This window comes from Ursus maritimus, unplaced genomic scaffold (assembly GCF_017311325.1).
Source record: "Ursus maritimus isolate PB19 unplaced genomic scaffold, ASM1731132v1 scaffold_20, whole genome shotgun sequence".
Classification (NCBI taxonomy): Eukaryota; Metazoa; Chordata; class Mammalia; order Carnivora; family Ursidae; genus Ursus; species Ursus maritimus.
Genome location: NW_024424453.1, coordinates 27,395,559 through 27,466,083, shown reverse-complemented (window position 1 = coordinate 27,466,083; position 70,525 = coordinate 27,395,559). Strand labels below are relative to the sequence as shown.

The following is a 70,525-nucleotide window of genomic DNA, read 5'->3' as shown; positions in this document are numbered from 1 at the left end:
GAGAACACTTCTTTCTGCCTGCAGTGCGAGTGTCTTAGGAATGGAAAGGGATATCCAAACTCACATCTTCCTGATTTGCTCGTCCTCATGTGTTGGCACTGTACTTTGAAGGAAGAGAAGCCAGCCATCGTCTGCTCTGAGGACCAGCACTGGCAGCCTGTCCCAAGAAGACCTGTGGAGGAAACGAGGACAGGCTGGAGAGGAGAAATCTCAGAGGCGGACGTGAGAGTCACTGCAAGGGAGAGGGCTCCCAAGCACAGGGTGTGCACCGACTGATCGGGGTCCTGGCTGTCTTACAGAGAAATGTCCTGCCATGGGGGATAGTGAGCGCTCTGTCCCAACAGGGGTTGTACAGCCTCCTGGCAGAAGTGTTGAGGGGGATACCAGGAATGAATTTGAAAGGGTCCTGCTTAATTCTTCTGTTTCATAATTTTCAGATTGCAAGCCGGTCCAACTTTAAACCCTCTTAGAAAGGTCAAGTGATATATTTAAGGTTTCTGGAGGAGGACAGGGTGACATGGCTGGCTTTTAACAACTGGCCATGAAAATAAAGGATACACTTCACTCATGAAGAGGAATTGAGGAGAGGGTCTAGACAAGGGAATGGCCACCTGTTCCATGACTGGACCTTCCTGAGTAACCTCTGGTCAACCCTGGAGCCTCTGTAGCAGCTCGCAGCAGGGCCAAGATGCTCTAAGGGCAGGAGGTGCCCTGCTCTGGTTAGAGGAGAGAGTGGTCAGGGAGAGTAGCCCTTGGGTACCGTCTTGGCACTTGGACTAAATGCCTTTCATACGTCATCTCACGGCAACTCTGTGAGTTACAGACCATTTTCCTGAGTTTAAGAGGTGAAGAAATGTAGCCACCTTGAATTTAAATAATCTGGGCAAAGCCACACACATGGTAGGTGATAGAGGGATGGGATTTGAACCCATGTCCACCATTCTGGAGCTGGGTGCTCTGCCCTGTGCTGCCTCCTATTCTGGTTTCTAGGTATCAGGCCCTGTGACTGTGACTGGACTGCTGGGCCAAAGACGTCCAAATATCTGAGCAGTGTTCCAATGTGAGGTGCCATTGGCCAAGTCTCACGTGTCAGAGGCTGTGGTCCCCGCTACAGCATGTCAAAGAGCAGTGACAGAGTGGTGAAGCGGGTTTTTGAATTTTCCTTGTTGGGTAGCGCACAGCTGGAAGAATTCTGAGTCCGCGAGCAATCACAATTCTGTCACTTCATGAAGCCTTAAAGAAGCCTTTTTATATGCATATGCTTATTATAAATCAATGAGTGTGAGCTTTCTTTTAACTCTTTGAAAATATATGCTTGAAGCCGAAGCTTCTCAGATGCCCTTCCTGGGGATTCAGAATTTCATTTGATCAGAAGGTGGTCTGTTCTTGCTAGAGAATGTGGTGGGTTCTAATTAGTTAGGGTTCAAAGTCTGAGCGAGCACCACACACAGTTCTGTTAGTTAAACAAAATATCGAAAATCAGCATAAACAAGCAACAGGATACGAGTTAATAATACCATTTCCTTTCAAAAGACTTGGATGACCCGGACCATATTTCCTTCGGCTAATTTGACTCTTTGCATTTTAAGAGGCCAAGGTACTGGGGCATTAGAACGTTGGCAAGCAGACTTCTCGGTTTCTTCCATTGTGTGGGGTGAACTGTGCTGTACCCGCATCTGACACAAGCGAGCACAAGGGAGGTGCTGGACCAATCACAGAAATTGAGCAATCCACCTCTTTAGAGCTGCTCTTAGAAATGCGGTCAGTCAATCAGCAAACATTTATTGAACACGTACATGAAGAAAGGCCTGCTGGAAACTGACGTCAACCCTTGGAGGAAGCACAAAGAGTGGATACAGTGATTTCCATGCTGGCTTTGTCTTGAATTTCCCAAGTAATTGAAGTAAGACGTCTTAGATTCCTCTGCTCTCCGAGAAGGTGGAGGAACGCATGAACACGGTAAAGAGAGAGAAGATGGAAAAGGGTCCTCCTGGAACATCTGGAGATGAACACCTGAGATGAGAAATACACCAGGTGGGATTGAAGGAAGGTGAGGCGCTGCAGAAAAGATTTGAAGACACGCTTATCGGAACAATCCAAAACGAAACACAGGAGGATAGAAGACAGAAGGATAATGCCCAGAGCACCCGTGAACTGTGAGCCTTAGAAAAATGACAACGAAATAATATGTGCATAGTGTGTTACAATTCAAGCAGCAGACAGAAGCGTGGAAGGAAAAGCGGTGGCCTCTTTCCCCAGTCTGCCTACCTGTTTCTTTCCCAGTGATAATCACTGGGCACGGTATCTCAGGCTTCTTTTCCAAAAAATAAATATGCCCACATCCACCTGTTTGTATTTACGTATCTGAGAGGTGATTCCAGGTAACGCGGAGGCAACAGACAGTCTTCCCCACTTCTGTGACTCTGGGACTCCTTCACCAAATTTCCTTACCTGGTCTCCCAGGAATTTCATGGAGTATAACTGATACTGTGAGGAAGAAGGATTCCATGGCTTCGAAAGTTTGGGAAACTTTGAAGACAACAAAGTCAGGCGAGTGCTGACGTGGCAGAGCATCTGACTCCCGGTGGAGGAGAGAATGAGTGGTATTCCCCAGGCTTCTCCGATTTAGGGACTCCTTCAAGGAAAGGTGTGTCCTGTCACTCCCGCGGTCGGTGCGTTCTTTGGGGGACGCTGCTCTGCCAACACACCAGAGAGGGTGGCTCGACCGGAGACCGAGCCGATACGACGGGGCCGCGGTGTGTGAGCCTGAAGGTGGGCAGCGTGAGAGGGCTCGTAGCCTGGGCAGCTGAGCAAGGACCCAGACTGGGCGGGACTGGAAGCTGACCCCACGCGCGAAAGAGGTGCCGCAGGGAGCTGAGGGTTGGTCGAAGGGTTGATTAGAAAAAAAAAATACACACACACACACACCTTTCCTGGGAGAAGCACGTGATTCAGCAGGTGAATTTATTTATTTATTTATTTATTCATTAATTCGTTCATTTATTTTAAAGATTTTATTTATTTGGCAGAGAGAGAGAGAGAGAGAGAGAGAACAAGCACAAGCAGGGGAAGTGGGAGAGGGAGAAGCAGGCTTCCCGCTGAGCAGGGAGCTCGATGTGGGGCTCATTCCCAGGACCCTGGGATCATGACCTGAGCTGAAGGCAGACGCTTCACTGACTGAGCCACCCAGGCGCCCTGCAGCAGGTGAATTTAGCTGTAGAAAAAATAGGAGGTGTGAAGAAGCCGGCTCTGCCGCTGGAGTTCAGCGGAAGCAGAAGGGTTTGGGGGCCCGTTTTCACGAGTTGGACGGTGGCAAGATCAGCAGGCATGGAGTCAGGTAGCTCTCGGCTTATGATCTGGTGGCCCTGTTCACCTTCTTCGTGCTTTCGGAGCCCCAGCACCATCACCTGAACCAGGGGGATGACAATGCGGGGCTGCTCCTTATTGAACACTTCCTGGGGCTGGCTCTCTCTGCATGCTTGATAGGAAATAATGGATTTATTTCTCACAACAAGCCTGGAAGGGAAGTGCACTTTTTAATCTCGAGTCTTCACAGGTGAGAAAGAACTGGGGCAGAGAGAAGTTAAGTCACTTATCCCAGGTCACACAGCTTGTGAGTGACAGAGGTGAGCCTCACACTCAGGCTCTATTTTCTGCTGTGCCCACACGCACGTCATTACAAAGACAAAAGCAATAAGGATCCATGGTACAGAGAAAGTGCTCCATAAAATGTTAGATTCTTTTCTTCCTGCAATTAACCATGTGGTAGAATGTTCCATTAAGGTGTTTCCTGAACAAATATTTTATAGTCATAATAGCAGCTAATATTTTTTGAGCACTCATAATGTGCTGGGAGCTGTGCAAACCTATTGCATGTTTTCTCTCCTGCCCCCAAGAGCCCTGGGTTTGTACTATGGTTATCCCTACTTTACAGGCGAGGGAGTTGAGGCAGAGAGTGAGGTTAAGTTACCTACTCGAAGTCACACAGTGGTTGGTGGGGTCCGAGCAGGCGTCATGACTCCTGTCCGAGACCAGAGGCTGTTATGGGCTGATATACATCGGAGCAGTTCTCCTTTCCAAACAGTGCGCTTACCTGGAAGAAAACTGGGGAATCAGAAAACAGAAATCAGAGATGCAGAATCATGGTGCAACAGGCATAGGGCAATGGTTATCCGTCATTGCCTGGCAAACTACCCCAAAATGTAATGGTTTAAAACACTTTCTCTTCAGGCTCCGCCTGGGCTCACTTGAGCGGCTGCGTTTAGCTAAGGTTGGGGGCTTAAAGGTGGTCTTGCTCTTGTGTCTGGCAGTTGGTGCTGGCTGTTGGCTGGGGGCCTTGTTCTCCTCCATGTGGACTCTCATCTCCAGGGCGTCCACTGGGCTTCTTCGTGGCACGGTGGGCACAGCATTGAAGGACAAGAGTGGAAGCTGTCAGGCCTTCTGAGTTCCTGAATTCACACATCACTCCCACCCATACAACTGGCCAAGGCAAGCCACAGGGACAGCCTGGCTTCAAGAGGGAGGAGAAACAGAAACTATCTATTGAGGGAAGGAGTGGTAAGTCATATACAAGAGGCACAGACACAGGGCAGCAAGATTCGCTAGGGGCCATTACCATAACCATCTGCCACACTGGGTTTGGGACACAGGGCAGCCAGAAAGAGAATGGCATTTGCGTAGGGAAGAACAGCAAGTATTTATGTTTATTCATGTCTTTTGATGTTAGAGCAAAGGCTACCAAAACAACTCCTTATAAATGTGAATAATGCAAAGAAGTTTTTTGGGGAGTGATGATAGAAAAAAAAAATCAAGTTTTTGTTAACTCGGCAGGATGATCCATTTTGTAAGTTAATAACAAGTTGAAGATTAATGAGACTATATCCATGAAGTATTTAGGGCTCCCTGTAAGCAGAGAGAACTATATCAGTATTAGAAGTATCATCACATAGCTATCAAAATGCCATTTGAAGGAGGACAGGTCATATTTTCTGCCCTGAAGGATTTGCTTCTGATTTTCGGGGCAGCCTAGATTTGTGTTGACTCTCTTCCCCCGCTCCTCTTGGCAAAGGTGGAGTGAAAACTTGTGCTCCTCTTGCTGGGAGTGCTGCGTGAGGGGCCGCGTGGAAGGTTCCATCTCTGGGGCATTCGCTCCCTTCCCATGAGGTGGCCACCAGGGGCGGCTGAGGAATACTGTGTGGAGGGAATCCTCTCTGGGGGCAGGGAAGGAATGTCCTTGGACAGGCAGCATCTGTGGTTTCACACAGCGGCAACCCGCTGGAGCACTGGGGGCCTTCCCGTGCCTGGCCTGATCTGGTCTAATGCACAGTTCACAATATCACACTAGAACAGTCTTGGTTCCACACCAGCCTGGAAGGTCTCCACTGTGAGCTCAGTGTCCTTAGGGACCTGGGAAGTCCATAGTGAGCTCAGTGTCATCAGGGAGGGTATTCTTTGGGGCATCCAAGAACCTGTGGTAAAAACATTCTGTGGTCTGTTGTGGCCTATATCCCTAGTCCCTCTAGGAAAAGGTACCCCCTATTTTCTGGAAATAAATCATATCTTCCTGGAACGTCAGTCTTAGCCACATGTGATTTGCTTATTCATTAGCTATATTGAGTGGCACATACCTGGCACTGTGGGAGGAATGGAGACACAGCAAGGAACAAGGCAGACGATCTATCTCCTCTCCTAGAGCTTTGAAGAATGTTCTAGAAGGGGAAGGAGGCTAGTGCAAAAGTTCTGAGAGGGTTGGGGTTTGGCAGATTCCGGTAGCAGAGAGAAGGTTAGTTGCTAGAGACTGAATATAAAGGCCTGAGGGCTCAGCGGTGGGTTGAGGTAAACCCCTTAGGAGCCAGCCATAGGTCCTGGTGAGGAATTTAGATTTTCCACTGAGTACCCTGGGACGCTGTTGAACAGTGTTAAGCAGGAGGGTGAATGGATGTGACCTACATGTTTTAAAAGGTCCCTCTAGCAGTTGAGTAGGGGAGCAAGCGAAAAAATGGGGGAGGGGACCTGCAAGGAGCAGGTGCAGGAGGCCAGGCCTGATGAGATGATGGCCTGGGCTGGGGTAATCACGAACAAGAACGTATTTTTGAATAGATTGCACATTCTGCATTCATTACAGCAGTTAAGCTTGAGTCTTCAAAGAAGTTTTGTCCTCACAGTGGACCGCTTTGGGCTGTTCATCACCATCTGTCGGGAGGGGTACTTGGGTGAAAAACCGTGAGGAGCACTCCCATACAGAAAGTGTTGTGTTAGAACGAGTAGGCAGCCCTCTGGAAAAAGAAAGGTGAGGAAATTTCTAAATGTTCTATTTTCTTTCATTAATTGACATCTTTCCGTGCCAGTACTACATTGGCTATGGCATGATTGTGTGTTTAGTATCTGGTGGGACTAGTTGCCTGTTATTTTTCTTTTATGAAAGCTTTCCTGGCTATTCTTGCTGATTTATCTTACACTAGAATGCTTCAGACCTATAAAGAATATAGAGTAATGCAACCCTTAAAAAAAAACCAAAAAACAAAGAGAAAATGTGTTAGAGACACTGATCTATCTGCCACCCAGCTTCTGGAATGTCTCCAGTTTCATCTGCAAAGGCAGGGGAAGCCCCCTCCACCGCAACTCAGCCCCTGCCCCCCTCCCATCAGGTGGCCACTGAATTCCATGCTTTTGATTTCCGTGCATTTTATTCACTTATAGTGCCAGTGGGTGTGGCCTAAACCAAACAGTAATCTAGATGTGTCTAAATGTTATGTAAATGGTGCTGTCCTTTATGTGTTCTTCTGAATCTCTGCCCTTTTTTCCCTCAACCCTACATTATGTTTGAGAGAGTCGTCCGTGTTCAGACTACTTGCTCTAGTCCATTATTGTCACAGCTGTGTGGTATTTTGTCGTATGAAAATACCAGGGTTTGTTCATTTCGCTGTTGATGGGCATTCAGCTTGCATGCGATTTTCTGCCATTAGAAACAGCACTTCTACTGACATGCTTGTACATGTCTAAGAATTTCCCTTGGATCTCTTGGGTCTATACCTAGGAATGGAATAGCTTGTTCATAGGATACCCACCGTTCAGCCCTCCTAAATAGAGTCAAACTGCTTTTTACAGTGGGTGCACCTGTTTGTTTTTCTGTTTTAACTTTACAATTAGCTTTACTGTTTCCAAATGAACATATAAATAAGTAAGAGTTTTATTGGATTAAATTTGTAGGTTGATTTAGGAAAAATTAACTTTTTATGATGTTTAGAATTCTTATCCAGGAATATGGAACTTATCTTCTTTCTTATTAAGCATATCTCCAGGCATGTTGTCTTTTTTGTTACTATTGTGAATGAAGTTTTTCTCTTCCATTCTGTCTTATGATTGGGTGTTGTTTGTAATGATAAAAACCATTGCTTTCTATATCTTACTTTTGTAACTTGCCCCTTTACACTTCAGAGCAGATTTCAAGTTGATTATCTTGGGTTTGCCAGGTGTACAATCATATTATCTACTGATATTGGCCATGTTTATCTCCTTTCAAATTGATACATCTAATTTCCTAGACTCAATGTTTTTACCTACTGTCCCACCACACCGCTAAATAGCGGTGGTAAATGTGGACATTCTGCCTTGTTCCTAATTTCTGTGGGAAATATTCCGGTGTTGTTCCATTAAGCATTTTGTGTTGAGATCAGTATCATCATGGCAGAAAATACCCACCTATTCACATTTTATTATGAGATTTTAGAAATCGAGCATGCGTGTTGAGTATTACTTACTGCCTTTTCCGTGTCCACTGAGATGTTTAGATAATGCTTTGGATCCAGTAATATGGTTAAATCGTATTATGGATTCTCTAATGTTGAGCCACCCTTGCTTTATAATCAACCCCATTTGGTCCTTCAGTGTATTGTTGGATTCTCTGCCAGTAATCTTTTAGGACTTTTGCTTTGACATTCATAAGCAAGCTTGATTTCAAAGGCCTGTGTGGGTGTTGGGAAGCTATGTGTGAGGTGCTCTGCTGGGCTCTGGCTGTTAGAGTCCTCAACAGCTTCCACACTTACACTGAGAGCAGTTCTCATGATTATTTGGGTCCTCAAATGTTCCACAGACCTTCAGCCTTCTGGAGATGATTTTCTCCACCATCTTGTCACAGAGTAGGATGGCATGTCACATACGAGGGGATCTGTTCAGATTCCTTGGGAATGGCCTTGGACCACAGCCTCCTGTTATAGCTCATGTTATTCTCTCTCTAGTCAGGCTTTCTTCCATATAAGTGAGTTTGGGAGAAACGTGGCATAACTAATCGTCTGAGCGGACCCTCTCCCAACACCCTTCCTGCTCTGTTGACTGCTTCACTAGAAGTTCTTCCCAGTTTTCTAAGCAGGTTCATTTTTCAGAGGTAAATTCATAAGGGAGATAATTGGATCTAGGAGTGCATTTTTCCAGAGAAAGGATGTTTCCTGTAGTAGTTGAACTACTTCCTTATCCTGGCCTTGATGCCCATTTACTGCTTACTGTCCCTACTAAGGGGTGTGGGTGTGGCAGTCCCAACCACAGCTTGTCACCCAGTGTCATGGTCTTGTGGCAAGAACCTGAGCTGCGTTCCATGCTGGAACCCTCCCCAGAAGCCTAATCTTTCTGACCTTGGCCCAGCCAGAGCATCTTTGCTTTCCAAAGGGCAGTTGTTTCTGGGGGATTCTTTAGACTGGGCTGCCAACTTGCACCAGGAACAGGTTAACTCTGTATTTAAGAAGAGGTCCCCTTCTCTATTTGCATGAGAAAAGAGAATTCTGTGCATTTGCACAGGAGAAAGCAACCGCCCATCAATCACTCCCTAGGTGACCCCTCAGGAGAACAAAGGGCAGTTGGTTTTTTAAGTCAAGGGTTTGTAAGTTAGGGGTTACCAGCAAATGGGTTCTCTCATGGTAGGGCGCTTTTCTTTTTCTTTTTCTTCTTGATGGACAAATTAGGCTCCATTTGTATTTCTTTCTGACTCCAGGCATCTCTGTAGGTCTCTATTCTCTGGCTTTCCCCATCCTCGTCCTCTTTATTCTCGCTTTCCCCAGCTGGCTACCACCCTGGTCCCCCCACCCTCCCTCCATCCTATCTCTTGGTGTGTAATTCGTTTGCAGTCAGGTTGTCTCTTTGATTTACTGGGCTCTTCTCAGCAGAATTATAATAAATGGATTGCTTTGCTGAGCCCCAGCTAGTTCGACACCATCTTCTCAGCCTGGGTCAAGCCCCTTGCAAACAGAGGGTGCGTCCAGGCTGCACAGAGGCACATGCTCACACACACACACACACACACACACACACACACACACACACACACACGATATCAGCCCTCTGCATCGTTTTTAGCCAAATATAATGCAAAATCACAAGTCATCCTTCTGAGAACCAATTAGTTACAATAACGTGGGAAGAGATGTCCTCAGGACAGTCTACCTCCCCATAGTGCCGTCCCATAGGTACTGATGCTCTCGGGCCTGAAGATTGTCCTGATTATAGACTTAATTAGTTGTACGATTAGCAAAGGTAGGCTTCTAAAACCTTTCTTGTTTGCATCCAAAATACACATAAAGACTGTAAACCTGAACTTTGTTAACTGAAATGGGGAATAAGCAAATCCATTCATGGGCCGTTCTGCTTCACACACTCTCAATGGTTTTCCTTTGCGCTGAGAATAAAGTAGAAAAACAAGCAAACAAGCCATAAATCCAAACAAAGAACATCTTGGCCGTGAGGCCCAGCCTGCCTGCGTCTCCCCTCCCGTTCTGTCCAGTGCAAGTGTGTACTCTCTACCCGCCCCCACACGCCCTACACCCCCACACACATGCCAGACCCCGTGAGGACTTTGGCTCCCCCCTTGCCTCTGCCTGACAGTCCTGCCAGGTACCAGCTCCCCTCCTTCATCAGGCCCTTCTGCGCACCCCTCTAGGCTCAGCCTCAAAGCTGCTTTGTCCAGGAAGCATGTCGTCATCCATGCGAGCTAGGTCCTGTTATCTTCACCCCCCACTGTCATCCTTCTCCGTGTCACTTAGTGCAGTGGTCATGACATGAGTATTTGGGCCACGCCTTGAGGGTGATCTGTGTGTCCCTCCAGACCGCACGCTGCCTGGGCTTTGGGTCCCTGTCTGTTTCATTCTGGGCCTTATCTGCAGAGCAGGTGTCCCTAAGTACCTGTGGGCAGGAGCGAAGGAAGGAAGGAATGCCAAGAGCAGCAGCGGCCTTGTCTTTCTTCACTACGTAGTTGGAAAAGGTTTGCGTCGAAGTGTGAAATGTCTCTTTTCTTAGCTCCCTCTGTTTTCCGTCCTCACTTACCCACCTTTATTCTTGTGCATGGCCCATTCTGAGGTGAGCGCATGCTGGTTTCTCCCCCAGCAGAGCTGGGGCCTGAAGAACAGGGCCTGAGCTTGGGATCCCACAGCCCAGTGTGCACGGGCTCACTTCACATTCATGGAACTGGGTTGGTGACTTCAGCCAGCCGGGGGGTCTCCCCTTGTCACCACATCAGAGCTTGGTATGGTGTGGCTTGTGGAAGCAGGTGCAGAGAGGTGGCCAGGCCTCGGCTCTGGGCGGACCCAACTCACTGTGCTACCTTGACACCCCCCACTCCTGGGGCAGCTTCCGCATCCGAGGGCCCTTCTAATGATGTGATTTGAACTTTCTGAAGCAACAATGCGCAGACTGAATCTTCTCAGCCTACAAACCTTCCAAGAGGTCATCTCAGCCACCCCTCGCCTCCAGGAAAGGTGGCACCTGGTACGTCTGTCTCTTCTCTGACGTCTGTCCTCTCTGTTGTCCTTCTCCCTGTCTAGTGGTGTTCGTGAAGCCCAGAGTTGTTGGTTTGGTTCTTTCTTTGGGTTCTGGTGAATGAAATGAGGTTCTGGAGGAGGGGTGGGGAGTTTTGTTTGGACCAACAGCTCCGATGTCGCATACCAACCAGCCCCTCTCCCCAGACTCTCTGCCGAGGGCTTTTTCAAGACTCACTCCTTAGTTCAGCGTTTTGTGAATACATCAGTCAGAGAAAGTACATTTCCCCTGCCTCCTCCTGTGGTCACCGCTGATCCGCAGAGCTATGTCGAAGAGCCAAACGCTTTGTTCCTGAAAAACATCCCCTTCTGATGGTTTGATTCCCCTAACTGGTATTTTTCTCTGTAGTTTCTCATTTTCTCTTTGTCTTGGGGAACGAGGAGCTGCGGCTGTTATGCTAGGGCCTCTCCTTTTCTTGTTTGAGTTCAGTAAATCTTCAGCATCTGAAAGGAGTGACAGCCTCCAGCCTTGGGCTTCCTCACGGAAACAGGCTGCCTAATGCATAGCCAAAGCTTCTGCTTTAATAACTGGCCCCTTCTCTTCTGGAGATTTGCAGTTTAAAAGGTGTTATTTAAAAGAAATTAATGCAAAATAGGAGTCTGGATCGGGAGAGCCCTATGCCCTCCGCTTGCCCCTGCTCTCCTGTGGCCCTGTGGGCTGCCTTGCTTTTTCTGGCCAAGCCTGGCCCCCAGGAGTTGACACCCACAGAGATCAAAGCTGCCTCTATCTTGTCTTCTCACTCTGCATTTGCTGGCTCGCTGGATGCCCAGTGAATTAAACATTTTGCCCAGTGACAGAGAAACAGGGTCCAGATGGACACAGGAATGGTCTCGGTGGCCAGTGTGGAAGGGGGGTGTTGGAGAGTGACTGCCTGTCCTTCCGTCATCACACGCAGGGGCGGGTGAGCTCCGAGAGAATCATCTCTAACTGTTACAATGCATTTTTCCCACAAAGAAAATAAGGAAGGCACAGCTTTGAAGTGGAAATTTTCTAGGCTTGGAAGAGGCTGAAAAGTAAAATATGGTGCTAGGGACCTTTTGTGTGCAGATACAGAATCTGAAAACATGTACTTTTCCCATTAAACATGCTCAAATATCCTTCTAGTACTCATGTAAGCAGAAGTGAATTTGCCGTTTATAAGCTCTAAGAAGAAGAGCCACCCGAATGTTAAGAAGGGCAGCTTAAGTTTCTATTCAGGTTTATACTGCTTGAGAAGGTGGGCTGAAAATAGGCAAAAGCATGCCAGGGTTTTCTTCTGCATTTTGAAACGATGGGCAAGGGGAGGGGAAGTGGGTACAATTCAAATCCAAAAATGAAAGAAAGGTGCATGGGTCCTTCCATAAGGTCACCCTCTGCCTTTCTTTTCTAGTTCCGATTTTTGCAGCCTTTGCCAATCTTTGCTGGAACGGACAAACAAGGCTTGAGGATGAGGTCGGAGTTGGGGAGAAGCAAGGCACTGGAATCTTCCCTTGGGTTCCTCCAAATTTCTTCCATGCAGCCAGTAGCAGGGAGTTGTAGCAAGAGAGAGATGCAGAAATAGAAGCGTTTTAATGGCTCACCAGGTCAGGTATATGGCATTTCAAGGCCGGGGAAGAAGTTCTGAGATACCAGCCAGACCTCCCAGACCTGCAGGTTGCTCACAGTCCCAGAAGGTCCTCTGAGTCCTGCCTGCGGGAGTCACCTCAGAGACGCCCAGTCTGTGCTTCATGTCCTCCTGCTGGATAACCTGGCACGTTGGAGGCAAGTTATCCCGTCAGTAAAGGGGGACGAGCACAGAATCTGCCACATGGGGTCACTGAGGACCGTCGAGGCACTGAGAGCACGCCAGGAGCATCGGATAATAGTTGCCTTGTGGTGGCGGATATTGATGTTGTCACCCTGACGGTCATTGTTTCCGCCCCCATTGGCACGCGCTGCTCACCTTTCTTCTTGCTGAGTGACTTGGTGGCTTCCTCCTGTCCGCGGCCTGCTCCCGAGCGGGCTGGTCTCCACTGTAGACCTTCCTGTAGTCGGCTCCTTCCAGCCCGCGTCCCCTGCCCTGCAGTCTCTTGGAGGCTTTGCTCGTCAGCAGTTCCCCGCAGCGTCAGGCTCAGAGGGTAGCCCTACTTGGGAGAACTTCTTGAAGGCACCATGGGTTTGCTGTTGACAGATGTGGCAATCTGGGTGCAGAGCTGGCAGCTGTAGGCTCCTGGCCTGGGGCCCCACAGGAGCTCTCTGATTCCAAGGGGCTGAGGGTGGTGCAGGGTCAGCCCTGGAAGTTCAGCTTCGTGATGGGGTGTGGGAGAAGCTCAGTGGGGAGTTCCCTCCTGGCGAATGTCCCTCTCCTCATGTGGTACTTGTCTTGTCACCAGCAGGGCTGGTGAGAGCTGGGGCATGGACCCACATAGGGTGTGTGTGTGGGGGGGCTCTGGGTGTTTTAGTGCAATGACTTGCCTTGGAGAGTTTTCCTGAAAAGGCGAGAGCAGGGTTGTTACTGGATTCTTTCTCACAACCGGGTTTTAGTCAGGGGGTCTAGGGTGCATGCCAGCTGCCTCACCATATTCATTCCTAAAGAACAGTTTTCTTCTTGGTCTGCCCCTCTTAGGAGTCTGAAAGATCCCATCTTTCTTCCTCCTGGGGAACCGTGAGGGGCTGCAGCATCTTTAAGGGAGGGATGTCACAATTCAGCCGCTCCCTGACGCCCCCTACTCCCAGACTCAGGCCAAAGGCATGGGGGTGGGTGGGCGGGGGTGCCCAGGCAGCAGCAGCCCTGCAGGAGAATGAGAGTGCAAGCCAGCAAAGCAGGGCAGTGGGGTCACATGCAAGTCCCTCAAGGTGGCCCTCCCCCACAGGTGTGTCCAATCCTCGGGTACCATTGTTCCTCTGTCTAGTGCCTTCCCTGGCAGTCTCCTCAGGGTCATGACTCATCTAGAACTCGGAGTGGCATTTCCTCTGCCCTGCCTCCCCCGACTCCTGGCTCTGAAGTAGCCAGCACCATCCTTCCTTTGCACTGTTGACTGACGCATAGAATGGGTGATGAATGGTTGGTCACTTCTCACTTTGGGACCTTTATTACCTACCCCAGACTCTCCTCCATCTTGGCTTGGAAATCCTGGGACTAACTGTGAAAGATGGGGGCTGCTCTGGGGCACCAGCCTGAGTGGGTTGTCTGTCTGCCCTCCCTCCACGGGGGGAAACATCTTTCTGGTGGGCAGTTGGGCCTCAGGGCTGTGATGAAGCTGGGTGGGCAGTTTAGAGCCCCTTCTGTAGGCAGCCTCCCTTCTCTTCTCTTGGAGCCCAAACTGCATGTGGACCATGGCCCAGGACCATGACGCTCGCTGCGTTTCACCATTAAACATCCCTCAAGGATTCATGGCTTGGGGCCTGATGAATCCTGAGAGAGCACACGGATGTGATCTCCTGTGCCAGTGGCAGCTGTTGGCATGTCAGGGGTGGGGGGCCACGAGAAGGATTGTGTGTCGGTGGGTTAGTGGGTCTGCTGGCAGTATCTGTCATGGCTGAGGGGAGAGATGTGGCTGTACAAGGCCAAGTGTTTTGTCATCCCAGGTAGCCACTTCCTGCCCAGCCTCCTATAAGTTACCCTTTTATAGTCGTCGCCTCCAAGGGTCATCTCTGTAAAGGGGCTTCATCAGCAGCCCCATTTTCAGATGGGAAAAACGACTTGATCACAGTGGTGCCGAGTGCTGAAGGCGGGACTGGGAGGAGAAGCCAGGTCTGTAGGATTTCAAGCCCCGTCTGTACTGGTTCCTCCTTCCTTGCTTAGTGGCCCAGATTTGGCTTCTCTCTGTCGCTGGTGGCAGGCCAGCCCTGATGCTCCAAACTCCTGGGAGACCCCCGGCAAGTATCGGCAGTCAGCATGCTAGCAGGTGAGACGGGCCTTCCGTACCGCCTGTAGTTTGGAAGCAATGTTGTGTTTTCTAGGCGCCCATCTGTGGAGGAGAGCAGTGTCTGCGCGGGTCTGTCTGCTCACTGAGGAAACAACGGATGCTCAGGAGTGGAAATGTCTGCCCTCTCGCGTGTGTCATTTCATTTCCAAGCTGAGAAGCTCCGAGGCTTTTCAGGAGGTGATTCAGCCTTCAGGAGCTCTGCCCCCAGGCCCTGGGAGCGCCCGATGTCTCCCTTCCCTGTCGGAAAGAGATGTATGCAATGGCAGGTCTGCAGCATGCTGGCTGGGAGCTCGGGTCTAGTGTGCCCCAAATTCTGATGCTGGCAAGTCCCCTGAGCGAGTGCAGGTGGAGGGCGGTGTGTGGGGCAACATGATCTGGAGGATGTCCTGTGCGGGTTCTTAGTAGGCTCCCAGCAGACGAGGTAGGCACCCTATTTAGCAGTTCCGATTTTCTTAATTTCCCAGTGCGCTGATCGGTGGGGCAGAGGGTGAGAGGAACGCCATGGGCTCTTCACACCATGGATGCTTCTCAGGGGTCAGGAGTAGGAAAGACACCCTGGACTCCCGATGCATGAAATTCATTACCATTGTCCTCATCACCATCTTCATCATCATCCTCAGTCATGGGGACCTGGGGGTTATGGACCATTTTTGCTGGATGTGCTAGACAGAGAATGAGATAGTTCCTAACTGATGTTGGCCTGAGTGTTCATTTGCTCTTGTCAGTGCATCTGAGATCCTACACTGAGCAGCTTGCTGGTCCCCCCAAACACACAGTTCTTGCATGCTTCACTGCCCCTGCCCTTGCCGTTCCCTCTGCCTGGAATCCCTTTCCATGCTTCTTGGACCAGCATACTTCTACTCAGCTGCTCAGCCCCAGCTCAAGTACCCCTTTGCATCTGACAGAATAAGTATATTTCCAAACATAATGTGATCACATTCTGAAGTTGATCTCTTCCTTGAAATCAGGCTCTGGGTGCAGTATGTTCTGAGGCCTCATCTCTGAGCCCAGTATCTCTGTCTGTAGAAGCGTGATAATGCAGCCTGTCCCTCAGGCTGGTGTGGGAAGCAGGTGGGGTGATGCAGGTGAAACACACAGTAGGTACTCAGACGGGGTGGCTGTGATTGTGAGAAGCTGAGGCCTTTGGGGGCGGGGATCTTACTGTGTACAACTTTAGATCTGCTGGTGGGCCTAGCATGATGCACGGGCTTCCTGGCTGCTCATTTTTTGTCCCTGGTCGAGTAGAGATTATACCCTAAGTAGCATTTTGAGCCAGGAGGAGGCCAGGTGAGAGTGGTAGTTAAGAAAGAAGGCTCTGGCAATGGTGTGCGTGTAGGCTGGGTTAGAGATAACTAAGGATGTTGGGAGGGAGAGGAAGAGAGGGGAGGATATATCAAGCACACTCCAGAGTGACCTGGAGGGGCCCTTGGAATGTCATGGAGACTCTTCGTCCTGCTTGGGCTCGTGGGGCCTAGTGGGGAGGTGGCCTTGGTCACAGAGGTGGGAGGGGCGTGTGAATGGGTGGAGGTGCTTATGGGTGTGTGTTGGTGTCGGGGGGGGGGGGGAATGTGTGTGTGTGTGTGTGTGTGTGTGTGTGCATGCGTATGTTTCCAGAGGACCCCACACTGACCAAAAAACACAATTCTGCCCTCATATGGCTTACCGTTGCCTGGGGAAGAACGGCCTTAATGAAATCATTACTTGAAAGTGTGGTGATTGGTCTGATGGGAAAATTCAGGGATTCTTTGAGATTTCATACAAATACCTATTTCATACTTGGGTGCTTGGGGAAGGCAACTTGTTTTCGAAAAAGCTTTTATCTTTTGGTCTTATTTATCATAATCAGAATTTAATAATTTTTACATGAATAAATATGTTCATATTTTCTTTAACATAATCACGATACCATTATCATATCTAAAAAAGTTCACACTAATTTCTTAGTGTTATCAAATATCCAGTCAGCGTTGAAATTTCCCTGTGTCTCATAAAAGTTTTTATAGTTGGTTTATTTAAATCACGATCCAGACAAGATCCGCCTGTTCCATTTGGTTGACTTGTCTCTTCTAATCCATACGTTTCCCTGGACATCCTATTTTCTCACATAATTTAGTTGTTGAATGACCTAGTTGTGTGTCCCGGAGAGTTTTGCAGGGTCTGGGTTTTGCAGGTCGCACGCCCATGGCGTCAGTGTCCTGCTGGGGCTCCTGGACACCCTGTAAACTGGAAGTTAGACCCGGAGGCCGGAACGGGTTTGGCTCGACTTGGTTTCCCCACAGGCTTTGCACCTGCTGGCTCAGCAGCCATTGGTGGCTGTGACCTAGACGGGGAGATGTGTCATCGATGGCAGCATCCAAGCTAAAGCCAGGTGGCGAGAGGAGTCACCCCGGGAAAGGGAAGGAGAGGGGGGTGTGTGAATCAAGGCTTGGCGGTAATAGATGACATGGCAGCACTGAGAACAGCCCTGAGGAGTGGTAAGGCTGGCGCTGGGGTGAAAGAGGTTCGGGGCAGGGTGCAGAGACAGCACTGAGCTGCAGGGAACTGCGAGGTCTTTTAACTTCTTTCAGGCTCGTCTGCAGAGCGGACAGAGTACCTGTGTCACCTCGGAAAGGGTGGTGGACATTCAGAGAGGCAGCAGATGCAGGCCAGGTAGCAACAGTGGCTGGTGACAGAGAGGGATCAGTAGATATTATTGGTAATGATGTCTGTGATGTGGAGGAGGAGGGGAAGGGAGCTGAGACTTTCCCCTGGGTCCGTGGACGCTGTGGAAAGCTTTTGGGTCGGAGAGTTTTGATGCCATTTGCATTTTAGGGAGCCTGACCTGTCTGTAAGATGGAGGCTGGGTTTGGGAGGGGCAGGAGAGCAGGTGAGACGGAAGTTGCTGCTGTTGTCCAGAAGAAAGGGGTCTGGCATGGCTGGGTGACGGCAGTGGGGGGGGGGCAAAGGGACTGACCGGCAGGTATTCAGAGAGTAAACACGGAGAAGACGTGATAGACAAAACAGGTAAGAGGAGAGAGCCGGGAATCCAGGCGAGGGCAGAGGGCTTCGGCCTGAGTCTCTGGCAAGAGGAGGGTGGAAATCCTGGGTCACGCACGCCCTCCGGTACTTGTACATGTAGGTATTGTGTGGACACGTGTGCACGCTGCCGTACTAATCTATTCTGTGCATTTTAATATATGCAATAAAAATTATTTTAAAATCAGATAAAGATGAAATAAACAATATTTTAAAATACCTTGCCATGAATTAACATGCCTTCTTAATCTTGGTAGCTGGTACAGCAAGGCAAATATGCACTCAGGGAAAGGTTCGTCATTAGCAATAGCAGGTATATATCCATATTTCAAATAATCTTCCTGAGTATTTGATGTTTTTGGCCAATTTCTTTTCAGATCTGATTAGAGAGCTTGGCTCTCAGTGCCTTGTATGGCTGATGAAGAGCAACTTCTAGGTATAGGGCAATGTCAGCAACCTCAGGCTCGCAGGCTTTATTTACACCTGCGGCATGGGGATGGTTCAGCTTGTGAGTTCTTTGCAGGAAGCTTTTAAAGGTCCTATTCCATTTTTGTAGGGTTAGTTTGGTCTAGGCCCGATGATATAACCTGTCAGTGCTCTTCACCAGGCATCTATAAACTGTAATGTCACGCCGCAAATGAGCACAGAGCTCGGGCCCTCTGGGCACCCTTCTGCAGCTGCCCTCCCTGGCTTCTTTCAGGACCCCTCAGAAGCTGTATCTGACACATGACCCCTACCATACCCCAGGTGAGGGCACCAGGGCCCTCTGTACACTCAGCATGACTAAGCTCAACTTCTTCCTTTCCTTTTGTTTTATGTATTGAGAAGAAATAGAAATGGAAGTGCGAGCACGCCACTTAGAGCCCTGGGTTGCTCTGTGACAGCTAAGGGCAGCTGAGGGTCTTGTTCCAGACCCTTCCTTGGTTAAGGCAGGCAAGGCCCCGAGCAGCCTGCTCGTGGCTCTGGTCTGGCACTTGCAATCCAGGTACCCTGGATTGTGTCTGGCTGTGGCAGTCGGTCCTATTCGTGCTGGAAAAGCTAGGGTGGGTGTGCGAGGAGGGGAGGGGCAGGGAGGAGCGGAGCGTCACGTCTCCCCTCTCGGCGGTCTGCCCAGGAGAGAGGCCCCAGCTTGCCCCAAGGCCTGCGGTGTGGGCATGTACAGTGAGACGTGCACATTTAACAGCATGCCTTGCCATTCAAAATGAATTTGCCTGGTAGGATCATTGCTGCCCTTTCTGAGAATCACCTGCTGCCTGGGTCCTGGGGGCCAGAGGTCCAGGTCCTCTTTCTCACTTCCATCCCAGCCAGCCAGGGCCTGTGCATGCATTTCTAGGGACAGCGGCACTGAGGCCTCTGCAAAGGGAGGGGCCCGGGTACCCACCAGAGAGGGGAATCCGACAATGGATGGACCAATGGCCGGCAGAAAAGAGATTTGTGAGCTTGTTAAAATCGTTCGGTGTTCTAGGGCTGATTGTGATGTTGTCGCTGCTCACCACAGATCCTGAGGGGCCACAGGACACTGCTGGTATCGCATGTCTTTCCCAGGCCGAGCAGTTCCACCGTGACCCCACCACAGCCCAGCGTGCCCAAGATGGAAAGGGGCTTAAGGAATGTGGACCCTCGTTGGTTGTTGCTGTAACATTGCTGCTTGAGCGAGTGCAGAGGCGTGGGGGCAGCTGCTCCGGCCCCGGCGCCCCTGCTGCTCTCTGGACAGGGGCAGGTGCCTGGGCGCTGGGACCGGCCGCCGCCCTGCCCAAAGGAGCTCAGTGCGCGCCCAGCCCCTGTGGAGCTCCGGCCCGGAGCGGAGTTGGGGTTGGGGAGAGGCAGCGCTCCTGACCAATTAAGAGCCCATGCTGCGTGGCGCTTTCCTCCCCTGAGTGATCATTCCCTTCTGAGGCTGGGTTCTACCCCCGATTATCACAACGCGTTGCCTGTTTGGTTTTTCTCCGCTTAACTCCCACACTCATTTTGCGCATGAATGAGTACAATGAAACCAGTTTAATTTGCTGTTAATTCTCTGTTCAAAACATTCTCTTGTGTTTAAGGGACATAGTCCTTTTCATCTTTCTGCAGTGGTTCTGGAAGGAAGGCACCCGTTGGGGTGGCGGAGGGGGTGGTGAGGGCGGGGGGCTGTGGGAGAGAGGCACAGTTCCTCGGAGAGCAGGTGAGCACTGTGGAGAGGGACATCCCCCCCCAGCCTGTTTGAGAGGAGGGTCCGTGGTGGTGGGGCCTTCCGCTGTGCAGCTAGGGGCCACTTTGTGCTGGGGACAAGTTCATGATTGGGAGAAATGCCTCCCAGTGCAGAGGCTATGGGCAGAGGGATTTGGGGAGCAAAGCCAAGCTGGCTTCTGTGGATCCCACATGTGGGCACGAGGAAATGATTTCCGTAGCTGATCACAGTTGTGAGGTGGTCACGGACGAGAACTGGTGTAATTTAGAGACGAACTTTAAAAATTGCTTTAAAGCATCTGAGTACAGTGTTGATACAGTATGCTCAAGATTAGATAGTCTGAAAGAGATCTATTTTTTTTAAAGAATTTATTTATTTGACAGAGAGAGTGAGAGGGCACAAGGAGGGGGAGCAGCAGAGGGAGAGAGAGAAGCAGACTCCCTGCTGAGCAGGGAGCCTGACACGGGGCTCGATCCCAGGACCCTGGGATCATGACCTGAGCAGAAGGCAGGCGTTTAACCAACTGAACCACCCAGGTGCCCCCAGAGACCTATTTGTGACAAAAGTTGCTTGTTTTGGTCAAGCCACCTCACTCTTCCACCTCTCTGCTTTAACCAGGGGACCTTGGGGGAAGACAGCTTTGCACCTGTGACAGGTATCCAATCCCCAGTAGCAGGGCGGCATTCTGAGTGACGAATGATCTATACAGGAGCCGAATCCGCCAAGCAAAAGTCATGTGTGGAGCAGGAGCTTTGTTGCTGGTCGCTGGACCATCCCTCAGGCCACGTGGAGGCAGAGCAGCTGAGTGGTGAGTGGGTGAGGTGGGTCCAGTGTAAGGGTCTGCCTCATCCTCCAATAGCCACAGGAAGCCCCCATCCCTCGGGGAGGGCGCCCCTTTGCATGCTTCTGTAAGTTGCAGATGGAGGAGGTTGAGAAACCACCAGGGATCAGCTCCCCTCAACTTTCCTCCCCGGAGCTATCAAAAGTGCTGTTTGAGGGAGCCCGAGAGCCTCCTGGAGGCTGTCAGGCATTCCTCTGGTGACCTGGGCATTCTTGATTCCCAGCTACTGCCAACCTAGGTAGGAGGCCAGAGTTCTGCTTTGGGAAACCCACGTGCTTTATCCATCAGTTCAGCACATCTGTAGAGACCGCCTGCCAGGTCAAGATGCTCAGGTGGGTTCAAAGGAAAGGGAGAGGAGCAGAGGCAGCCTGTGGTGGGTAGATTTACAAGGGCCAGCCAGTATGGCCTGTCGGGCTTCCCACACTGTACGGCCTCGTGTACTGCCTGGCTAGGAATGGGGAGGGAGTTCCAGAGTCTCGGGATGCTGGGAAGCAGGGATCTTTGGAGCAGATGCGGCTCTGAGGATAAGGTAGGGGGCTGAGCTGGGCTGGGCTGTGCTCAGGAAGTGGTACAGGACCCCACTCCAGGCATGGGGTTCTTTCCTACTGCCCCCTCTTAAAATGAGCACAGTTTGGGGAGCTGGGACAGGGATTCCCACCAAGAGTAAGCTGAAAATGGACCAAATCAGGATCAGTGTGCTGTTTGGGGACATCAGAGTTGTACCAAAGTGGAGCGTCGTCAAGGCATCTGGGGGGCTCAGTCAGTTAAGTGTCTGACTCTTGGTTTCAGCTCAGGTCATGATCTCAGGTCATGAAATCGAACCCCACATAGGGGTTCCATGCTCAGTGCAGAGTCTGCTTGTCCCTCTCCCTCTGCCCCTCCCCACCGCTCACTTGTGTGTGTGCATGCTCTCTCTCGCTCAAATACGTAAATAAAATCTTAAAAAAAAAAAAGTGGAGCATTATCATTAAGCTCATCTTAAAGGATATAAAATGAAGATAAACATAGTGTATGCCCTGTCATCTTGCCATCTTTCGTTAACGAGGAGATTTTCTTCCTCACCAGAGAAGACATGGTGACACTTAGGCTCATGCATCTTACCAGGTGTGTCTCTACCACACCGGGGCCCTCCTCGCCTCTGGCTTCACACCCACCTCCCGAGCCATGTGGATGGAAGGCTGAGAATGGTGAGGACTGCCCCCCCCCAGTTCTGCTGGCCCACACCAAGCTGGCCCTGCGACGGCCACTCTCTGCTGCCCATTTACCATACCCTCTCCTTGGCAGCCAGAGTACTTGTCCAGTGGCAGCTACTGAGGATGGTCTGTTCCTGGAGCCGCACTTCACAAGCCACCCCTTTATCCTTACTCTAAAGAGTTCTGCAGTAAGGATACCGGTTTAGCTAACTTTTCTAATTTGACCACATAGCCTGTTTTTCCCTGAAATAGATCTTCTCATTTCCCAGTTCCACAGATTACCCTTTGGGAAACATTTCCAAACCCTCCATTCTCTTATTTCTTCTCCCATCCAAATCCTTTGCATAATCCAAGCTGTGCCTGGATTTTTTTGCAGGAAATCTCCTGACCACTCCAGGCTCACCTGTTTCTCTGTCCTAGGGCCCTGGTAGCCTGTACCAGTAAGCTCCAAAGATTCTTTTGGAAACTGAGGTGATAAAGGGCATTTTTCAGGACAGTCACAAGCTTCCGGGTCATGGATTTCTGAGAACCCAATCACTACTTCCAACTGGCCTTCCAGCCTCTGCTGTCCCTTGCCACAATTCCTTATTCCACTTCCCCAGTGCCCCTGGACTCAGGACCTCCCACCCAAGTCAGAGAATTGCACAGCCTTCAGGCCAGTGCCTCAGCCAGCTCCCCTCCACCCCTGGTCCTACCCTCAGGCCCAGGAACCACACATCAGCTACTCAGAGCCTGTAGCAGTCCTGGCCATCTGTGCACTGAGCAGGTGGTGAGTACTTACAGTGTGCCTGGGTCTGAGGATATAGGTGTGGGCAAGACAGACCATGCTCCTGGGATCATGGGGGGAACATGCCATTCCTGGCTGTATTAGCTTCCCAGGGCTACCGCACAAAATCAGCATAAGCTGGGGCCTTAGAACAGTAGAGGTTTATTCTCTCACCGTTTTGGAGGCCAGAAGTCTGAAATGAAGGTGTGGGCCAAGTTAGTTCCTTCTGGAAGCTCTGAGGGATAATCCGTTCCATGACTCTCTCCTAGCTTTTGGTGGTTGCTGGCACTCTTTGGTACTCTTTGGTTGTAGCTGCATAAATTCAGTCTTGGTGGTGACAGGGGCCTTGCCGTGTCCATCACCTCCCAGCTGCCCTCAAGGCTGTGGAAGGTGCCCAGAGCCTTGCCACTTCCCCATGATTCCTGGGCAGGCCTTGGCCTGTTTTGATTGAGCATCTTGCTCTTGGCTTCCTTTCCAAAGCCCTCTTTGCCCATCTGCTGACTTCTCTCCTTCTACCACCTGGTTTTGCTATGTTGCATTTTCTCTCAACTGATATCTTTCATTGTGCCTCTGATGATGGCCCGATCAGATCAAACAGGACTCTTCTCAAGGCCCAGGGCCTGTGGCCCTCCTGAGTGTTCCCATGGCAACATGTCTCCATTGATGTGCCAAGTCTACAGACCCCCAGCTGACAGACAAACTAATTACCCATGTTTCTCTGAAAATTTAGTCATGGCGGGTGAGACCTGGGCTCCCTGCATTTTTCCTGTTTCCCTCAGACCTTCTAGGAAGGACTTAACTCCCTCCTGAATCTGGTAGAAACCGGTTAGCCCATGAGGACAGCATCATAGACCAGAGTTAGGGCAGTCATCTTCCATGGGTATACTTTACTTAGAATACCTGTATATAGAAACCATATTTAATTTTTTGTTCACTAAATATCCCCAGGGTTGCAGCTGGTGTCTTTCTGGTGTTCTGAAAGGGTCACACAGACTTCTGCAGAAGTTTGTAGGTATGCTGATAGCTCGAAGGCTATTTTATTATTATATGCTAAAATAATGAATTAGTTAATCAAAAATTATAAGAAAAAAATTAAATCTCACTGCACAAATTCTGTCAGCACATTTGTCCATGCCAGAGCCCTTATCTGTCTAGACGATGAGTAGGGCAAACAGTAGGCCATGGGCGCAATCGAGCCTATAGCCTGTTTTCGTGCTGTAATGGCAATGCAGATTAACATAGGTGCAACAGAAACCTTATGGCTCACAAAGCCTAAAATATTTACTCTGTCCCTTGACAGGAAGTTTGCCAGCTGCCAGCACAGACCATTGTAGTGGACATCATTCAACCCAGCTGCTGGGTGGTAAACTAAGGCCACCTGGGGGTGTGTGCTCCTGAGCAGGCTGGAGGACATCCCCTGGAGTTGTGTTCTTTTCCAGCCAAGATGGTGTATCACCTGCAGAGTTCTAGGGAATGCAAGCCAAGACCCGTTCAATTGATGGTACTATGGCTAGTGTATATAATAAGATCTCAAGTCATAGAGCACATGCCTATCTCTTAAGTCTTTTGAAAATGTGATAATGTCTGTGAAAACATTTTATAAACTCTAAGGGCTATTTATTAAAAGCATATGTTAGCATCCCCTCAAAAATGAAATACTTACATATAAATCTAACAAGATATGGATGAGATCTTTATGAAGAAAATGGCAAAACTCTGATGAACAAAATTAAAGAAGAACTTAATAGAGAGATATTCCATGTTCATGGATAGGAAGATGCAATATTGTCAAGATGTCAGTTCTTCCCAACTTAAGCTATACATTTAACACAATCCTAATGAAAATCCCAGCAAGTTACTTTATGGAGAGAGAGAAAATGATCCTAAAGTCTATATGGAGAGACAAAAGACCGCAAACAGCCAAAACAATATCGAAGAGCAAAGTTGGAGAACTTCAAGACTTACTATAAAGTTGCAATAATCGAGAAAGTGCAGTATTGGCAATAGAATACACAGATAGATCAGTGGAACAGAACAGAGAGCCCAGAAAAAAGACCACCACAAATAGAGTCAACTGATCTTTCACAAAGGAGCAAAGGCAATAAAATGGAACAAAGACAGTCTCTTCAACAAATGGTGCTCGAACAACTGGACATCCACAAGCAAAAAATGAACGGGCATGGGGCTGCTGTCTAGACACAGACCTTACACTCTTCATAGAAAGCATATGTCTTAATTTTTTATCCAGCTGTTTAAAAATAATAATAGATAATATTAATGAGAGATCATTATGAGCCAGGGATAATAATAAACCTTCACAATAGCATCGTTAGAGCTTCAAACTACCTTGAGAAACAGGTATATTGTACCCACGTTACCAGTGAGAAATCTGGGGCTCAGAGAGGTGGTGTGGGTTGCCCAGGGTCACACTGCTGTTATCTGTCTACCTGGATTAGAACCGTGTTTTCTGACTTCAACTCCATTGCTCTCTTCGCTGCACCATAGCTGGCTAGGTAGGGGGTCCTCTAAAGGAGGCAGGTGTGTGTTTTCCTCTGCTGATAAGTAACGGTTTACATCATTTTTTTAAAAGGAAGAGCAGGTGGGCCTAAGGAACATGGTGAAGCATGAAGAAAACACAGCTCAGTTGTTTCTGGCCATTCCTAGATTTAACACTGCATTTTGGCTGTTATAGAGTCAAGTGCCGTGTCATTTTGCTGAGATGTGAAGCTGAGATGTGAAGTACCGAGGGGCCTTCCAGGAGGGACACAGTTTGCTGGTTGCCATTTATCATCATTCCATTTGTTACATACATTAGAGCAGCTTTTATGATGTGGGGAAGTGGCGACCCCTTCCTTCCTGAGAAAGCCAGCTAGTGGTGCTGGTGACGGAAATCAGGAGGAGCTCAAGGGGAATCGGCATCTTACAAGAGAGAGCGTACACTTGCTTGTATTACTCAATTTAAAAATTAATAGAAGTCTTAGAACATGCCCACATTTGGATATTACCAACTGAGTATCCTTGGGAGATGAGGAAGAGCCATCTAGGCCCCTGGTTACTTCATACGCACTCTCCCCTCCCACATGCCACAACTGGGCCTCCGCCTCCGGGCTTCTAACACATGGCTACCCTTAAATTCAGGGTCTCTTGGTACAGAGTTAGGGACCAATACACTGCAGATAAGCTTCCTCCCCTGAGAAACTGTAGGCTGATGGCCTTGCTAGGGTCTTGTTCCCACACTGATTCAGTCACTGGCCCATTCACCCAAATGTGAGTGGGCTGCTGGTGCTCTTACCCCCTCCTGGACACATCCCTGCCCTCAGACAGCCCACAGTGCCCTGCACTGTGTATCCCATCTTCCTTTTTGCAAGCCCTCACTCCTTATATTCTAAACACAAGATGTGGGGCCTTCTGTGGTTGCATCTAGAGACTTCCATGTGTCAGGCACAGAGATGTTAATATTCCCAATAAATCCATGGAGTGGGGGCCTTGCCAAGCCTCTGGGAGCTCTGACTAGAGAGGAGCTGGCCCTTGTCAAAGCTTTCCTGGGTTCAGGACCTAGGGCTCTAGCCTTGCTTGTACGGGCCCCAATGCCCCCACTGTATCCCACGCGGGCGACATGCAGGGAAGGGGATTTGTTCCCTGTGCCTGTCACTCTGCACTGCGTGGAGGGAACTGGGGCTTTTGTGAGTTCTAAGTGAATCTGCTGGCCCATTGTCTGGGCCAGCTCTCCACAGAACTCTACCAGTGTCCATGAGGACAGGGCGGGGCTGGGAAAGGCCAGATGTATTCCTAGCCAGGGCTGAAAACACTATTCATCCCAGAAACACCCTATTAAGCAGCAACAATGGCACAAAGGGGGAGGAGGGAGCAGGCAGAGGGAGAAGGCAGGAGTGCTGAGGGAGGCGGAAGGAGCAAAGAGAGCCAGGAGGAGGGGGAATGCAAGGAGGAAGAGCCCCCACACACGGAAGAGGGGCTGCTCGTCATGTCTTTAGGGGCCTGGGAAAGGATTCAGAGCTCCAAGGAGCCACGTTTCTCCTAAGGAGACCCTGGTATGCTCAGTGGGATTCATAAGGGAACTGATAAGGAGATGAGGGGAGGGTGTGCCCACCAGGGAGGTGACAGCCCCCTTCCCTCCTCAGTGCTGCTCAGACCATGTAAAGCATTTGAGCTCCATGGTGGGTCCTGTCCCATGAGGACAGTGCACATGAGGTGGCAGGGCTGAAAGAGGGGCTGAGGGAACCTGGAGTGTGGGGGAGAGAGAAAACTCAGAAGGTCCTGTCCCCTCATAATCCAAAAGGCTGCCATGGAGAAAGAGAAGCTGTTGATTCTGTGGAGACCCTTTCAGGGTCATAGCAAGGGCCAAAGGAAGGAAATCCCAAGGAGCCAGCCTTCTGACAGTTGAAACAGTCTGAGAAGAAAATAGGCAGCTGGGAAAGGTAGTGAGTGGCTCATCTTCAGTGGTATGTAAGCAGACACTGAATGATTAACTGGTGAGGGTGCTGTATCAGAGGCTCAAGATGAGGGTGGAGGAGGGTACCAAACTTCTGGAGCTTTTTAAACCTTGAGAGGTTCTGAACTGAGAGTGATGCCTAGTTTGGGGCCCAATCTCCAATGTATTTGGATAGGAAGTGATATGAGTAGGCAGATGAAATCTGGACAAGATATCCTGTCCAAGCTGGAAGACACGAACAGAGCTCCAGATCCTGACGCCACTGGACTTGATCTTTACTCAGTTCAGAAGGAAGAGAACTGCTGGTGAAGCCTGCTCTTTTGGCCAGAAAACCAAGATAGAGAGTTGAGAGGTGCCAGCCTCGCAAGGAAGCCTCCGCCCCAACCTAGCAGGGAAATGCAGAGCCAAGTTGATGAAGGACTCTCTCTTTGAGCTTCCACTGAAGAGGAGGGAGTGACTTCCAGGTGCCCCACCCCCCCGCCCATCCCTGGCCAATTGTTAGATTAGGAGTGGCACTTCAGCGTCCACTCAGGGAAGAGCCTCAGTCCAGAAAGGCCTATGGTGATCAGCCCCCTCATCCGGCATCCACCAGGGGCACTGGGCAGAGAAATATCCGGGCTGACACCACATGCTGATGGCAGAGCCAGGCCCAGACCCCAGGTCTCCTCCGCAGTTGAGAGTGCTGTCCTACACCTGGGACCTCCAGGTTATGATGTTGGATTTATCCAGTTCCTACAAGGCGAGGCCCTGGTGGCTGTGGGCGTGTGACAGCTCCTGCCCTGGGAGGGTTTAGGCCCCAGACTTCCCCTGCCCTCCCTTCCTACTGCGGAGGGCAGATCAGGTGCTCGTAGCCAAAGCAGGAGCTGGGCTCTGTGGCCACCAGAGCTGCTTGCCTCCATTTGTAAACACCCAGCAGCATCTCTTGCAGGCCAACAAGGGAGCTTTGCCGGGAGCTCCAAAGCCCTCTGGAGACATTTCTGCACAAAGACACGCACTGCAAGAGCTTTACAAGGCTCAGGGAGGACATTTGTGGCATTGAAGCTATTTGAGACCTCAGGGAATTCTGGACGCCAGGAGCCTGTCAATGCCATTGATTGGGAACCACAAATAGAAATCTTCCCAGGGCCCTCTCCAGACACCTTGGTGGTGAGAGAGAGGCCTTAGGGGCACGAGTGACAGGCAGGGCTGGACGGGCTTTCCCTGACAAGGAGAAATGGAGTGGCAAGAGGTCCATTCTTGGGGGCAGGAGACATTCATGGAGTTCAAGGGGCAGTGCTGGAGGGGCCTTGGGCATCACCCCATTGACCCCCCACAGCCACACAGCTCAGGGAGGCCAAAACCGTGACCTCACAGCTAAGAGTGGACCATTCCCTGGCAGGCTCCTCTTGGGGTCTGCTCTTGGTGGTCCCTTGCTTCCATCACTCCTTGCCTCCCTTTGACCCTCTGTGCAGTTAACAGCAGTCACGTGGTGCAACAGGACAGGGCTAGACCTGGACAGATGGTACGTTGTGAGCAATTCCGAATCAGTCCTCTAGGACAGGGTGAAATGATGCAAGCAGACTGTGATCAAGGCCTGCACTGAGTGGTGGCTCTTATGGAGGTGATTGGGACAGACTCGGTGTCTTGAGTCATCAGGGGGGCCTTCTGGAGGAAGAGGCACCAGGCCTCCACCTTGCCGCCTTCAGCCTTGAACCCAGGCTTGATTCACACAGCTGGGCCCATTGGTCAGCCCTCCAGCGCCTGTGTATCACCACTGCCAGGCTCCCTGCAAGGTGCCCGTGGAGGAGAGTGATGTCACAGGCTATAGGACACTGGGCCAGGAAACCACAGAGATGATGACACAGAGCACAGGCCCTACAAAGCTGAGGGGCCAGTGGGGGTGGGCTACATCTTCAGGGGCAGGTGGAGAGCAAAGGTTGGGTAGTCAGGCAGGCTTCCCAGAAAGAGAGAGAAGGGCCATGGCTGCAGGAGTTTGGTGGGGAGGAGTTTGGCTGAGGGGCCAGTGAGGGTGAGGACAGATTCAATCCGGGGGACCTGGGGGGTGAGTCTGGGGGCTGCAGTAGGCCAGGCTGGCTCTCTGGTGAGGGAGGTGGCAGTCTGTGTGTGGGGGTGGGGTGGGCAGTGAGGAGCCATGAGGCCACGTGCAGGGACAGCCGTGGTGTGGAGTGCAACAGACCCAGCACAGCGGTGCTGAGGACAGGGGACGCCTGGAAGAGGATGTCAGTAAAGAGGGTTAGCACCTGTGGGAGGTGTGCTTTGGAGCAGCCCCTAAGGGTGCTCCTGCTGTCCCAGGGGACTCAGCAGTCCCAGTCTGGTCCAGGATGTGTCCAAGAGAATGTGCGAGCCTGCCGACCAGCCCCACCCCTTCCTTGTCTGACTGGTGGCCCCTCACCTGGCATATCCCCTGAGCCCCCGTCACAGCCATCCCCCTAGCTAGGGGCACCTGGTTTTCTCTGACTGCTACCAGGGTATGCAGGGGCCCCGGGGGCAGTCCACAGTGCCAGTGACTTCAGAGATCTGTGCCACAGATCAATCCAGGACGAGGGCACAGGAGGGCCTGGAAGGAGAGGCAGACGGCAGCGCGCTCCTTCTGATGAACGAGCTCGGGTCCCCATCCATCGCTGGCCTTCATTAGGGCTGCAGAGAGTCATTTTGCATGGGCGTGCGGGCTCTCCTCCCTGCTCTTCTCCCGGGTGATCGATGTCCCTGGGTGCCCACATCCCCCAAGAAGGGAGAGGCCCTCTTTCCTTGTGCCCATGGGAAGCAGGAGGCAGCAGGCTTATTATGCTCCGTTCTCTCCTGTGTGCCACTGGCACTCCCGGGCGTGTCAGAGTGGCTGGGGCCAACAGATTTTACCTCCATCAGAACTCGTGGTGCCGGAAGGCTGGAAGATACCAGGCTCCTCAATTTTCATCGTTCTTTGACTCTTCTCACATGAATGCAAACAGGTGATGCGCTGAGCGGCGCTCGGCTCCTGGCCAGGCCTGTGCCGTCAGCGGTCGTGCGGATTTATGTGATATCCTTGGACCACTGCACCCCTGTCTTGTTCCCTTTTCTCTCTGTATGCCTGGTGTGTGTCTTTGCTGCTGGATCGGACAGAACGGTGTGCCCTGTGTCGAGGTTGTCTGAGAGGGATCAGGGTCAGGAGGACGTGAGAAAAAAGCAGCTCAGCTGCAGGTCTGGGATGCCTGTTGGCCTGGGAGTGGATGGGGCATCAGCAGTCAAGCCTGAGCCCGAGGCAGCCTCGGAAGCCTGCTTTGCCTTTGCCTGCTCACATGATCTGGTCAGTGTGGCTGGTGCCTACAGATGTTTGCTACCAGAGAGATCTGGAGATCCTGGTCAGGGGTGGCGACCCCCAGTTTTCCACTTGGTTCTCTGGTTGTGGCATATTTTCAGGCAGCGGAGGGCACACGTGGATCTGAGAGGGTGTCGGGCCATCTTAAAGGATGAGGGATTACAGGTATCAGAATGGAGAAAAGAACTGAGATAGAAGGCAAAAAAGGCAGAAGAAGGAATTTGGCAAAAGAAAGACTGAGTGTTTGGGATTTTTGTACCCCAAATGGAGGGCTTTCAGTCTCTCCCTTTCCTTGTTCCTGTGTTAGTCTCACCTGTGCAGGGCTTCTCCCTTGTTGGAGAATGTCTGTCAGTCCTTGCATGCTCAAGTCCCCCGCCCATCATTGAGCCACATGGAGACAAGAAGTTGTGGTCCAGGTAGGGTGTCCAAGGGGCGTAGCACACAGAATGAGTGGCAGCTGTGCAGGGGTCCGGGGGTGGGGTACATGGAAGGTCTTGGGTGCCCGGCCCTTCATGAGAACAGTCTCCCGCGAGCAGGGCCCAGCACAGAGCTTCCTCTCCAGTTAAATAAGAATCCTGTTGAAACCCTTCCAGTGTAAAGAATGAGCCCAGCAGGCCTCAAACATTGGGAAGACTGGTAGCATGTTGTCTGGGTGGGTTGTGGGACAGACACTGTTGTCATCGTGCCTTGGTTCTGAGGAACTACCCCCGACCTCACACCCTTGGGAAAACTCCAAGGGTAGTGCACCTGCTTGCTGACCCCCTTCCCAAGGGTGTGGATGCAAGGAGAGACTCTTGTCCTAAGTTCTCGGTGGCCTCCCCAGGGGGAACATGAGATAGTAGATGGGAGAGGAACCCACTGCCTAGCACCATCATGGGGAGGGGAGCAAGGTGCAGAGAAGGGCAATCCTGGGAGCACTGGGTTGGGGGTGTGGTTCATGAGCCAATGACAAGTCCCTTAAATGCCAGCCTCATGTGCTCTGCTTGAGCTCCAGGGCACTGAGAGGAACACTGTACCCAGAAAGGCCCAGCACTGCTTTCTGGGCCTCAGCTGGTGTCTGGGGGTGTTGTAGGGGGAGCCACTTGGCTATTTAGGCTCCTTCTCGCTGGCCTTCCCCATTGCTTCAGACCCGACAGGGCCACACTGGTCCGGCTGGTCCTCAGGAGGAGCCTGCAGGATAGGACAAGCATTTAGTGAGTTCTTGCAGAGGCTGGGGCCGCACCCCAGAGCCCTCCGTGCACGGTGTATGTGGGGAGAAGGCTGCAGCAAGTGGTCTGTCTGTGGTTGGGCAGGGGGTGGCCGAGGAGAAGCGGGTGTGGCTGGATGTTTACCTGCGGCTTCTCCATCGGCTGAGGCTGCCGGGGCCAGGTGGAGCCAAAGCCCATCCTTCAGAGGGGCTTCGGTTGGGAGACTGGGCATAGTTGAGGACCCCGGGCCCGTGAGAGACTACACCCCACACCAGGACCAAACATGGCACCTCACAACAACTGCTGTTCGAGGGCCTACTACAGCTTGTCAGAGGCCGCAAGAAGCGCTTGGTGAGTGGTGTCTCGTTGGCTCCCCATGATCGCCTCGTACAAGATGTGGGCGCTATTATTCTCCTTCGGTGGACGGCTGAGCGTGAGCCGTGGGCCTCTGAGTGACTCGCTCGAGGTCGGACAACGCGATAGCCGTGGAGCCGGGCCTACACGCGGGCGTGTCTGATCCGAGTCCAGCGTGACCAGGACTCGGCTGGTGGCCACCTCCCGTGTGCCACGCCGCAGCACGTGGCAGAGAGGTACAGCAGACGCGTGCTGCGCACCCGGACTACTGATGTAAGCCCGCAGGATCAAGGGGGGCCTGGCGGGAGCACGTGGCAGCCCTGAGAGCGGCTGAGGGAGGGGAATGAAGCGGCTGCTGACGAGGGTTTGCACGGTGGAGCACGGAGCGGGGATGGCAGGAGACACGTAGAGAGTAGCAGTGATGGGGCGCCCGAAGGGCGACGGGAGGGGCCCCGTTGGCAGAGAGGAGGCAGGGATGTGCCACGGCCTCTCTCTCCCCAGCCCTCCAGGCTCCTGTGGCGAGGGGCCCAGTGGATGTGGTCTGTAAAGGTCTGCCCTCTGGGATGGAACAGGGAGAAGAAGGGGGGCCAATGGATACCATCCCTTACCTCCTAGAAAGATGTGTTTGAAGGAGACACCGGCCTTCTCTGCGTCTCTATTTGCCAAGCTTCCAGCACAGGGCCTGAGTGTGTGTTGGAGAAAACCTTGCAGCTTTAGATCCTGGCATCTTACCCTCCTGTTATGGATTGAATTGTGCCCCCTGCCAAAAAAAAAAAAAAAGTGTGTTGAAGTCCTAACCCCCAGCACCTCCCAGTGTTACCTTATTTGGAAATAGGGTCACCATGGATATAGAGAGTAGTCATACTGAAGTGGGATGGGCCCCTAAGCTAACTTGGCGGGTGTCCTTGCAAGACAGAGCCACACGGGGACAGTGGCACGTGCCACGAAAGCAGAGATTGCAGTGATCCACCTGCAGGCCCAGCAGCATGGAGGACTGCTGGCAAGCCACCAGAAGCCAGGCAGGAGTCTCCCCTGCAGGTCACAGAGGGAGCATGGCCCTGCTCGCACCCTGATGTTGGACTTTGAGCTTCCAGAACTGCGATAACACTTGTCTGTTGTTTTAAGCCCCCCAGGCTGGGGTGCTCTGTGGCAGCCCTGAGAAGCTAATGCATCTCCTGAGAGAGTTGCCCTTTGGTGTCTTGCTATGTTTCTCAGAGACTATTCTAAGAGCTGGGAGCCCAAGTGAGCCTCCGAGGCCGGAGGGGAGAGGGAGCCTCTTGAGCGGTATACCAGGTGTGAGGCCAGGCTGGACAGAGACGGCAGCCCTTCAGAGGCTTATCACCAGCTCCCTAGCTGAACAGCCATGTCCTGTCCCCATGCTCTGGTCTGCTGCCCTGTGACCCTTGGCAGAGCCCTCGGAGGGAGGGAAATCTGAACCAGGGCTCTGGGCTTTGGGCATGTTCTCAGGCCGTACCCCGTGTCCACCGAGTGCAGATGGGGGGCTGTCCCAACTCCTTGAGGCACATTGCTGTGCTGTGACCCATGTACGCTGCGGCTTCCTTCTGCTTACGGTAATTAATTGCACTTTGGAAAATAAAAGAAACAGAGAAGGGGGGGCTACTACACTGATCTGTGCATTCCTTAAAAGAGCAAATTTCACAGTTTGTATTTATCGTTTAAATGCCTGCTCTGATTCAGTCCGTCCGTCAGTCAGCAGATGGGCCGGAGTGGCTCATCTGTTGACTCGCGCTTGTTTCCTTCCTCACCGGCCACTCCGACACATCCATCAGTGCAGGCTTCTCTAATAATAACTTCTCTTACCTAGCAGCTTACACTTGGCAAAGACATAACTGAGCGTTCGCCCAGTGCGTGTTACGAGTACGTGGGGCGTCTCTCCGGGCCGGGTCTGGCTGGCTCACGGATGCAACCGGACGCACCCCTGAAGATCAGGCTTGGATGCTCAGACGTGACTTGCTTGGCCTGTCAGTTGTGGCGCTGGACTGGAACCCAGGACTCCAGAGTTGGTTGAGTGTTTTGCTTAGTGTGGCCGTATTGCTTTTGAACCATTTACACTGGCCCCACAGGGGCTTCTGTGGAGATATCAGTGAGGAGGGGGCCACTGTGGTCCCCATGTGTGGGGGAGAAGCCCCAGAATCAGAGAGGTGGCCAAGAACGGAAAGGAACGCAGAGCTGCAGAAGGCACTCTGGAGAAAGAGTCCCGGGGGCACGGCAGATGACATGAGGAGACGAAGGGGGAACAGGCCATCACAGCTAAATGCCTCTGAGCCTTCCCCCCTGGGCTCCAGGGAGGGGCCGCGGGAAAGTTTGGGCGGGGCAGTGTGCCCAAGAGGAGATGCAGTGTAGAGAGCAGATGTAGTTGGGCTGGGCACACGGGATGGGGTGTGCAAGGCTTCCCTGGAGTACTTTCTTGCTCTAGCCTTTTGTAGCTGTGCTGGGCTCAGGCTGGTCCTGCCAGAACAGGGGCCCTTGAGGCTGGTTGGTGCCCTCAACAGTTCACACTCACCCAGTTCATCCCAAACCCGGAGCTGGCAAAGCCCCTCTCTCCCCTGGTCCGAGGAGGCAGCTTGAGGCCGATTCAGAGGGGTAGGGATGAGGTTCCAGGGAGGCTGGCCTGCACTGGCAGCAGGAATTGTGGGTGTGGTGTGAAGTCGGGGTTAGAAGCTGTTGGTTCTTATCAAACACACATCCAGGGACCGAGGATCCAGAGGGGAGCCACATGGGCATCATTCAGTGTGGTATGTGAAGCCAGGACACAGCCGTGAGGAAGGCCAGGGAAGAAAGCTGCAGGAGGACTCTGCACGGAGGCTGGGCTGAGTCCTCAGCGGGCTGCGTGATGGCTGGAACAGGGCCCGGGGTGAGGGCACTGTGAGAGCTGGGGTGGCAGCTGGAGTGTGTGGGCTCTAGGTGGGGCTCGGGCTGCTCTGCTGAGTCCAGATCTCGAGGGCAGCACGGGCATCCCCGGAAAGGCAGAGGGCCTTACCGTGGTAAGGCAAGCCCAGCACATTCTGGTCCCCAGCACACTCTGGATGTGGGAGTGGGGGAGACTGTTTAACACATAGCCTATCCTGCCAGTACGAACTCAGGGCAGGTGTGTGTGTGTGTGTGTGTGTGTGTGTGTGTGTGTGTAGGTGTAGGGGGTGGTGATCCTTGTGCTTTCCTCAGCCAGGGGATGGGGAAGGAAAGAGGGAGTGCCAGCTGCGTGCCGGCCTCCAATACCCCTGCCACCCTGTCATTTTATTCAGTGCTCACAACTGTCCCTGGGATTCCCTCTTCCTGCCATTCACTGAGGCTGTAAATGCAGATTTAGCTGCATGGTGATTTGATTAATTTCTGTTCCCCTGCTTGCCTGCAAGCTCCCCGAGGGGTGGGATGTGTGTCTAGCCTCTGTTCCGTCTCTGATGCCTGCGTAGAGCTCACTCTGCCCCCGGGAGTTGCTCAGACAGCCTTTGCTGAATGCGTCCTGGAGCCACTTTGTACCATCACGTTTGAGACCTCTTCCAACTGTCCTAAGCCTTGCGAAGGCTCTGGGCGGGAGCTGGGGCTGCAGTGAGGCACCCCTCAGCTCCTTGCTTGTACATAGCTACGGCCGGCTTCTTGCCGCTGCACCATGGTGTGACTTCTGGGCGGCAGGAGTTCCTTGGGCCACAGAGGGCAGCACGGGGAAGTGACCACATGGCTGTGAGGGCTTTTCTATGCTCCGGAGGGCCACAGTCTCGCCTTATCAAATACACACGAAGCCCTGTTCCGAGAAGGCCCGGAAGCCCCAGTTCCATCTGTATATGTTGTCGTATATTGTTACCACCACGGAAGGACGTTGTAAATATTTTCAGCTGAATGTCTGATGAATGTCTCTCCAAAAAGAATGGCAGAGCTGTAAGGAGAGGGTTTATTTATCTCTCTTTCACCATGATGGGTATCTAATCCATCCCAAATGTCAATACATCCCAAAGTGCCAATCCAGACAGAGAGGGGAACCGCCTGCAGAGCCAGGCGACGGCTGCCTCTACTCCACACAGAGGGGCTCCAACCCGGCCCCCCACCCGGACCTCTAGACACCGACCCCGAGAGTTGGAGGCGACACCCTCAGGGTTTCCATATCAAAGCCACTGCGAGGAAGTTGTCCCCTGGCAGAATGGGGTCTCTCTGACAGGCTTCTCTTGTGCCTGGGTCCTCGGGTTCTTTGCCAGTCTCGCCAGCTCTCGCCAGAGGCCCCCTTCTGTCTCCCCTCATGGCCTCCCCTGCCCTCTTGCTTAGTCTTCCTCGCCCTCTCCCGTGTTTGCCGTGGCTCCCACTTCGTTCTCATCAGCCTGTTTCTGCCACTGCCCTTGTTGCCCGGGGGAGTCGTGCTGGTATCTCTGTCCCGAGAGACAGGCGGAGCTCTCCGTCCTTCCCTCCTCCCCACTGTTCCCCACTGTCCGGGAGACCACAGTCTCTCCCTTCGCCACCACGCAGCCTGCATCTCCCATCCTCCCTGTCAGGATGGGCCCACTCATTCCCCACATGCAGAAGAACCCCATCCACGCCCTTGAGTTTCTGTCTCCTTCTCGTGGGCTTGGCCAGAATAGGATGCCAAGTGTGACTTTGCTTCTTGTCCCTCCTTGGACTAGACCGAGTCTTCCCAGGGCACCCACCCTCTGATTGGCTGCTGTATCCTCCATGTGTTACTCCTCGGTCTTTACAACAAGGCAAGGGAGAAGGTAGATGAGATATTATTAGCTATTTAATACCATTGAGTCTTACGGATATCTTATGGGTGTCTTACAGATAGCACCATTAGGGCTTTTGCATAGCTAAGAAAACTGAAGCTTGGAGTGATTAAGTGATGATGATGATGATGATAATAATAATAATAATAATAATAATAATGTATTTGTACTGCTTTATCTCCCCCCCCCTCAGTCCTGTGTACTAGCTGGCTCTAGTTACATTCTGCAGATGAGGAAGAAGGAGGGGGAAAGATGGGGGTGGTGCAGGGAGAGGGAGGGGGAAAGAGAGAGAGAAAGGAGGGAGAGAATGGGACAGAGAGGAAGAGAGTGGTGGAAGTGGGACCTGGACCCAGTCTGCCCCCAGCAGTGCGCTCTTTCCCCCTCTGTGCCTGCCCTTCCCAGCATTCCTCCCTCCCGCGTGGGCAGTGAGGACTCCCTCCCAGAGGGCAGAGGCCAGGCGGTGGGTGGGGGTTCCAGAGTTGCCCCCCCTGTAGGCATCAGATCTGACAGCAGCACACGCACCTCCAGCTGGTTGGTCCCCACGCCACTGTTTGAGAGCAGAAGTGATGGTAAATATTTAATTGTGCTTCCACCATAACTTTCTGCCAGAGCTCTCAATATGCTTTATAAATGCAAATGAGTGCTCTTTCCCTCTCCAGGGAGATGTAAACCTCCTCAAATCACTTTTATTCGGCCCCCACCAGAATGTAATGCCATAATCAGGAGCTCTCTGTGCCAGAAAAGAAACTGCCCTTAATCATATCGAGTGGATGCTTTATGGTTTTGTGGTCTTCTGTCTCCACGGTGGGCAGGATGCAAAGAAATGGATTCCTCTTGCTGCAACTTCTGGCCAGTAGGGTGGATGGAAAACATTATTTAGAAACAGTTTCAATTATAGCCCCGGAGCAGGTGACTGTGAATATAATGAAGTCTTAGATTATATTAATGGGGTTAACAGGACAAACTAGTCCTTGGAAGGTTTAGAAATGAAGGCTAATTCTTATTTTTTATTCTGGACTCTGTTTCCCTTGCTGCCTGCTTCCCCTGTCTCTTCGCCACTACTTCAACTGGGTCCCGAGGTGAAGGCAGGGGTGATGCATATTCTGGGGGCTTTTGTGGTTTCTTGGCTTTATGAGCAAAGCCCCCACCCTGACCCCAGGGCCTCAGTAGAACCCTAGAAGCCCAGCTATGCTTGGTGGGCGGCACACTGGGGTTTGGAGCTATGGTGTCAGGGTGGGAGGCTGTGTGACCTCACAGAAAGCACGGCACCTTACTGTGCCCTGGTCCCCAACTCTGTCAAATGGGTTCGCTGGCTCCTGCTCCTGAGCCACCTGGAGGAGGCATTGTAATCATGGAGATGAATTTCTACAGAGCCTCATGGAGTGTCTTCCGAGAAGCGTGGTATGTAAATTCGGTGTGTCATTATGATCATTATTAGTGCTGTGGAGTGGAGATGAGGGGGAAAGGGAGGGCTGCTCCAGGAAGGGCCCGGCCTCCCCAGCTGTCAGAAGAATCAGAGGAGAAAACAAACTGGAGAAGTGTGTTCCAGTGCTTGCCTTCCTTCAGATGTGTGCAGGGTAGGACTCTCAACCCAAACCCAGCTTGCTATATTTCCTTTACTCCCCACAACTTGCTTTTTAGAGCCTCCATTCCCCCGGGGTGGCAGAAATGTCACCGAGGTTATAGGCAGGCTGTGTAGTGCCAACTCGTGGAGGAAGCCACCTCACTGGCCCTTTTGGCTCCTGTCCGCACTGGCACCCATCGAGACACCCCATACCCGTCTGACCCTTGCTTATAGTCCATGCAGGTCATCTCTTGAGGGGTTCTGGGTCCCCTTCATTAGCCCCCATGGGACCTAAGGCTCCCTCTGCTCTGTCCAGGCCATGTCATCCTGGTGGGGTGGCTCACTGCCACCTCCCCTGCTGGCATGCTGCGTGTGCAAGGCCCTGTCACCTCGACGCGCTCCCTCCATCCCTTCTCTGGGTGGGGTACTAGGAGATGAGAGCATAGCGAACCCATTTTCTCAACACAGCTCCTCATTTATCACTTCGATTTTCATTCCCTCTGCCCTGCCCACAGTGTGGCTTTCTTCCCAAACCTCTGGTTTATGCCAGGTGTCCCTCTGTTTCCTAAGGGGCACCCAATTTTTATAACTGTGCATTCTGCATTCACGTTTCCCATCTCCTGCCTGAAGCAGTGAACATTGAATAGTGTGTTCAGGAGAAAACGGAAACAGAGGAGGGAAAAGCCAAAGCGACATATGTGTATTTCCCCCTCCTCTGTTTGTTGAGCACCCATGCAGCTGGGCGGTTCCTTTGATAGACGCCCTGGGAGATCCAGGTGGGTAAGACACCTGCGCCAGGCTGAACAGCACCATCGCGTGAATTTACAAAGGTGTCCCTCTGGAACAACTGGACGCCCACACGACAAAAACAATTGCACATTTGATTCGTACCTCTCACCTTATGCAAAAATGACTGAAAATAGATCACAGACCTAGGTAGGAGAAAAATCTTCATGACCTTGGGTTAGGCAAAGATTTCTCAGTATGACACCAGACGATAAAAGAAAAAGTTGATAAAGTGAACTTCATGAAAATTTAAAACTTCTGCTTTTTGAAACACACTGTTAAAAAAAAAAAGACAAGCTGCAGAGTGGGAGAAAGTATTTGCCAAGCATATATCTGATAAAGGACTGGCATCCAGAATACGTCAAGAACTCTCCAAACTCACTAAGAAGAAGTCTGAAACTTGTAAAATCTCGAACACTGTGCACCCAGTAGGACACCAGGCGGCATGTAAGCATGTGAAAAGATGTCTAACATCGCTCATCAGTAAGGAAATGAAAAGCCACCGTGTGACACTAGCACATACCTGTGAAGACGGCCCAAATGAGGAATGACCGGCCACACCGAGTTGGTGAGGAAGTGCAGGAGCTGGAATGGTCATGCCCTCCCCTGGGTAGCCCCAACCTGGGAGCCGCCGGTGAATGGGGAGACAAAGAGGGTGCATCCATGCAGCACAGTACTCCTCAGCAACAAAACAGGGTGGACTGCTGATGGACACGAGGGACCAATCTTTATTTAAAACAAAGATTTATTTATTTATTTTAGAGAGAGAGTGGGGGAGGGGCAGAGGGAGAGGGAGAGAGAGAATCTGAAGCAGACTCCCTGCTGAGCACGGAGCCTGATGCAATGGGGGCTCAATCCCATGAGCCTGAGATCATGACTTGAGCCAAATGAAGCCAGGAGTCAGACGCTTACCTGAGTTAGCACCCAAGCGCCCACAACATGATCGATCTTAAAACAAACAAACCAAAAAAAACTATGCTAAGTGAAAAAAGCCAGCTAAAATATACTGTATGCTGTATTCATATAAAATTTATATAAAATTCTAGAAAATCCCAGTTAATCAATCTATAGTGACAGAAAGCAAATCAGTCATTGCCTAGAGACAGTGATAGGGTGGGGCAGGGGCAGGAGGGAAGGAGGGTTTACAAAGGGACAAGGACACTTCTGGGAACGATGGACATATTTATTATCTTGATTGCGGTGACCGTTTCACGTATAAATAAATGTCAGAACATAATCAAATTGTCTGTTGTGCAGTTTATTTGTATGTCATTTCTACCTCAGTAAAACTGCCGGATAAAAACCCGAAGAGGCTTTTGGCTTTGCTGACCAGAAGCTCATGAGCAGCTTTGGGGGAACACTTTTCATGGAGAGGTGGGGGCTGACAGCGGTCAATAATAGACTGAAGAGTAAAAAAGAAAAAAAGAAAGAGGTGCCTGGTCCTCAGGACGCTTCGTTGCTACCTGCCAGAAAGCTGTTCTCACGAAGAGCAAGTCTGTGGTCACCCTGTGCCTGGTGGTCTCGGTGTGTGAACTATAGCTGCTGCACGGCCCCCAGGAGCTCACAGCTGAGTCAGGCTGCTCTTTCCCTTACTGGCCAGGGGGATCGGTAACCGGGGAGCAGGCCATAGGGGCCTGGGAGACGCATTTGTGTGAGCCCTGGCTGAGTGTTGGGGGACGGCGTGGCATGGATCTGGGCCAGGGGCAAAGGGACCTGCAGGGAAACTGAGCCTTGGGAGAGTGGTTGGGGCCAAGGGAGATGATGGGGCACCACCCATGGTGTCAACATGGATGGCTGAAAGGGAGGCAGGGGACAGGGGTGGGGAGAAGTGGGGACAGACAGATGAGGCTGGAGAGGGAACCCAGTGGGGAGGAAGAGGGCAGAAAGACATGGCCCAGGAAGGCCGAGGAACGAATTAAATTTGGTTACTGGGTTGACGTGGCCCTGGAAGAGCCTCCCGAAGAATACGCTGGGAAGAAGCCATGTCTAGGGGTAAAGTGTCTGGACAGATGACTTCATCCCATACAGGCGGCTTTCGGGCTTTCAGGGAGAGGACAGTGGCTGCAGCAGCAGGACGCCTGAGGTCTGAGCTGTGGCATCCTGACAAACCTCCTCCCCTCTCTGAGCCTCAGGCTTCGCAAAGGGGCCCAAGGCTCCCAACACTGACATTCGCAGTCATAAGTAACTTCATAAGCATAAGGACCACCGTCTAGCAAATCTTCTGACTCACCAGATTTTCTCTTTTGACCCACAGAAACTTTAATGGACACCAGGACAGCTACTGCAGAGCTGGGCTGGACAGCCAATCCCGCGTCAGGGGTGAGTGTCAACCATCCGTCCTTCAATCCTGCTGCGCAGTCCCGGGACTATGGGATGACTGGGGGAGCAGAGCCTGCCTAGAACAGGACCTTCGGGGAGTGGAATATAGGTGTCAATGGCTGTGTCCCCTGCCCATCCACAGAGAGGCAGCCCCAGGGGTCTCAGACCTGAGCTGCTCCCCAGCGTGGCGCTGCAGGCCATCTCCTGACACAGTCCTTCAGGGAGCTGGCCCCTGCGTGACTGGGGCTGTACCTGTGTGGGGACAGGGGCAGTGGCTGCCAAGAGCTGGGCACGTGGGCCAATGGTGGTGACGAAGATCAGAAATCGGTAATGCCCACAGGGCTGCCAAGAAGCAAGAGCATAAGGAGGAGCTGAAGGTCAGAAGGGCTGAGGCTCCCTTTCACCTGGAGCTTGCCTTAGGGAGATGTTCTTGATTCATTGCTCAGTGTTCGCGCCCCCGGCCAGACCCTGTTAGCTATAAGAATGGACCGGCTCCGAGGACCTCATGGCCTCCTGTGGGGGTGGGGACCACCATGTGCCTGAATAGGCTGAAGTACATCTCTTTTTTGTGGCAGTGGAGAGATCAACAGGCAAGTATGGCCCGGAGCTGGGAGTGAGGAACTTAGGAGGGACACACGAGCCTTTGCAGAGAAGGTGCACGCTAGTTGGGGTTTACAGAATGTGTGGGGGTTTGACAGGTGGTGAATGGGGAGTCTGCAACGATATTCCAAGTAGGAGCCATAGTCGATTGGAGGGATTGTGTGTTTCTGGAACGTGGCAGGGTATGGACAGTGCTGAGGCGGGGCTGGGGTGTGGGTGGGAATGGGGCATGGCGGTAGAGGGCTGTGCCTGCCACGCTGAGGCAGTGCTGTCAACAGGCAGTTCTGTCCTGTAGGTGATGGACAGATCCCGGGGCGGAGAGTACCATGGCCACACTTGCTGACGGGATTGCAGGGAACAGTCGAGAGAAAGCATTTAAGAGCCTCTCCAGCTGTCTTGGGTGGGTCAGAAGAGTGGGATGAAAACAGGATACTTAGAGGGCTGTTGGAGCAAAGCAAAGGCGGAAGCATTGGCAGCATTTGGCAGCGGATGGACTGCAGGGGAACGGAGCCGGAGACGGAGGAGGGAGATGAGGTTCAGAAGCCCGGCACGGGTGACTAGCTCGCTGCACGGCTTAATCACCAAGGGAGAGGGCAGGGGAGTGAGTGGACTCTTCATCCTGGTGAGGGGGCCAGGTCAGAGAATCGGGGGCCTGCCTTTGGTGGCCTCTGGCCCAGAGCCTGTCTCCACCCCGTGGTGCACATCACAGTACGGCACAACCAGGCCTGTCGCCCACTTGTACTGTAGGGACAGTTCTCAGTGGGTCACTAGGGTCCCATTAGGCTGTGCATGCTCCCTGGCTTTCGCTGGCTCCCCACCAGCCCCAACACTTATGGAATCCCCCCACCGCCAGAGGCAAGCATCCTGTCTTAGGGCAGGAAGGCAAGGATTAGGATGGGTTGGCGTTTCCCAAAGCAGGGCCCAGGACAGGGGCCCATCTTGCCCACGCTGCCCAAGTCCCAGTCCTGCTGGGAGCACTGTGGGCTACTAGGGAGCCGTTCCCACTTCCACGAGGGACTTTATGCGAAGCCAATGAGGCAGCAACTCTTCTGGCTGCTGGATATTAAGAACTTGCCACTCTTTTACAAATTACATTATTGTTTGAAGGCCCGTGTTTTCACAAGGCATCAACATGATTTATGGTTAATTTTCCCCTTGATTTTCGTACACACCACCTGTCTTCCTTAAACTTCTGCTCTCCTTTCCCAAGGAAGATTGTCCTTTAGGAAAACACTCAAAGTCAAGTGGTGCCCTTTAGAGACAGCAGCTGGCTGGGCCGCTCTGTGCTTGCCCTCCCACTGGTTAGCGGCCACGGCTCAGCTGCTGTTCCCTGTGCTTTTCTCTCGAGAACGTACGGTCAGGTAGTTCTTCTCTTGGTGCCCTGAGTAGCTTCAGAGCCTGTTTGGTTTCTAGTGAGTGTCAGGCTGGCCCTCGGCTGGGGTCGAGAGGGAAGAACAAGGACCACGCTTCCATCTCAGATCCCCTCCACATCTCTTTGGTGTTCTCATCCTAGACAGTTGCCCCCGATTCTCTGAACACCCCAAGTGTGTGTCCCTAGCCCATCTTGCATGGAATGCTCAAGGGCATGTCAATCGAAGCCTGGCCGGAGCAGAATTCACCCCTGTCTCCATCTCCCACCAAACACGTGGGCTCCATTTCACCACGTTGTGAAGTTCAAACACTGGAGCGATTCTTCTTTTTCATCTCCAGGCCATCTGCAGGGACACCTTCGCTGCATCACTGCGCATGCTGGGTCCCCGTCCCAGCTCCACGAGGGCCAGGGAGCTTTCCTCAATAGCACTGTGCACAGTTGCAAATTTTGCGTCTTTATCCGTTAGTGTTGGACTACTGTCTACCCCCTATTTCTATCACCCTTTGGTTATACCATAACCCCAAGGTAGCTGGGATTCTGCCTCTTTGTTCACCACTGGAAACTGGCACCTGGTTCATGACCCGACTACTTGTTGAAAGCTTCTGACCTGGGCAGGTGGGTAGCTGATGGTGCTGTTCTCAGAGATGGTGGACATGGAAGGAGCAGCATGCCGGGGCAGGAAGAGACTGAGTTCAGCATGGGACCTGTGGAGTTGGAAGGGCACCCACGGGTCAGGCTCTGCTAGCGCTTGGCTCACGGGCAGTGGAATCAGAAGGCAGGTGGCCTCACGTCAGCGGGAGGGGTGCCCGGAGTGTGGCTGCAGTCTCCCAGGGAATGTCTGGAAGGAGGAGAGGTGACAGCTCTGGAAGGGTAACCTGTGTTGAAATGCTGAACACAGAAAGAGGAGCCTGGAGAGGGGATGGAGAAGGTTTGGCTCAGCAGGCAAGAGAACACCAAGAGGTGGTCCTCTCACGGGAGCCAGCACTGTGCCAAGGAGGAAGGGGGCCCAGAAGTGGCAAGTGCTGCTGGGGGTTGGAAGCGTTCAGTTACAAGGCCCCTGTTGGTGACCCGTGTGGAAGGTTTTGCAAGGGACAGGAGTCAAAGCCAGAAAGCAAGAGTTGAAGGTCCGTGGAAGGTGAGTCGATGGAGACAGCACTTTGTGAAGGGGAAGGAAGACCAGAGGTGGGGATGGAAGGAACGGGGCTGTGGGCATGTTGGCCTCTCAGGGGAAGAGACTCCTTTTCTGTGGAAATGGCAGGACAGAGATAAGGGGCCTACAGAGCGGTGCGGGCACTCAGGTTTGGTGACAGAAGCCATAAAACGGAAAATGCTTCCAATATTCTGTCTTCTCACTGGGGTTGGAGGCCGGGTTCAGACAGCGAGCGTGGGGGTCTTGCGCAGCAGGTTTTAGGAGGGTGGGGCTGGTTTGAAGGAACCACTGCTGTCGGAGAGCGGGAGACAGGCTGGCATGTTTAGAAGGAGTGTGGCCAGGCCGTGGCTGCAGGCCGTGCGTTTGTGTCGCCCCCATCTGCGGGCCTCCTTCAGCTGTCTGACCATACGGGAGGAAGTGTGCTGGTGGAATCATCCTGAGGTATGGCGGTGCAAGAACGGTGGGCCTGGAGGGGTAAGGAGCTGAGGACATCGGCCAGAGGAGTTTGGCATCTTCTATCATGGCATCTACTCAGCAAGAAGAAGAGTGAAGCGAGGGGGGACTGACCACTGTGACAGAGTGCAGGAGCCCAGACGGAGGGCTCATGAGACTGGAGGAGGGCCCCAGGCTGTGGCCTTGAGTCAGGGCTTGGCTTGAAGACAGGCAGAGTACTTCTGGATGGTAAAGAGGTCCAGGGAGAGGGGCCAGGGTCAGACATTTGAGAAGCCAGGAGGCTGGGTGGGGCCACATCTCCCTGGGACCCACTAGGGTGGAGACATACCCCCATCCCCTGCCCCCGAAGGGGGACAGAGGCCTCAGAGCCTGTCTGCAGTCAGGATACTGTGCCTGCGTGCTTCAGATGGAGAAGGGTGGGCTGGCATTGTTCTGGTAGCCTTGGCATCCCCAGGGAACTGAGTTCGCCTTGACCAGAAGAAGCGTCATTCTGCCAGGGGGCCCAACTGGCATTACAGTGAACCCTATCCATAGTGCATGGCCTGTGAGGTAGGGCTCCCCAGAGAGAGGCCATGGGACCCTTCCTTTTATGGGGCTCGCTGGGTGTCTTTGCTGCTGTGCTTGAGAACTGCCAGTTGTGGGAAGGAATTGGACTGCCCACCCACACAGAGCCCACAAATTGTTTTCAGCTATATTGCTGGAAAGTGGATCATAATATTCCATGTCAGAAACAGAAAGTATTTGTGCCCAAATGCAAAATGTTGCTTTCTGATCTAATTGCACCTTTAATTCAAAGCCTTTAGGTTTAACCTGAATCAGAGGCCACCTGGTGAGCAGAGGGAGAATGTAACATTTATAAAGTCACAAATGCCAGGGAGGAGCTCAGCTCCCAGCAAAGAGTATGCCAGGGACCCCCACCGGTGACACTGGCGACCGCTCCCTCCGGCTGGCTTCATTTATGTCCCCACACCCTTGCTTCCAGCCCTGCTACAAAAGGTTCCCTGACCTTCACATTTTGGGGCCTCTGGGCAGTGGGGGCATTCGGGGAGGCCCCACGGTAAAAACTCAGTGAGTAGTGGTCTTTGTGGCTTCACAGTCCCCTCCCAACAGTCTGCTGCCATTTCTGGATGCTGCCTGGCCCTCCCTACTCTTCTCCCCCCTACTCCCTCCCTGCATCGCTGTCTGTCTCTCAGGTGTCAGCTCTGTTCTCACCCCCTCGGGGAGCCCTCCTGGACACTCCTCTCCACCCGGGCCCAGAAAGATGCCCTCTTCCTAAAGCCCAGAGTGCTTGGTGCTGACTTCTGACATACTGTCCATCACTCTGTGAGCTAACCAGATCTTGACGTGTGGTCTCCCCCATGGGTCAGAGGATGGAGCAGCTTTATCTCTGTATCCCTGGTGCCCAGCACCGGCCCAGCAGGGGATAGGCCCCAATAAATGTTTGTTGGCTCAATAATGAGGAACGTTCTTGATCCTCCTTGCATCTCCAACCCAGGGTTCTGAACTTAGAAGATGTTCAATTTAGGTTTATTGTAGCCCCAAAAAATGTTTGTTGTAGGCCTCTCAACACCCAATTGGTTGTCAGTATCTTTTTATTTTTTTTTTTATTTTTTGATTTTTAAAAAAAGATTTTATTTATTATTTTGAGAGAGAGAGCACAAGCCAGGGGGAGAGGCAGAGGGAGAGAGAGATGAGCAAGGAGCCCAATGAGGGACTTGATCCCAGGACCCTGGGATCATGACCTGATCTGAAGGCAGATGCTTAACCAACTGAGCCACCCAGGTGCCCCTGTCAGTATCTTTTTAAAGAGCTTAGCTGGTGATGGAAATGGTGCCACCGCTCCTGAGGTGAAGATAAAGGAGACCAGCACCTCTACCGAAAGGGGCCAGTTGCTCTCAGATGCTGGGGGTAGTCTAGAAAAGCAAGCCCAGGTCCCTCTGATAGGGAGCCTTATTCCACTAGTTTATTGGGAATCCAGCCCCAGAGTTCTTTTACTTTCCAAGAGTTTTGCCAGGGCTCACTGGCCTTGTGTACTGGGTGGTGGGTGGGCTCTGTGTCTGCGGGACATATGGCCCGAGTGTACGGAGTTACCTTCAGAGAGTATTCTGTGGGCTTCCGGACTCCAGCTCCATCTGCGCTGCCCTCGGGAACCACCTTCGTGGCCTGTGGCATACTCCGTCTACTACTTTAGTATTGGCAACTCTTTATCATGGGAAGCAGAATTTGATGGAGGAAAGATGGAAAAAGGAGTCCAGAGCCAAACCCGATGAGCTTCAGGATGAGCTAGCTGGCTGTGTGTGCCTGCGTGTGTGTGTGCCTGTCTATATGTGTGTCTGTGTATATGTGTGTCTGTGTATATGTGTGTCTGTTGTGTATATGTGTGTCTATATATGTGTGTCTGTGTGTGTGTCTGTGTGTATGTGTGCCTGTGTATATGTGTGTCTGTGTGTCTGTGTATGTGTGTGTCTATGTGTGTGTGTCTGTGTGTATGTGTGTCTGTGTATATGTGTGTGTCTGTGTGTATGCGTGTCTGTGTGTATGTGTGTCTGTGTATGTGTGTGTCTGTGTGTATGTGTGTCTGTGTGTATGTGTGTCTGTGTGTCTGTGTATATGTGTGTCTGTGTATATGTGTGTCTATGTGTATGTGTGTCTGTGTGTATGTGTGTCTGTGTATATGTGCGTGTATATGTGGAGATGTATATATATATATATGTGTGTGTGTGTATGTGTGTGTATATATCTGTGTATGTGTATGTGTATATTTGTGTGTATATACATGTATGTGTGTATATATATGGTCATCTGCGTATATATGTGTGTGTATATGTGTGTGTGTGTGTATGTGTGAAGTTAAATGAGCTGATTTCATTTCATGCCCCTGTAGGCAGTTCCTAGAGTTCTGACAATGTTTAAATGACTGGGGGGTTATTGGACTTAGTGACAGAACTTCCAGAGGAGGTCACCACGAAGAGAACAACACGCATTTGAATGCATGTGTCTCGTAAACTAACTCAGGAAGTCCTGACGCTGGACACACGTCCGCAAGAGCAGGAACGCAAGCGCCTTACGGCACGGCCACTCCTTGGTGGCCACCTGTGGACCCTCGTGGACCCTTGGCTGTCCTTGGCTGCCTCTTGCTCCCTGTCTGTCAGTCCTCCAGGCACCTCCGCTGGCTGCCCTTATCATGGGAATAAGGAAAGCATGCTCAGGAGAGAAATCCACTCTAATAACACCCCATTCGTTCCAAGGCCACGCAGAATCAATTGAAATGTGCCTGTCTGATGGATGAGAAGTTTTGGAGGAGCCCTGAAGGCTCCAGGCCTTGGCATCGAACAAACTGGCCCCCATTCTGGCTCTGTACCTCCCAGCTGTGTGAACTTGGGCTGGGCGTTTAGACTTCTTCAGCTCCAGGTGCCCCCTCTCCTCAGTGGGGCAAGGACGGCACCTTTTCCCGTGGGTGAAACAAGTCCGAAAAACATCTCCCGGTAAACTCAAGAAGTGTTAGCATAGTACTAACCCTGTGGAGGGCTGGATTTTCTCTTTTCTTTATTTGATGACTCAATCATGTTAATGAAGACAGAAAAGCCTGAGCTAAATTAGGCAAATCCAAGAAAAATTCAGCTCGGGGCAAAACGATTTTGTGAATGGAGTTTTCTGGTGTTTGAATTTCAGGCCTCGGCAGGGGACAGCAGGCAAAGGTGGTTGGGGTTGGTCATCCTTTCTCAGACTGGTGCCACTGCCTGGGACTTGGGAGCCCTTCGGCCTGTTGGCTGATTGCTGGAAGCCACACTCTTGTATTAGTCAGGTTTCTCCGGTGGCCAGTGACAGAAAAGCCCGAAGAGTCTTAAAGGAAGTGCCCTGGCCCGTGTAACTGAATGGTACAGAGGCTGATGGGGCTTCTTGGGTGGGGTGTTCCAGAGGCTTAGGCTCTCTGTCTCTCTGCCCCCGCTCATTCTCTTTCTCTCCCCGTCCTCTTTCTCCTCCCTCTGCCCTGGTGGTGCTGGGTCCGTGCTGGGCCTCCTCTTGGTCACAAGCAGTCTGCAGCAGCCCCAGCCCCTACAACCTCGTTCATTCATATCTCCCGGGGAAGAACACGTGCCTCCTGGTGGTTCCCCCAGGAGAAGCCCTGAAAGTAGTTCTGAATGGGCCTGAGTGGCTTGGCTTGAATCCCACGCTTGTCCTAAACTCGTCCTGCAGTCAGCAAAAGCTGAGTGCCCATTGGTCCTCCTAAATTCCGTGCACTCCTCTGGGTTGTGCTGAGCCTATCCGAAGCCCAGGGAAGGGTGAGAGGGAGTAATGCCCCAGAAGGAATTGGGATCTAGGTACCAGAAGGATGAACAGCTGCTAGGTAGGGAAAAATTAAATCTCATGGTATATCACAGGCCCTAAGTGCATTGCAGCCATGCACACATTAATCCTCCCAACAGCCCCATTTTACAGATGAGGAAACTAAGGCACAGAATCAGCTGTGAAATTCCTTGCAGTCGTGTGGCTACAAAGGGCCAAAGCTGACGTCTAACCGCCTGCAGGCTGCTCTCCTGCGGACAACCACGGTGAGCCATCTTTCCCAATGAGATGCTGCCCACCATGGCGGCTTCAGAGGCTGGCTCCAGAAGGAGCTCCCAGGTTGTGGTGCTCTGGGCTCCTCGACTTCAGGCTCCGTATATAAATGGTTTTCTCTCACAGTGCGAGAGATAGGTGGTATCCTTTTCCCGAGCTGTTATCAGGAATGAATATTGCTTTCTCCACTGAGAGAGGCCTTGCCTCCCAGGGAGTGGGCCTCTGACCTCCCTGCTGCCTCCCTCCGGTCCTCCCCTCCCCTGGCCTCCTCAGGTAAACCACTGAGAGAAGTCAGAGCTCCCCACCCTGGGCCTCCCACCCACTCTTTATCTTTTTCTCTTGCTACCAAAAGGCCTGTAATTAGGAAACATTAGCAGGCTCCAAACAGCTTTCATACCTGAAACGCCCTCTGTAATTGCGCTCAGCAGCGCTCTTCCCTGGCTATTAATGTCACTTTTATGAAGCAATGAGGAACAAAACACCCCGAGGCACTTAAAACATTTTTTTATATAATATGCGTCTTTCAGGAATGGAAGTTTAAAATCACCTGCCTGACAGAGACAGTGATAGACAAAGGCCCGGGAGCCGGGGAGGTGGGGCCCTGGGGAGAGGAAGGGAGTCCGCGAGGTGCTGAGGTGCCCGCGCGACGCTGGGAGAAGTGTGATCGCCGGGGCTTAGCCGAGGCCGGGTGGGCCCCCAGGGGAGGAGAGGCGGCCAGATGACAGCAAGGGCACCGTTCTGCCTGGCTTCATCAAGAGTGACTGCTCTCTCAGGGGGCTTGTATATGAGATCCTTGTGGGCATGTGTGGGCCTCTAGCAGAGAGGTGAAGGGAATGTTACCGATGACCAGTGTCCTTGAGTAGAAGACTAATTACGATATTGGTTGCAGAAATACGTGGGGTATGACTGTGTATGTGTGTGGGGATAAGGTAGGAGGGGAGGAGGGAGAGAAATTAAGGGAGAGATGGTTCTTCTAGCTTACTGTATTACAGAGCTTTGGGAGTTGTGGTGGGTCACCAGAACCTTACTGTCTGGCAGATTTATCTTCTTGCTCTTGGAAAGGGCTCACAGACCTTTCCATCAGTAGAACAGGAGAGGTTTCTGTCTGCAGACTCTGAGAGGGAACCCCAGAGGTCACCCAGCTCACCTTCCCCATTATGGAAGCAGGCTTTACCTTCGTTTGCCCAGACAGACAGGTGTCTTTCCTCTTCTCTAAAACCTTCCCCAGAAAGGCAGTCGCCCCGCCACATCCCTTGTTCCAATGCTCAAAGCCGCCTGATAGTTGAGCCTGAGGACCAACTGCCTGAGGACAGACCTCAAGTTGAAGGCAGGCGTGGCTCTCAGGGCTATGGAAGGGAACCGGGCTCCTGAGTCAGGTCCCAGGACAGAGCTGAGGGGGTCAGCAGGGGCTCAGTGTCCTGAGAGCCTGAACTCCCAGCTCCCTCACAAGGCCTGCCTTGGTGAAGGAAAGAAAGGGGGGAACACGGAGCTTTAGAAGGAAAGTGAGGCAGAGTTTAGAGGTCTAGCAAAGATGGGTAGGAGGAAAATGGAAGAAGGGAGGGTCAGAGTGGGCAGAGACAGGTGCGGACCCTGAGTCTGGCTCTGGAGGCACGAGCCTGGCCTCTGTGGGAATAGAGCAGCAGTGATGCCTTTGGCTCTGCCTCCCCTTACGGCCGAAAGTGCTAGAATAATTGGGCCCAAATCCCCGTGTATAGGAATCCCCTTACCCACAGTTTTACTTCCACGGTTTTAGTTACGCAGTGTCAACTCTGGTCCAGAAGCAAACGATCAATCCTCCTTCCGATGTATCATAGGTCAGTCGTAGCCCAACACTAGGTCACAATACCTGCATCATTGCCCTCACTCCATCTCATCCCGTAGACATTTTAGCATCTCACATCATCACAAGAAGGGTGAGTGCCATGGAATAAAATATTTTAAGAGAGAGACACCACATTCACATAACTTCCATTACAGTAGATTGTTACAATCGTTCTGTTTTATTATGAGTTCTTGTTAATCTCTCACTGTGCCTGATTTATAAATTAAATTTTATCCTAGGTATGGATGCACAGGAAAAACATATATGGGGTTCGGGACTATTCAGGCCTTGTCTTGGGGGTGTTGGAACAGGTCCCCCACAGATAAGGGGGACTCCTGTACTTCTGATAGTATAAAGGAGCAAGTCCAGCATTTGGAATCTAATGTCCTGGGTTTATTTCCATTTTCCTTTAAGCTCTTTAACGTCTCTGTGCCCCTATCGATGGGTAATGTGAGATGTCATTTGTACAGTGGCTGGCACGGTTACGTAGTGTTTGCCTTCTTTGTAAACTCAGTCCGGACCACTGGCCCTGGCCAGTGTCAGTGGCTGCAGTGACTCTTGTTGGAGGGACTTGACTGGCATGGGATGAGGGTGTGAACCGGTCGAGGGGGCCTCTGAGATACGAGATCAGCATTCTAGCATGTCTGTTGGGAAATCGCTCTTGCATGAATACTGTCAGAGGGTGCACCTTGCTATTAATAACCAGGTTACTGTTCCTAATAGTGAGAACCACTGCTACTGCCCGTCACCCTTGATTAAGTACCAGCTGTGTACCAGGCACTGAAAATTGCTTGTGTGACCTCTTTCACCAGGACCATGCAAGCCAAGTGGTATTTCTCCCCATTTTACAGAGCAGACACTGAGACTCAGGGCAATTATCCAGAGTCACAGGACTGCTTAGGGGCGTCGCTGAGACTGCAGGCCTGTCGGACACAAAGCTCACTCTCGTACCTCTGCCCCCGAAGGTGGGTGAGGAAGGGATCTCAGAGTCAGATATCATTGAGAATCTGGAGAAGACGGGTGAGGAGAGGCAAAAGTTTCCGTTTTCTACAAAGGGAAAGGGTGGGTTTGAAAGCAGTGTGCTCGTGAATAAGGGTGCATGTTAAGCACGTCATGAATTGTTTTTTAAAATGGGGGGAGGTGGACCAGATACTTGGTGATGTGTGGATTTGGGGGCAGGGAGCAGCAGGTCCAGGAAGACCTGGAGGAGGGCCAGGGAAGGGCTGGCAGGTATCCGGAGGTGGACACAGGTAGTCCCTGGGGATGGCAGGCTCCAGGCGGTGATGGAAGAGCCTGGGGGTCAGCTTCCACCCCTGGGCCTCGGCGAATGTTCAGGACGTGAGGACTTCTAGGAAGGGAGATATGTGAGGGGATGGGTCCCAATGAGTTGCTTTGTCCTATCCAGTGGCCTCACTGGCAGTTCTGTAGGACCAGCTCCTGCTCCCTTGGAGGTGCTCTTCTGCTGGTAGAATAGAGGGGGTTCTAGCCATGGCACACCCTCATCTCCATGGACACTGTCCCACTCACCACGCTGGTGGTGGCAGGCATGCCCAACACATTTCCTGGTGTCCCAAAGGACAGCCAACATGGAAGATGTTGGAGTCAAGATCTAAACTTACTTTGCTGACGGGGAGGGAGAGCTCTGCCTTCAAACGAAAATGGTCAGTGGTAATGGGCTGCAGTTACATTTATGCGTCAACAGCCCATTAGACAGCAGCAAGCCAGGGGTGAACCAGGTGGGCAGGGCCTCAGAGAGCAGGGACTTGCATGTGGCTGGTCAGTCATTCGTGGGGAATGACCACAGGATGCAGAAGCAGGAGAGGCCAGACGGAGCTGGTGGCTTTTGCAGTCATCCAGTACAAGTCACAGTTGATGGTGGCCCTGCTGTGTGCTGTGCTGGCCTGAGCGCCTCTGCCACGATGGGCTCATCCTGGGAGCTGAGTTTTAAAAGAAATATTGGAAATTCTGGAGCATGCCTAGTAGGGGGTGACCAGTGATTATGTTATTCAGAGAATGTTTGTGGGCCTGAGAACCTCAGCCCAAAGACAATCCGTAGCAAAGTTGAGGAGGCAAAGGAGTGAGATCAGAGTCCTCCCCAGGCTTCCCAGACCGACCACACGCTAGCAGCCGCAGTCCCAGGAAAAAATGCCCTGAAGTGGATCACACGGTGGCCACATCCTCACCATCAGGAGGGGAGTAGACAGGATGGTGGGCGGTGTGTCCTCTTCCCAGGCTAGATTTGATTTTCTTGCACCTGGAGAATGGGAATTCTCCCCCACTCTGAGAATGGCAGGAAGCCAAGAACTTTAGGGAGGCCATCTTCTTCCTCCCCCCATGGCCTCCTCTCTTGCCTCCAGGATGGCTCCGCCCAGCCCTCGTGCAGTCAAAACTCTCTGCACTCATGCAATGAGGAGCCCATGTCCCTGGCCTCCGACCCAGTGTGGTGGCCTGGCTTCAGGCTGGCCTGCGCTACCGAGCAGAGATGCGTCCGAGCTGCAGGGAAAAGTCCTCAGCTTCTCCCATGGGTGACTCTGCTCCCCATCAGTGGAACCCAGATCCCAGCAGAGCAGGATTAGGCAGCTGGGGCCTGGGGCCCTGCAGCTCCCGCCCCTGCCTTGTTCGACAAGGCCTTGTTGGACAGCAGTGAGGACCACATTCAATCGACAGCTTAAGATAATCACATGTGTGAGGCACTGGGATAATGACAGCTGAATACCCTGCCACGGTTGCCATAGTGACCAGCCAAGCACTGGTTCCCTCCTTTTTTTTCTTTCTTGTTTTCTGGGCCTCCTTGTTATGGGGCTGGCTGGCGGGGTGGGGGCTGAGTTTGGGAAATGGGAAAGAGGAGGAAAGGGGGAGGGGAGACCCAAAAGGGGAAGCCCATTATACTCTCTTTAAATACCCCAGCTGGAGGTGTTTTAAATCCCAACAGAGACAGAGAGAAACAGTGTCTTAATCCCTAGCTCCCTGTGAATTATTTAAAGGGATCTTGTCAGAAGGATGAATTTGTCACTGTTGCAGTGTCAACAGCAGCAGCAGCTGTCATAATGGCTGAGGACCCCACTCTAGGCAGGACCTGGTACGAGATGCTGCTGCCTGGTGGAAGTTACAGCGGCCCAGGGGCTGTGGACAAGGAGCCCCCTCCCGAGGCACAAGCCTGCAGTGTTTCTCCTGGCGTGCTGGCAGAGACCGGGACGTGAAATGTGCCAGGAGGCAAAGAGATGCATGCCATCTGGACCTTGGGCCCAGCCAGCCTCGCTCTCCCTTCGTGGGGCTCCCAGAGCCCTGGGATCTCTGAGCAGTGAGAGGTGCTCACCCTGGCTGGGAATGGGCAGAGCCGACCGGTGCTCATAAGACAATTGGTGGGTGGGTATACCCAAGGGAGGGCACACAGGTCCCACCTGGGCCACAGCCAGCACCCCCAACCACACGCAGGCACACACACACACACACACACACACATGCACGTGTGCATACGCCAAACATGAAACACGGATGCAGACAACCATTCAGGCAAGAGTCCTACATCATATACACCGTGGAGGGAGAGCCAAGACTTTGAAGGAAGAATCACAGACCTGTGCTCAGAGACAGGCTAAGCGTGGGTCTCAGGAGGACTGATACCCATAATCACTGACTTGCAGGGCTCCCTCGCTCCGATGTGCGTACCTTACACAAACTGTCATATTTAATCCTCACGACCGTCTGCTGAGGTACGTCCTGTTAGTGTCCCCGAGACAGGGGAGCAGCCAAGGCTAAGAGAGGCTTAAGGACTTGCCCATGGTCACACAGCTGCATCTGGCTAACTCCAGAGTCTGTGAATTGAACTCCTGGGCGAAGCCAGGGGTCACCATGACTTCTGGAGTTCAGCGTTAGGCATGGTGACAGCAGTGCTGCTTAATCCCAACCCTTTGTCAGGGAGCACAGAATCTCCTTCCCAGCCATCCCGATGTGTTCTGCTGGGAGTCATTTCTCCTGCTTCCACCTGAAGACCATAGTTCCTGCGTTTCTCCATCCAATCCTTTTAAAAAGGATTTTGTAGAGACTCTTAGAGACTGCATTGGGAAGCAGTGAGTGTGCTTTCCATATTCTAATCATTTCCCTATCTAACTGTGTCCCTTCCGCTGTCCCCGTGCTCTTCTGCATGGCAGAGAGTAAGTCCTCGAGGGAAGGCGTGGCCTTGTACCACTGCAGCAGGAGAGCCCTTTCAGGCAGTCCCTGGTTAGCCGGTCCAGTTCTTGGGTACACTGCATGGAGCCGTGGTAACGAGTGGGGGGCCATTCTGTCCTCCCAGCCCAGCACATCTGGGAGGGAAATTAAGGCTACTGGGAGGTGAGCTAGTGCTCGCAGCCCTCAGGGGGCCCTTTGAGTAAATCGCTGCCTTGGTTGGTTGGTGTACTAAATGGTAGATCCCTCAGGGCTTGTAGGAATTTATGCCCCATGGACCACATTTTACATTTTAATTAGCCCCCTAGCTTGTCTAATATCCCAGCTCTTCCAGGCCTAGTGTTCTGTCTAGCAGAGCCACGTCCTTGGGGTCCAGGCTGCTTGGGTGGCGGCCCCAGCTTGGCCCGAGCAATCTGCTTCCCCACGAGAATCGGGGGCCTCCTGTGGGCTCTGTGAAGTTGTGTGCTATCCCAGCCTCAGTGGGCTTCTTGTTCAGAGAGGCGGCGTCTCTAACTGGGATCTGAAAGTGGGTCTTCGGGGTTCCTCTGATTGGGCAGTGCCAGGGACGGTCCTTATGGTTCCGTGGGGCGTGTTGGCAATGACAGTTTGCAGAGTAACAGGTTCCCTCAAACAGCAGTTCGTGCCCAAATACAGACTGCTGAATGGGACCAAAGCCCGTGTGCAGTGTCCAATTTCCTCTCCTTGTGGTTTGAGCTGGTAGCTGACAATGCTCCAGGGATGGCCTAGTGGAGAGAAGGGAACCCATGCCGAACGCTGCCCAGAGGAAGCCCTGGAGATTCCAGGAGGGGCAGGGCAGGGGGCCCCTGACTGTCCCTCTGGGTCTGTGAGGAGGTGGATTTTGGCCCTTTCCTCCTGCCATTCTGCTGACCAGAGGCGGGATTATTTATGCAAGATGGAGATGATTTCCACATCCGGTGCGTCAGCCGGAGGTGGATCCTGCGGTGAGCATAACGATGGTGGTGCTGCTGATGACAGTGGAATTGGTCATTGGTACTTACGGAACGGAAGTTCTGTGCAGGCCCCGCGCAAGACGAGTTCCTTACAGGATCTCAGTCCTCCAGGCACCCGCCAAGGTAAACAGTCTCTTGCAGATGAGAAAGCTAACGCTCAGAAAGTCATCCATCGTTACAGAGCTGTAACTGGCAGAGGTGGGGCCCGCCTGGCCTCTGGCAACCTCTCCTGCCTCACCTCCTCCCCTTCCCCGTTGCCCTGTGCGATTTGGCAGCCACCCTGGCTTCCAGGCTTTTCTTGGCACACTCCTGCTCCAGAGAGTTCATTCTTGTTCTCTGAGTCTGGAATGTCCCTCTCTTGGGTGCCCTCCAGGCTGGTGGCTCTGGTGTGTCATTTAGATCTCTGCTTCAAAGGGCACCTACCCCGACGACCCCACTGGCAGCTGTCACTCTGTCCCCTTACCTGTTCCTTGAGAGTATTTAACAGTCCGACTTGATAGTATTCATTTGTTTGCTTTAAATCTGTGGTTCGCTCTGTTAGACTATGAGGCCGACGAGGGCAGGGACTTTGTCTCTTGCTCACTCCTGGGTCGCCAACGCCCAGAACACTGCTTGGGGGTGTAGTAGATGTGCAATTCTTTATTTAAAAAGTGAGTTAAAGGTGCTGGGCTTTACACAAATCATAATAGCTGGGATCTTGTTAGGCTAATAGAGGCCACAACGCCGATTTCAATATCTTCCTCCTTAATAGCAGTGTCCAGAGGAAGTGTCCTTCCTGGCCAGGCCCCCGGGAACTGGCTTGTTCAGTGCAATTCTTAGTTTACAGCACTGTGGTAGCCTTGGGCATTCCAGAGGGGCAGGGCCTACAGGGTGTGGGGGGCCAGGTGGATGTTGCCCTACTCCAGGGAGCCGGTAACTATCACAAATCTTTCCAGAACTCCATGCTTGGAACTATCTTCAGAGACATAGAGTGGAATCAGCTTGCTTCTCTTAACTTCATTTTATAGCAGCTCTTCATTTTTGAGCAAGAAATATTATTTCTTAGCCTGTTCATCCCTCTGACTCATCAGATTTGGCTCCAAATGACTTTTGCTTGTTTCTAAAATCCAAACCCCCTCTTGGAGGATAAAGCATGTGTTAGAGTTTCTGAAGGTTGACCTAGAAGTCAGTGTAGATGGGCAGGTAGACAGAATTCATGGCAGTGGTTTTGAAGGGTAACGGCCTGTTTTACACACACACACACACACACACACACACACACACACACACACAGAGCCAGACTGCAAATAATGAATATATGGGCCACTCTGAGTAACAGGCCTGCAAGATCTGAGTTTAACAAACCCAGATCTTGGAGGAACCTAGAGCTGTCTTTCTCATACATCAAAGTCACGGTCTGGAAACCTGAGCAAGTACTTTCTAATGGATGTCATTGTTTTCTTTACTACGCTTATCTCAAGGACGGGTGGGCCATTTGCATCAATAATAGTGCCCTTTCAGAGGCTGTTAATATTCTGCTGGTTGTGCAAAGCTGCTTTGTTTCTTCTCCCAGGCACACGTTAGCCGGGTGCAGGAAGTCCCTAGCAAAGGACCAGGGGCTAAGGAGGCGGAGAACTTAAGGAACAGACCAGGGCCTTGCTCATTCCCTCAGTCTTCCAGGGTTTATTGAGGGCCAGGCACTGGGATCGTGGAGCGGTCCCCCAACACAGTGCAGCCTGCTAAGGGCAAGCCCATGGGGAGGATGGATTTGTGTTTTGGAAAACTCATTGGGGCAGGGGAGTTAAAGAGAAGGACTGGCAGAGTGACTGGGAGGGGGGGACTTCAGTTAGGAAAGGGACAGACTGCACAGATGAGCTATGGAGGAGATGGGAGACATGGGTTTGGCACCTCAACCCCGTGATGGGGAACAGAAATGGAGAGGGCGGAGTCCAGAGTGCTTCCTGGATAGCTGGCACAGGGCCTGGCAGGTGGAGGTGCCATCCGTGCTCAGGAGGCCTGCAGAGAGCGTGGGGGAGCGCCAGGTGTTCGTCAGGAGGCGTCCTGCAGGCCGCTGGGGAAAAGAGTCTGGGGCACTGGGGAGACGCGGAGGTTGGTGGTGTACCCTGAGGTGGCTGCAGCCCTGTGTGTGGACGGCATCTCCCAGGGTAAAAAGGGAAAGGAGAAGAGAGTCCTGAGAAACCAGTGGATTTCACTGGTCCCAGACAGTACTGAATAAAAATGCAGTTACGTAATACCAGTGCTGCAAAGCTAAATGCATAGAGTTTTTTGCTTGTCGAAATCAACTAATAAATAAGTCAAAACATAATTCCCTGTCCTCAAGGAGCTCACAGCCTGGTAGCGGAATCCAAAGTCATACACGGAGCAATTAACAAATAGTTCAAAACGGTGTATTATGAAATGCTAAATTGAGTGGAATAAGCTCAATCATGCTTTAAGCATTCGGAAAACTGGTGGCTGAATATAAGCTAACAAGGCACCACGGAGGGCAGAATACCTGAGCCCCTCGCAGAATACCTGAGCCCCTCGCAGGAGGGCAGAATACCTGAGCCCCTCTCAGAATACCTGAGCCCCTCACAGGAGGGCAGAATACCTGAGCCCCTCGCAGAATACCTGAGCCCCTCGCAGAATACCTGAGCCCCTCACAGGAGGGCAGAATACCTGAGCCCCTCGCAGAATACCTGAGCCCCTCGCAGAATACCTGAGCCCCTCGCAGAATACCTGAGCCCCTCACAGGAGGGCAGAATACCTGAGCCCCTCACAGGAGGGAGCTACACAGAGAGCTTGGCTCTACCACCCATCAGCTGCCAGACTTCAGGCCAACTACTGAATGTCTCTGGGCCTCGGTGTGCCCGTTTGTCAACAAAAGGTCTTGGTCAACATGACCTACAGTGGTTTCCAGCCAGATCTGTTCTTCTCTGGTTCTGCGTGTTGCAGGAATTGAGATGGGATGAGGGTGAGGTAGAAGAAAGGTGTCAGGCCAGTTAGAACATCAACAACAGCTGCAAGAGGCAGGGATGGGAGAGGGATGGGAGTGTGCAGATGTGAGAGCATATGGCCCTGGTTTGAACCCTTGTCATCTCTTGCCTGGTCTGTTGTCATTACTTTCTGACAAACAGCAAGCCAGGGCATAAGTCCAGGCATTAAGTAATGCCAGCCCTGGTGCATGGTCATGGGAATACAAGAGAGAAACCAAATAAGAGGACCATTGTTCTGGAAGAAATGGCAAATTACGGTGACAAAGTGGGTGTGTTAGACATGGAGGGCGCTTTTGGCCTGATACCTGCCGGACTCCAGGCTGGAAAATCAAGTGGTCCTTGAATGGGCTCCTGGGCCCAAGGTTCTGATCCCATCTTTGGACCACCCTGGTGATTATACTCGGACTCCAAGCATCAGTGATAGGGATTCCTTGGCCACCTGTCCCCTCTCTAGTTGCCATCTTGCCTCAACTTCAGCATCACTTGTTCATCCACAGATAAACTTCGTCAAGCAAATACTGGTCACTTGGGATATAAGGATGAAGGAGTGAGAAGGGCATCCCTGGCTCAGTGGATAGGTCAAACAAGGGCCTAAAGTTGCAAGGGGCATGCCTTTTGTGGATAATAGAGACCAAGCCAGCATTGTTGGGGTGTCGAGGTGTAGGCTGGACCAGAGAACAAAGAGGTTTTTGGTTTTTTTTTTTTTAAGATTTATTTATTCATTTTAGAAAGAGAGTGCATGCGAGATAGGCTGAGCAGGGGCAGGGGCAAAGGGAGAGAGAGAGAATCTCTAGCAGACCTCCCGCTGAGCACAGAGCCTGACTCGGGGCTTGATCTCAGGACCCTGAGATCAGGACCTGAGCCGAAATCAGGAGTCAGACACTTAACCGACGGAAGCACCCAGGCACCCCAAAGAGGTTTTTTTTAAAAAAAGCTAGATTGAAGTATTAGTTACATGTCATAAAATTTATTCATTTGAATTGGACAGTTCAATAATTTTTAGTAAGTTTACAGAATTGTGTAGTTATCACCACAATCCCATTTTGGAACATTTCCATCTCCTCCACAAAAGATTCTTCATGTCCATTTGCAGTTACTGCCCATTCCCATCTCCAGTGCCAGGGGAGTACTAATACTTTTCTATCTATAGATTGCCTTTTCTGGACAGTTCATCTATATGGAATCATGGAATATATGGTCTCTTGAGTCAAGTTTCTTTCATATAGCATAACGTTTTAGAGATTTATCCATGTGGTTGCATGTATCAGCACTTCATTCTTTTTAATTTCTGAATAGTATTCCATTGTCTGCCCACATCACATTTTGTTTAGGTGTTTACTCGTTGATGGACATTAACAAGGGTCTCAGGTGCCGCACTGGAGTCTAGTTGAGAGCTCCAGGAACGGAGGACTGAAGTGACTGGTGTGCGGCATTATGAATCTTAGTCCACAAATAAAGATGCACAAGAAAAATCCTGGACCTTATTTTCTTTTAGTCAAATTATTTCAGACTCTGAGCACTCCCTGTCCCACCTGTTGATGAGAATTTCAGTCTCAATTTTTTTTTTTAAAGATTTTATTTATTCGTTTGAGAGAGAGAGGGGAAGAGAGAGCACAAGCAGGAAAAGAGGCAGAGGGAGAGGGAGAAGGAGATCTCCCACTGAGCTGGCAGCCTGACATGGGGCTCGATCCCAGGACCTGGAGATCATGTCCTGAGCTGAAGGCAGACGCTTAACTATCTGAGCCACCCAGGCACCCCTGAATTTCAGGCTCGATTAATGGTTCTTTCCACCATGCTTGTGCAAAGCTCCCAGAGGTCCCACTCAGAGCAAATAGAAGAAGGCTGCTACATTGTCCTTAGGCCAATGATTCTGAGGCCAGCCATTTCCAGGTGTCCTGAGCATGCATAAGATTCTGGAAGTGGTGGTGGCTGAACGTAATAATTGTTCATACCTATCTTTACATATATAAAAGAATATCCGAGGCTTGATGTTAGAAGTGAATGGCTGGGTCAAAGAGTATGTGCAGTTATAATTCTGAGAAATAAAAACCAAAATTTTTATAGAGGCTGTACCAATTTTCTCTTCATCTAGCTACGTATCAGAATGCTTATTTTCCATACCTTCTCCAACACAGTGTATTACCAAACTTCTGTTGGACCAAAAAAAAAAAAAAAAAAAAGGTATCACAATGTGCTTAATTACCATTTTGGTTATACTGAATAGAGTTTAATGTCGTTTCATATTTTTTAAGCTATAGCTGGCTCTTTTTTTTTTTTTAGCGAGCAGTTTATTAATATCCCTTGCCTATTTTTGTATTTTACTATTGATATAGAGACTATCTTTATATATTAGGGGAAATTAACACTTTATCCATGATAAATTACAAATAGTTTCTTCCCAAGATGTTTCCTTTTTTTTTTTAATTTTATTTCTGTCCATTTTTGTTATGCCACTTAAGAAAAATTGTGTAGAGGGGCGCCTGGGTGGCTCAGTTGTAAAGCGTCTGCCTTCGGCTCAGGGCGTGATCCCGGCGTTCTGGGACCGAGTCCTGCATCAGGCTCCTCCACTGGGAGCCTGCTTCTTCCTCTCCCACTCCCCCTGCTTGTGTTCCCTCTCTTGCTGGCTGTCTCTCTCTCTGTCAAATAAATAAATAAAATCTTTAAAAAAAAAGAAGGAAAAATTGTATAGAGTTGAATTGATCAATCTGTTCATTTGTGGCTTCGGAGTTTCATGTCATAATTACCGTACATAAATTGTCTCTGCGGTTTCTTTTAGTATTATTATGGTTTCATTTCTAATGTTAAAGCTTTGATTCGCTAAGAATTTATCCTGAAGTAGGGAATGAGGTATGGATGCAAAGTTGGTTTTTCCAGATGGCTACTCAGTTATCACAATGATTTCTTAAAATGATGTACCTTTTCCTACGGATCTGAGTTGTGGCCAACAGTTTAAATGTTGAGAGAAACTATTGATATGACTTCTCGAATATTTCACCACACTGTCACCAGTACGCTTTTGAATACCCTCTGCTCCAGATTCTTACCAAGAATTGATATTTTTTCTTTCTAATTTTTTGCCAAGCTGATAAACAAATCATGATGCTTTGTTGTCCTTTTAATGGGAAAAGACAATTATAGAAAGGAACACAGGAGACATAGGTCAGATGCCTGGAAGGAGAGGCTGAGAAGCTGCCTCTGAACAGAGACCTTTAGGAAATCAGCTTTGGGACAGGCAGTGAGAGTGCGTCCCAGGGACCCGGGCCGGCGCAGGCCTTGGCTGCACGAATCTGGGTGCTACACATCTGTGGGGTAGGATATCCAGCGCTGCTAAGGCTCCTCTTTTTTAGGGAGCTGGGAAGCAGTGTGCCTGGGGACACAGCATAGCTCAAAGTCTGGTTGGGGGGTAGGACCAATGCGTGGAAGAGCGTTGAGGGGGAGCATGACCGTGGTCTGGTCAAGTCTTTCTTGGCCCCTCCCCACATTCAGCTCATGAGAACCTAGAGATTCTACCCCAGGATGTCTTTTCAGTTTCCACAGGTCTAGTCCAACCTACTGTCATGTGTTGCTGGTACCACTATACGCACATCCAGTTGTCCTGACCATGCATTGAGTGGCTCTCCAACCAAGTTCCTACATCAGAGAAATCTTCTAAAAACTCAGCTCTGATCACCTGTACTTTTCCTCACTAAAACCCTTCAGTGACATCCAGTTCCCCTCAGGATGAAATTCAGAGTTCTAGACCAGACTCATCCTCCCCTCAGTCTTATTCCTGCACCTGCAGCTTTTTATGACTCTTCTGTCACACATTACTCAATGGCACCAGGCCACATTTTCCCCCCACAGGGCCTTTGCCCTTGCTCTTCCTGGCCTCAATGCTGCACTCTGTCTCTGTCCCTCTTGGCCCCTTGCAGACACACACTTCTGACTAACTCCTATCTGTCCATCCCCTCTCAGTTTGGAGGGTCTTCCTTGACACTCCTCTCTGTATGGGGTACAGCCCCTCTCTTGGCACCCTGTAATTTTCCCTCACAGCAGTTAGCCCAATTGTCATTATTTAGTTATTTTAATAACCATTTAGCTAATTTCTGTTTCTCTCACTAGATTATAAGTTTCATATTGTGGTATCCCCAGTGGCTAATAGAATGCTTGGCATAAAGTTGGCATTCAGTAAATATTTTTTTTCATTGATGAATGAATGAAGTATAACTCTAAAGCAACGAGGCTGATTCCAAATATCACAAACGAAATAGCAGTGTTTGTCCCTCCCTGCTGGGAATGCCATTCCACCCTCATCTCCGTTTGCCAAAATACTCTCTTTCTTCAAGGCCCCCAACGCTAACTGCCACTTGCCTGGAAGGCGTTCATACCTCCTCTCGCCCTGCTCTGATCATGTTTATTTTTCCAATCCCTGTCTTACCCACTGGCAGGGGAATGTAAGAGAGAAAGAAATGAACGTGAGACTCTGTCATGGCCTTTCCCCAAACATCAGGGAGTTATTTTCCTTTCTCTCCATTTCTCTCTACCCTTTCCCTTTGAATATACAGCTGTATTTCTCCTAATTTGCTTTGATTGCTCTCTTAGGAGCTATCATGGGATCAATTAAATCTGTGTAGAATTTTATAACTCAGGGTCACCCAGTATGATTCCTCATTTTACAGATGAGAAAACTGAGGCCCAGAGAGGTTAATGTTTGAAACAATCACCTCTGTTGGGTCTTATAATACCAATCAGTGTCATTTTCTAAGATAAATGTTCTCAATATCCCAGCTCCACAAGAGTAGACATGCCTCATTCTGTCTCCTTAAGACCTGCTGGGGGTGACAGTCTCAGCGCTAAGGTGAGCCCCGGAAGGCGGGCTTCCTGTCCTGCTCCCACACAGTGAAGCTGCGGTAGTCTTGAGTGGGTGAGGGACTCTGGCTGGGACAGATTCCTTTCCTGAATGGGGCCTCGGGCTTCACCTGTGCCTTGACAAAGGCGCCCCGGGTTTGTGCTGAGACTTTACCCAGCCTGGCTGAAGCAGCGGACGGGGAATCTGCTGTTTAAATCCTTGCAGAACAGCAGAAGAAACCCGTCCTTTCCTCTGAAGTCACGTAGGGTCCGCTGGGAAAATGTTATTTCAAAACGGCCATGAAAGGGAGAGAGGTCTGAAAACTTGAACTGAAACCACGGCCAGTGACTTCTCCCTAATATATTTGCTTCTGGTTCCAAAAACCCAGGCAAGCAGAACGTAACTTTAACAAACACATTTGAATAGAACATAACACAGTCTTTAAGAAGGAATTAAAAAGTGGTTCGTTGACATCTAGAGAATCAATAAGAAATTAAGCAAAGTCCAGGTGAGGTTTGGCCGTGTGCAAGGATCTGGAAGGAGCTCACCCAGGATGCCAGGCTAGGGAATGGATATTCCCCGGGGTGCTGGCAGGGGTGGGGGAGAAGGGCCTTGGATGGACTGCTACTCAGGTGCTCCAGGGGCGGGGCCCGGGCAGGAGGCATGGCCGTGAGGTCACTCTACAGGCCTGGGTGGGTAAGGCCAGCTCCCCAGGTGCCCATTTCTCCTCCACGCCATGCCTGGTCTTCAGATGCTCTGGTGTAAGTTTGAAGGCCACCCTGACCCTCCCGCTCTGACAGGAGGCTTAATTCTGTGCAAGAAGCAGCTGTGTCTCTTTCCCATGCACACAAGATTGACTTGAACTTTTTAAATGAAGAATTCCAGTTTGTGTATTTCAGCTCCACACTGTGAACAATAAGCAATTAGCACAGTAGTTAAAGAAAGAAATGGGTACTATTTTCTACCTTTTTTTTTTTTCATTTTTTTGCCACTGCTAAATATTAAGATCAAAGATCTTAATTTATTTTTTCTTTTCACTTTAGGATGCTTAATTTCTTCTGTCCTCCCTTATTTGTTTCTGGCAAGCAGAACAGAATTTAACAAACACATTGAAACTTCCTGGGAATACCCCCAGTTCTTGAGGTCAGGGTCCTGAGAGCTCCCCAATATGGACAGCTGCTTCCTCTGCCAGCCCAAGAAAGAAAGAATGACCCAGTGACTCTTCTCCAGCTCCTGCGGCCGAGTGGCTTGGTTAAGGAAGCCGTGCCTCCTGCCCCTTATTACCTGTTACGGAAATAAGTTAGTGGGTGCATTTCTATGGCCATTCAAAGCACTTCTTCCTATCTCCTGTCTATCCTGTCACCTCTTAATGGCCATGTGACCATGGGTGAATTGCATATCTTTTCACCTGTAAATTGGGGGTGACAGTATCTAGTTTTCAATGGTATTGGGAAGACGGAAAGACAGCACTTAATAAACACAATGTTTCTCTTCTCCTTCCCACCTACAGGGCTGCTAAAAATGAGTTTTCTTTTCCAGTGCGAAGCACGCTGTCTCTCCTCTGCTAAGAAGCTCTCCTTCCTCCCTGCGTGACATCCTCCATCATTCCCTTCCATCCGGTCCCTGCTTGCAGTTTACACACAATGAAGCTTGATTTGCTTCCTTAAGGATCTCACTTAGCAGCCCCTACTCCTACAAGTTTTCTGGTCTAGCTCTTTCAAAGCGATTGATGTTATAAAACAAAAGTTTATGAGAATCTGTGTTTGTTGAGAAATTCTGAAAAGCCTTATATTCATATGCTTTTCACGACTCCAAAGGAGCTTCACCACAATAAAGGAATGAGGTTCAGAACTGAAGATTTCCAAGGTGAGGGGTGTCCCATAGTCAGACCCCTAATCCACGGAGTGGCTGTGGGGAGGAGAGGCTGTGGCACTGAGGTCTCAAGTCCCTGCTGTCGCCCAGGCCGGGAAGCTGCAGGCTGCCCCTGTGGAGGTAATGACACATAATCATGGCAGGAGCGCTGTCGATTTGATGCAGGAAGGCTTTCTAGAGGGAAGTCTGTTATGTTTCAGGGTGGCCAGCAGAGAGATCTTTGAAGTCTGCTTATGAGGAGGTCTTTAAAAGCGTGTTAGGGTTAGGGGTGTTCCCGTCTTAGGTCAAGCCGCTGGGCTGGTGAGCTCGTAAGGCCCCCTCCAGCACCAGGCTTCTCTGCTCTGCCTCCCTTTGTCTTCTTACTCTCTCTTTTGTGTTTTTGCATGTGTGCATCCGTGGCCTGCCTGGGTCAGTGGGAGGAAGTCAGCGGCTACGATGAAAACCTGAACACCATCCGCACCTACCAGGTGTGCAATGTCTTTGAGCCCAACCAGAACAACTGGCTCCTCACCACCTTCATCAACCGGCGGGGGGCTCATCGCATCTACACGGAGATGCGCTTCACTGTGAGAGACTGCAGCAGCCTCCCCAACGTCCCAGGCTCCTGCAAGGAGACCTTCAACTTGTACTACTATGAGACTGACTCAGTTATTGCCACCAAGAAGTCGGCCTTCTGGTCTGAGGCCCCCTACCTCAAAGTAGACACCATTGCTGCGGATGAGAGCTTCTCCCAGGTGGACTTCGGGGGAAGGTTGATGAAGGTCAACACGGAAGTCAGGAGCTTTGGGCCTCTGACTCGGAACGGTTTTTACCTCGCTTTCCAGGATTATGGGGCCTGCATGTCTCTCCTTTCTGTGCGTGTCTTCTTCAAGAAGTGTCCCAGCATTGTGCAGAATTTTGCGGTGTTTCCAGAGACCATGACGGGGGCAGAGAGTACATCTCTGGTGATTGCTCGGGGGACGTGCATCCCCAACGCAGAGGAAGTAGATGTGCCCATCAAACTCTACTGCAACGGGGATGGAGAGTGGATGGTGCCCATTGGGCGCTGCACCTGCAAGCCTGGCTATGAGGCTGAGAACAGTGTGGCCTGCAAGGGTAAGTCCCAGGGCCTCTTAAGGCCTCTGCTTCCTGCCCACCTGAGGCAGGGCCCGATCAGCAAATTGTTCCCACCTCCAGCTCTGGGTCACAGAGGAGCAGAGGAACCTAATGGCTTATTATAAAGCTCTGGGGAACCTACATCCCCAGTGCGAGGCATGATGATTTTTCAGCTGTGTCCAACCAGAATGTCAGTGTTCATGGTGAGGGAAGAGGTAGGGAGAATTCCAAGCAGTAGATAAGAAGCCAATAACCACTCGGTTATACTTAGTTTGGGGCCATGGACAGTCATATTCTTTCTCACATGCATTTGTGCATTGTCTCCCCCTTCCTCCCACCATCCCTCCCCTAGACACGCATACCCCTGTGTCACGTTAAGCCCTGTGCTCTGAGGCACGGAGGATTTGGGTGTCATGGACAGTTCACTCAAGGGTAGTTGGGAAGTGCCTGAATTTGGAAAATATTTATGTCATTTCAGTTCAGCTCCCCCACTACCCAACTTGGTCCTGGACCCATGTAGCTCATGAACTCAAAGTCCTGTGCTTAGCTATCTTGCCTGGGGGCTCAGTGCCAGGTCCTGGGGCAGGGATGGGGCCTCGCTTTCATGTGTCCTGGCAGGAGATGAGCTACTGGAAACGGAAGGTGGTACCAGCCATAGTATTACCTTTGCTTGAATGATAGAGAGCGGTGTCGTCGGGGAGTGTCAGGGAGCTGTGTGCTCACATGGGCTCCCCTCGGTCCAGAAGAGCACATATCCAATACATGGTAATAAATGAGCTGAACTGGCTGGGGATTCTTCTCTGAGAGTGAATAGGAGGGTCTAGAGAGCCCACAGCTCATTTCTTCAGTAATGTCATGGAAGCTGAAAACAGGTGGGGGGTGTCCAGCACTGGAAAAGAGAAGACTGCTTTCTTTTATGAAATTTTGCCCGTGGCAGTCAAAGTTTCAGATTCACATAGACCTCAGAAATGACCATCTTGACCCTAGCTCATGATTTAGGTTGCTCCAGGCCTTTGGGGGACCAGTTGGAGTTGGAGCTGTAGTAGCTCTTTCTGTTCTGTCATGAGCTTCCTGTCACTGTCCTCCCTGTTGTCACCCCCCACACCTGAGCACCAGACTGTCCTTGCCCGTCTCCTTCCCCACTTCCTCTGCTCCCCAAACGCCTGCAGCTAGGCACCGGACACAGGATTGCTAATGCCCATCAGCGCTGCAGTCCTTTGGACTCAGCTAATTGCCCGGGCCGGGGCACTCATGCAGCCTTTCTGAGGCCTGCTGAGAGCGGAGAGGTAGGCCTTTGTGTCTTTATTGGATTTCTTGGTATGGTACCCGTGATGGATGGTGCGGACACAGAGGGGAGAGAGTGCCAAATCAAGTGATGAATCAAGGCAGACAGTTTTAAAACCAGCCTAGCCTGGCCCCACAGCACTCTTCTTTGTCCCCTTGGTTGGGGGTAGGGCGGGAGGTGTCAGGGTCTGAGTGGGGACCCGGGCATGAGGCTGAGTTCTTAGGCGGGTGCAGCATGAGGCGGGTGCAGCAGCTGCCAGGCATGTTTGCAACAGTGCTGGTGATTTCTCCAGGCTTCAGATGGCCGCCATGCTGCACTTGCTGGCTGGGGCCCTCTCCTTTTTCTCATTATTTCCCGAGCAGAATGGCAGGAACCAGAGCAAGCATTGATTGGTTCTGATTTAATTGCGACTCTGGGAACAGGCTCTCATTTCTTTGGGCTAATTGGAACTTTTCTCTTTGGGGGGGTTCTGCTGTCCGTGTGGCCTGTCATTCACCTCCTGTGGTTGTTGTGGGAGGGCCTATGGAGACAAATATGTAAATCCAAGTGGTTTCTTTCCATTCTCCCCACTCAGCTCCAACCCCCTTCTGACTGTTGGTGGACATTCCTCATCTAGAGTTATTATGAGCCCGGCTTGACTTCACAGATTGCTTATTGCAAACGCATTGGAGGCTGGAGGAAATGCGGAGGCCACTCACAGTCACTTTGCCATTTTAGAGGCACTGGCAGCCACGTTTTGGTGGCATTTCTGAGAGTGGAGAGTCTGATGGCATCATGGGTCTTGCAGGCCAACAGCCTGGCTGGGCTTAGTGCCCTAGAAGGGCAGAGAAGTGCCTTTGTTTTTCTGTCTCAAGAACTTTAAGACGCATCCTCCAGACCTTAGCCGTTGGCTCTGCTGGCAATCTGGCCGTGATGGCTGAGCCAGAGATCCCTTCCCTGGCCTTAGCGGGCTGCCCCAGGGAGGTGAAGAGGCCTTGGCCATCGACGGTCATCTTGGGAGGACTCTACAGCCTTCGGAGGGAGATGGGCAGCACATGTGGTAAGATTTGTGACGGTTCCCTGTGGTATGTCTCCAAGCAACGGTACCCATTTTGGGGGCTCATGCTGTGCTGTCAGGGGGGCACCATATATCCCTTCACAGCTGTTGTGGGGTGTCCTGCCTAGTGTAGCCAGTTTTCATGAGGCCAGCAGTGTGGAGAATGGGGGATGCCAGAGAATTGGGGGTGAGCCTCCATCAGCTGTCCTGGTAAGAGTGGAGGACGGCAAGCTCTTCTCCCCCAACACAGCCCCGGGAATGAATGCCCTGCAGCCTGGCTGGGCAAAGCCTGGATGGTCCTGGGCTTCACACAATTATGTTGCCCTGATAAATTTTCTTCTCTGGATAGTTGAATCTGGGCCTTTGCCCATGTCAAATCTATAGAATATCCTTTATATTATTTTTTGGCAAGACGGATTTTCAACATGGACTTTATTCTGACTCTTGCCTACATCTGCTAAACCCTCTCCTGTCAGTCATGGGGACCAGTCGCTTGGTTGTGCAGAAACACCTGGAGACCAGTTAGGCAGCCCAGCCAGTGAAGAGTGGTCCAGGTCTAGAGCTGCTCCTGTTCTGAGGAGGGTAGCGGTGAAGGGGGGGGGGCAGGCAGAGAAAGTGGTGGAGGGGGAGCTTAGACATTAGGATGTGCGGCAAGCGGCAGGTGCACTTTCCAGAGGGCTTCGTGACCCGAGGCCTCTGCCAAACTCATCCTTTCTGCTCACACAGGTTGTACTGATCAGGCAGGATCACAGTAACCTGCTGACCCCACCAGTGACTCTGACCCCATCTGTGAAATTGTTAATTACTAGGAAAATGGCCCGTCTGCCCCAACTTCAAGCCTTACGCTCATAGTCTAGTGGATTAATGAGCAATCACGGCTTTGTCTTTACCTGCCCCATACCTTCCCTACTCAGGTTGATGGATAAGTTGATTTTCTATGTGGGTCCCACGTCTGTCCCTCCCTGGGGCCAGGGACGCTGAGAGC

The 70,525-nt window shown here is 51.5% G+C and overlaps 1 protein-coding gene across 1 annotated transcript; it reads left to right on the top strand.

Moving 5' to 3' along the window:
- Nucleotides 1–39,575: 39,575 nt before the first annotated feature.
- On the top strand, nucleotides 39,576–67,344 carry LOC121104235 (ephrin type-B receptor 1-like). Its single transcript, XM_040636596.1, has 3 exons — nucleotides 39,576–39,603; nucleotides 41,290–41,354; nucleotides 66,538–67,344. The coding sequence occupies exons 1-3, from the start codon at nucleotides 39,576–39,578 to the stop codon at nucleotides 67,342–67,344; spliced, it is 900 nt and encodes a 299-aa protein (XP_040492530.1).
- Nucleotides 67,345–70,525: the final 3,181 nt, after the last annotated feature.

What these genes read in the sequence shown, in the direction of transcription:
- LOC121104235 (XM_040636596.1), top strand. Translation starts at nt 39,576, where the DNA reads ATGAGGAATGACCGGCCACACCGAGTTG. An exon ending in TGACCGGCCACACCGAGTTG is followed by an intron (nt 39,604 to 41,289) that starts GTGAGGAAGTGC and finishes TTTGACCCACAG; the next exon opens with AAACTTTAATGGACACCAGG. An exon ending in CAGCCAATCCCGCGTCAGGG is followed by an intron (nt 41,355 to 66,537) that starts GTGAGTGTCAAC and finishes TGCCTGGGTCAG; the next exon opens with TGGGAGGAAGTCAGCGGCTA.